The sequence below is a fragment of the Lepisma saccharinum genome, unplaced genomic scaffold (assembly GCF_977018435.1).
Source record: "Lepisma saccharinum unplaced genomic scaffold, izLepSacc3.1 HAP1_SCAFFOLD_624, whole genome shotgun sequence".
Taxonomy (NCBI): Eukaryota; Metazoa; Arthropoda; class Insecta; order Zygentoma; family Lepismatidae; genus Lepisma; species Lepisma saccharinum.
The window spans coordinates 57,264-129,352 of NW_028143296.1; the positions used below are offsets into that span (position 1 = coordinate 57,264).

At 38.3% G+C, this 72,089-nt stretch overlaps 1 protein-coding gene across 1 annotated transcript; it reads left to right on the forward strand.

Moving 5' to 3' along the window:
* Positions 1–10,333: 10,333 nt before the first annotated feature.
* LOC145983071 (uncharacterized) lies at positions 10,334–31,371 on the forward strand. Its single transcript, XM_083116345.1, has 6 exons — positions 10,334–10,440; positions 13,205–13,283; positions 16,451–16,500; positions 20,295–20,330; positions 20,751–20,880; positions 31,283–31,371. The coding sequence occupies exons 1-6, from the start codon at positions 10,381–10,383 to the stop codon at positions 31,369–31,371; spliced, it is 444 nt and encodes a 147-aa protein (XP_082972471.1). The 5' UTR covers positions 10,334–10,380.
* The last annotated feature ends 40,718 nt before the right edge of the window (positions 31,372–72,089 follow it).

The following is a 72,089-nucleotide window of genomic DNA, read 5'->3' on the forward strand; positions in this document are numbered from 1 at the left end:
TCCTGGTAGACCTTCTCGGAGACGAGTGAGGCGTGCTAGGACCTGGTCCTGGGTATCCAGCTCTGCCTGGGGTAGGTTCTGGTACTGTTCCTCCGGGATTTGTTGAATTTCTATTTGGTATTGTAACGTTGAAGTCGTCGTCATCTGCAGTGTCACGTGAAACACGTCTCTTCAACCACCTGGGATGTACCACTCGTTTGATTCCATCTTCCAACATTATCTCGTAGAGGATACTATCCCCAATTCGACGAATGACAACTCCAGGGATGTAATTTGGAGTACCGTGCTTAGGTGAGTGAACCCAAACTGCTGAGTTGATGGCGAAAGTACCATATCTCGATGAAGAATCGTTCTGAAACTTTGCTGACTTCCTCGGCTTGAACGGAGATTCACTCGACAGAGGCAGATTGTTTGGTTCCCACGAAAATCTGGGTCGGTGTTTCAAGACCGAAAGTGCTGGCAGGCTTCCTTTTCCACCCAGTCGCGTGTTCCGAAGGATGAAAAGAAGGTTGGCGATCCCCATATCAAGTTCAAGCGTGCTCAGATTAGGTTTGTCAGTTATAAGCTTGACAAGAGCGGTTTTGTCAGTACGAACGTATCGTTCGGCTAAGCCGTTGCAAGGGCTGTGATAAGGCGGTGAAGTAACATGTTTGATACCATTCTTAAGGCAAAAGTTACGAAATTCGAGAGAAGTGAACGTTGGGCCGTTGTCGGATACGATAGTATTTGGTATCCCTAGCGTGGCGTAAGATTGCATAAGCCAGCGGATCGTTTCCTTTGTGTCCAATGTGTGTACAGGCCATACTTCTGTCCACTTGCTGAAGGCGTCTACTATCAGTAGGAACTTACGCCCTGCAAAGAAAAAGTGGTCTATATGCCATCTCTCGTTCACGCACGAAGCGAGAGGCCATGAAGAATCGGGTCCGTTGCGGACCTTAGGAGCATTAGCTCGGCATGTATTGCAGCTCGCTACAAAATCCGTAATCTCAGCTGACATGCCTGGCCACCAAAGTCTGGATAGACACAACTCTTTCATACGAGTTGAACCTATGTGTCCATCGTGTAAAGCTCTAAGAACTTCATTCCGTTTAACTGTGGGAATGATAAGTCTACCCGACCACATGAGCGTTCCCTGCTCGTACGTAAGGTGAGCTCTTCTTTCGAAGAAAGGTGCGAGCTTCTTCCTTCGGTAGACGTGTCGTGTTGATCTGGCCAACCATTTACTACACAGGACACAACTAATGAGAGCAGTGGGTCTTCTGAAGTGGCGTTCTGTATTGAGTCTCGAGAAAGATGAGCTACAACGTCTTCAATGGACCCGAAATATGCATGAAGTTCTTCTTCCCCAGCTGGTATTGTGTCACGTGTTTGCGTAGGCAACCTGCTTAGCATGTCAGCTACTTCTACCTTGCTGGAATGAATTATATTATATTGGTATGAAGATAAAAGTAGAGCCCATATCATCAATCTATAGGATGAATGTTTTGAAATGGCTCGATCCGGAGAAAATATAAACTTTACAGCACGTGCGTCTGTAACAATCTCGAACTTGGATCCGAGTAAAAATTTGTGAAATCGCTTCATACCGTGAACTATGGCTAGAGCTTCTCTCTCTACCTGGGAGTATCTCCGCTCCGTCTCACTGAAGGTGGTAGAAGAGCAGGCAATAGTCTGTAGACCGCTTTCAACTCGATGACACAATTGTGCGCCACAGCCGAAAGGAGAGCCATCAGTGATAAGTACAACTGGCTTTGTTGGGTCGAAAGGCACAATAGGATTTACCTGTCGAAGTTCCGCCATGATGCTGTCGAACTCGTGTTGACAGTCATCGTCCCAGTTCCAAGAGACGTTTTTCTTGAGTAAAGAAAGTAAAAAAGTGAAGTTTCGAAGCTAAATTCGGTACAAACTTTCGATGAAAGTTGATCATCCCGATGAAGGAACGTAATTGTGATTTGTCTTGAGGTGGTGGAGAATGTAGGACGGCCTCCAAGTTCTTGTCTGACGGCCGTATACCAGTGACGTCAATCTTGTATCCTAGGTACTCGATAGATGAGGTTAGGAATTGGCTTTTGCTGGCGCTCGCTTTCACATTGTGTTTGGCCAGACGATTCAGGACATCACACGTGCGTGTGAAGCATTCTTGCAATGTTTCACCTCCGACGATGACGTCATCAAAGTAGAAAGAAACTCCGGGAATGTCATCTAGAATCTTCGCTAGGACCATTTGAAACAGATCTCCACTTATGTTTATGCCAAAAGGTAGTCTGTGAGGTTTATATAAGCCCCAAGGTGTGTTGACGACAGTGATGCGTTTGGCAGCTTCAGAAAGTTCCAACTGTCCGTAAGCCATTTGAAGGTCAATTACCGTAAAGTATTTACACCTGGCCAACTTAGAGAAAATATCCTCGACTCTAGCAATGGGAAACTTGACGTTTTCAGTCATTTTATTCACCGTTCCTGAGAAGTCAGTGCAGAGACGAAGTGAGCCATCTTTCTTGGTAACAACGACAAGTGGTGAGCCCCAATCAGAATATTCGACCGGTTCCCATAACCCTACTTTCACTAGATCTTGAATAGAATCCTGAACACGGTCTCGAATACCGTAAGGAACTTCGTAATGTCTACGAAATATCGGTGCAGAGTTGGATCTCAGTGGTATATCGACCAAATAAGGTGCAACGGGCTTGGACAAATCACCATCAAAGATTTTCTCGTATCTAGAAGAAATTTTTCGCCTTAGGTCGTCGGCACCAGCGTTAGTAATAGTTGAAAGAACACTGGCTGTAACTAATAATCGCCTCCAAGATGGTTGGATAATGTCCAACCATGTACGACCAATCAATGGATATAAAAGTTTCTCCTGACAGAGAAAGACAGGTAAAGTATAATCTCTATTGTCTAAGTATAGCTTGACGGATGTTTGTGCTGTAACACGTACATATCCTTCGTTTACACCTCGTAATCGTAGGCTAGAATTACATTTAACATAGTGTGGAAACAACTGATCAAAATACTTCTCGTTGAAAAGAGTAACAGCAGACCCAGTATCTACTTCACATTTAACAATACACTTATTGATTTTGAGATTTAATATGAAGCTGTCCGAACTGATTTGGTGCTCCAAAATGTGTTGAGTAGAAGTAACCAGTGTGGAACGACTACTGAGCGCATCAGTGTTGAGATGGTTGAAGCTGAACGTAGACAACTCATTGGATGTTGTGCTCCGTGAGGTTGAACTGGACTTTCTATTCACGGCTCTATCTTTCTGTTTCTTTCTGCATCGTATATTCCAATAGCCTTGTCGTTTGCAGTAGCTACAGATTGCGTTTCTTGCCGGACATGGACCTTGTGGGTGATTCTTTGTGCAGTTGCTGCACTGGGAGTGAGGATTTTGCTTGGTAGCAGTTGAGTTCTGATGTTGATTGTGGCTGTTCTGCTTCATTTCTCCCGAGCGTGAACTAGTCGAAGGGTCTGTTTGGCGATATGGATTCATCCGCGTCAAATTTCTTGAGCTGGTGGCAAAAGTCACAGAATCTGCATTGTACTTATTCGAGAATAATTTAATTTCTCGTTCTAATAATTCACAATGCAAAGCAATTTCTTGACATTTAGCAAAGGAAAGATCACTTTCAGATAATAATCTTTTTCGAGTACTGTCAGATTGTACACCAACAAGAAATTGTTCAACAAGTGCCTCATCTAAATACTGCTCATACGCACATTTGGCTGCTTGTTGTTTGATTCTCACTACGAATTGAGTAACGGATTCTCCTGGAGACTGAATACATTTTCGAAACTTGAACCTCTCTGTAAACTTGTTTGTTTTGGGCCTGAAGTGCTGAACCATTTTGTCGTGAATGATAGCATATGTTAGATTATATGGCATTTCAGGAGCCGTAATATTGCGAAGTACTTGGAAAGCCTTAGGACCAATGACTGCTAATAAAACTGCTGCTTTTCTTCCATTTGCCACATTCTGGGCAAGGCAGAGTTGATCAAAACGCATGAAATAACTCTCGATATCTTCATTTTCTTCAGCAAATTCGCTGAATGTAATGTTGAGAGCCATGTTGTTGAAACGTCAAATTACGTTAACTGATAGAAATAACTGGAAAATATAAAAGTTACGATGTGTAACTGAAACTTGCTTTTGCTTAAGCGTGAACAAAATTAGCAAACTGAATGTTACCTGTAAAACACTGTCTTGTTGATTTGCTACATGAAATCGTACTTGTCACTATCTCATGCCGATATGATTAGAATCCTTCTAACCATCTTTTTTTCCTGTCCGCAGCGCCAAATTGATAGGTTCGGAGTGAAGGACATGGTAATGTAAATTAATATAAGTTGCACAAGATAAAAACCAGACGGTGAACAATTAACATATTTAATATAAACTGGACGTTATGTCCGAAACATTCAAATACATTGAACCCATGATATAGCAAGAATATACACAGAATACATCTGCTTATGATTTATCTTCTTCTGACCGTGAAGACCAAGCCTTGTAGCCATACGCTTAATACCTAGACCGTATCACCAAAGTCGTGAAGTTTTAATGAAATGTTTATTTACTGCTTGAGTACTTACAGCCAGTGGTTAGGTAACTCGTAACTGGAACTTGGAGATCAATTGTTAATAGATAATTTCAAATTAGTCCATTTGAAGCCCAGCAGTCACTTACGTTCCTCAAAGCTTGGTTTAAAAGAAAGTGTGATTGAATCTTGCAATTTTAAAAATATCTGTGGGTACAATATGTACGATTACGTGTCAGTGCATAATAGTGAAATTTGCAATTTTTCACGCACGTGACCAGTGCTTAAAGATCGCCAACCACAAATCAGCAGACTCGACAACGACTACTACTACTGCTAATACTAGAGGAAAAGTTCTAAATATGGGCCCCCTTTTTATTTTGTCATTTTCGGAGAAGAAAAATAATAAATCAAGCACCTGCCTTTAAAATTCATATCTATGAAATATATACTTAAATGTAACAGCATGCTAAAGTATAGGTCTCCATTTTTTTTTTAAAAAAAAAAGCAATTTCCAAAAAATTGTAAAATGATGTATTTCAAAATTGTGGTCTAAAGATGGGCTACTAGTGGCAATATCACAAAATGCAATTACAATTTAAAAAAACAGTCATTTATCGCTAAAACATTATAAAATTCATATTTATGAATAATCTGTTTTGAAAATCACGCCGAATGGGAAAAATTGGAATTAAGAAAAACATCCAAATAGTTGTTGAAAATGTGATCTCAGCATTAGACGTCATGTCATAGCCCATATTTAGACCATCACGCTATTTTTCTTCTTCAATTTATTTTCGCTCTCTGTGGTACACATTTCACAAACAAATCATGGCATTATAAAAGCGCACATTTGTTTTATGTACCGCTAATATCATAACCTATACAAATCAGATGAGAATTCAGAAAACGCTGAGTTAAAACATACCTGCAAAAAGTTTTCGGAGGTCGCAATTCTACCAACAGCGTCCAAGGCCGAAACTAACCACCACTTTCTCTTGCGAATTGGCGCCGCAACCTTTGTCCTTGACAGATAACCTGTTCCAATAGCCTCTGCCAGGCTGCAGCACCCGGGAGCGCTGATTTAAACCATATTTAAACCTTCGCCCATATTTAGACCTTCTCCTCTACTACTACTGCTGCTAATAATAAGTTAAAATAAACGAACAATAAAATAGACTTCAACATCAACAACTCAGCTTATAGTTATGGTTTTAACATGGTAGTCAACAAATTAAGCAAATTCCATACACATTAGAATACAACCCATTGCAGTCTCATTATAAACGGGTGTTTTTGAGATTTTCAAAAAAATGTTTTTTTCGTTTTTGGAAAATTGCAAAATTCAAATAGCTCAGTCATGTTGCATTTCAAATTAAAGTCCATTAAAAGCAGAATAGAATGACAGCAATTTGTGCTCTCGAGGTCAAATAGTTTTTGATCTACAGCTGTTTAATTATTGCAAAATGTCGTCAAATTTTGAGACTTTTGCTTTTTTGAAAGTCAATAACTCAAAACCAAACTGCCCAAAAAATGTGTAATTTGGCAGTTCTTGTCCTCTTTATAGGTACAATGAGTAAACAAAAATTATTTTAAAAAAATCTGACTCCTAAATGTTCAAAAATATTTATTTATTGGTTGAGTGGACCCGTATATGTGTGTATAAAATAAGCTCTTCCCCCCTTACCAGTATTCAATGATTTCGCAATAGGGTTCAAATCCCTGCCTGGGCATGTGTTTTCTTTGCGAGTGTCCCTTGTTCAGTTTCATCATATCATCATTCTTCCTCATATTCGCGATTAGCCAAAAGTTGGAGAGAAGCGATGTACAACAACGAAAAGCAATGCCGAGTGATATTAACTGTTTCTCTTTCACGGAGGGACAGGGGAAAAGAAGAACATATCACAGAGACAATTCCGCAAAGGTAAAACAGCAAAAATCAGGTGAATCAGGATGGGCTCGGTGGTTCAGTGGAAGGACAATGGTACTGTATGTCAGAGACTAGGATTAAAATATTGGTCAAGCCTGCATTCTTTGCTGAAATTTCAGCATAGTATATCTCCTGTGTGTGCCATTCGAATATATGAATTTCAAAGTTTCCTTGTTTCCATACATCCCCTGTAGGTCAGTCAACACGTGTTGTTCATCCATGTTGTGGAGTAGAAGTTAATGCGTTTCGTCTGTGACCAACAACTCAGGTGCTCGGAAATGATGAAGCTAAAAAAACTTTAAAGAGAAGTACAGAAACAGTAGCAATTAAAAGTATATAATTCAATGGATGATTTTTTGTTGTAAATTTTCCTTTGAGGCACAGATCCGAAGGTCAGTTCAAACAGAATCCAATTAATTATTACAGGGACGATCGCAGTCCATTCTGTAAAATATCGAGATTGAAGCACTTTAAAACTGTTGACGATGCTTCGCCGATGGCTTAGTTATAATGTTAATCAAGGGGTCTTAGGTTCGATACTTGGTGAAGGCACATAGTGGTTCGTATCCTACTTTAGGAGGCAGAGTGGTTAGCACATATCGCTACGACGCCAGGGGTCCCGGGTTCTTAACCTATACGACACATTGAACCTTTTCCAGGATTGAAGGCATTTTGAAGTCAATTTAGCGAGAGCTCTCGTAGTTGCGCAACACCCTCGCTTGAGCAGCTTGTATGCCCACCTGCCCAGATCGTTCCTGGCAGGCATTGTAGACCCGCCGGGTACCCGCAGTCTTACGATACCTAGTAGGTCTCAGTTCGTTCTTTCCATCAACTGCAGACCCCTCCCTCTGCATGACGTAGTTGCTTCGAGTAGAAACTGCACCGGGCCCACACCGTTCTGCAGTGTTGCCAACTGCAATAAATGTTCGCTACTTAAAAAGAGAACTCAAAGCTTCGTAAGCCATATCACCAATGAAATGAGATTTACGAATGTTGCTACCCCCCCCACACACACACACATTGAATAGGTTTTCCGTGGCACAAGATCCATAAGTATATGTCGTAAACAACCAATATACGTATATATAGTGATATAGGGCAGGACTGAAACATGTCACGTTCGACGCTGAGGTCGCGAGTCGAACAACACACTGTTCTACTGCGAACACCAGGGCCGTAGCCAGCCAGGGGCATTGCCGTTACCCTCGTTGGGGGGGGGGGGGGGGCAAGTACTTGGATAAACGTGCCAACAACAACAATCACAATAATAGTAATAAAGTAGCATGAAAGGCATTATAATCCTCATAAATCACGCAAAAAGGGGGTAGAAGTCGGTTCTCACGAATTTGTGTTGAAACAGAGGATTAGAAATATTTTTTTTCAACACGTCAATTTCACATTAGCTAATAATGGAAAACAAGCACACAAACTGTTTTTGAAAGAAAGAAAGTGCATGATAAATGCATTCCGAATGTACATACATAACAAACCAACATTAATAGCAAATAATATCACGGGCCGCCATGGCATTCTCTGTTTTAAAACTTTTCTCACTTAGATCGTTCAGCGCTCAGGGCCGACTCCCGTTACCCCTTTGCTACGGCATTGAACTTGATGAGACTGTATAATATTTTATAATATATTTCTACTTTCATAAAATTTGAAATCAAGGGGTTGCAATTACCCCTCCATTCCCCCTCTGCAGGTGCCCTTGGCCGTCTGGAATGAAAATGCAAGAAAAATATGAAAATTAATTCCATCTTGAGTACCTTTTAGCCCTGCTACTCTTAAATTCTGCTAGCCTGTTTTTTCTTGTACTTTAATGTTTGACCCCCACCCTGACCCCTCCGCTAGACTGAATTTCCGTCCAAGGTTGTGAGCAATGCACCCTGCCCCCTCTGGTTGTGCCACTGCGTGCCTGGTTAAGGCACCATGCAATGAAAAACAATTAGTTTTCAGTGAGGAGATTTTTGTTTGCTCGATCATTCATTTAGATAAATGAAGCTGTAATATTGCGTGCATTTCCTGGCAATAAGATAAAAACTGCTTACGCTGAACTGAAATCGCTAAGTATATAAATTCTCCTTGGAGGAGAGAGCTCCTCCTAGGACTTCGTAGGATTTAGGAGCTACGTAAGTAGGAAACACTGGCTGCAGTCGTCCACGTGGTGATGAAACACCTGGAGCGACACGCTGCCGGAGGGCTGTTTCCTTCCAGCAGGTTTTGCAGGCGCCCGGGTCTTGTTGAATCCCCAGTTACCTTGTAAGCGCAGAGCGCCTTGAAGACCAAGAACCCGGGTAAAGACGCAAGTCGACTAGTTGCCGTGGGCAGGCGAGCAGGTATACCTGTCCTCGCGGGCAAGCGGGCAGTGGGTAGGTAAAAGGCAGACTATGCAGGCCTCTATGCAGGACGTACCAATATACGTAACCACGTGTCTCTTCCACAGCGTATTCACATTATCAACCTCTACAATCAAGGTGTCCTGGATAAAATGTCCTGTGGCAACAAATTTTCATGATAAGTAGATACCGTACGGATTAGCCTGTTGGCAGTTAACTTTCTTTATTTTTGCCTTCTTACTCCATCACTCATTCTTCTCCATCACATTTCTCTTTCCCTTCCTTACTCTTTTAGCTTCCTTCCTTTCTCTTTTCTTCTGCTTCACTTAATCCCTTATTGCTTCTCTGTTTCATTTTCCCCTTTCTTCCTCCCTTTATCTCTCTTTGTTTCTCTATTTTTCCACTTCCCTTACTCACTCTTTGCATCCCTATCACTTTCCCCTTCTTTCTCCTTTGATCCCTCCTTGATTATCTTCTCGTTCGACTTCCCTTATTCACTCCATCTCTATCTCCTTTTCCCTTTTCTTTCTCTATTGATTTATCTTTGTTTCCATCTTATTTCCTTTAATTCACTCTTTCCTTCTCTATCTTTTTCCATATTTCTTTCTGTCGTAATGTCTATTTCTCTTTATTTCCATTCTACTTACCTTAATCACTCGTCGCTTCTCTATATCTTTTCCCCTTTTTCTCCCTTCATCTCTCTTTTGTGTCTCTCTCTCCTTTCTTTCTGCTTCCTTTATTCACTCATTCTTCTTTATTTCTTCTTTCTCTTTCAATCTCTCTTTGATTTTCTATGGATCTATTCTATCTATCTCCATCTTTTCATCATGGATTTATTTTATTTATCAACGTTCCTTTCTAAATTCCTCTATTTTACTTCCTCCGATTTCTGTACTATCTTTCCTTCTTCTCCTAATTCTATTATTTTTTATTGTGCCTCTGTTCCTCTGTGTGTTTTTATCCTACCTTGTTTTATTTCTCTCTCTGAGTAATTCTCATTGTGAAAATTGTCTCGTAGCCTGTTTTTGGTGGACTAAGACCATTTTCCGGTGGCTTAGCCCTCCCATCTTATCTGAGAAGACGCCCCTGTGCATTTTAAAACCGGGACAGTTCCAGTGATACCATTAGTTGGCATTGACTGTTGCCTAAGTTGACGAAAATAGTACAAAACTTTAGTCTCACTTTGTTTGTAGCATAGGTTTAGCAAGTTCAACGGCAAACTCTGTTCCAACACCTCATAAGAAAGCAGGAAATATTAGATCACTTTCGCGAGCGCATAAAAGGTTGACGAAAAAATCGAAAGGTCGCTCAAAAGTAATGTCGACATGGTTGCCACTAAAAACTTATCATATGGTGATATATATTGCAGATTTCACACATACATGTACGTCGGCATTAAGTAAAAACTTATGCAATTCCTTTTTTCGTGACTTTTAAAAGCTACGCTTTTTGGTTGCTAATGGATGTGACAAAAGGAATATGGTGCAACTTCCTGTTTTCATGGTAGATAAGAAGCGAAATTTACATGTGTGTTTCTTGTTCAACGTACTGAGTAGGAAAATTCGTGTCCGACATGAATTTCAAGTTTGTACCAGCCGTCGCAGCACTCCTGTGCGTGATAGTATGTGTTGAGGTAAGTTACACTCTAATTTCTAAGCTATTTTAATCGTTCTTGTACAGTCATCAGTAGACCTCGGATTTTAGATTCTTAACCTATTTTTTTCCTTTACAGGTATGCAAGAAATAATGAGTTATGTCAGCGATTCGATAAAAAAACGCAACAACTGATGAAGTTTTATAGTACCTAAGAAAACCTATTTTGCTTGTTAGAACCTATTTTAGGCTTATGTGCCTAAATCAAGCCCTTTTTAGGTTTTTATATATTTTTAAAGGTTTTACAGGATTTTTATGTCACACAGAGGCATTAGCTTTGTTTCGCCACGACGAAATTCAATGACGAACGTGTTTGAAACGTACTCTCTGTCTGTTTCGCTTCCTCCAAGTCCTTGGAATTTTTTCAAAGCTCTAAACAAATCAAAATGTCTGGTGCCTCTGTTACCTGTACAGTCCAATCTGTGTGGTCTTGCTCACTTTCGAGTCACTTCGGTGCTTGGTGGCATTCACGCCTTGTAAACTAACATTTCAGCATTGAAGTTTGCACCACTGACTATGTTCTTGTTGAAGGATTATTTTCAGCATAGAAGATGATCCTCACAAACAAAATTGCGGAATTTTACTGTGGATAACATGAAAAACATATGTTGCCTAACTATACGGCGAAGAGGAGTGGATTCTAATAGCAAATTTCCAATGTAAATTCTGTCATCGCCGTAGGGTTAGGCAATATACATAACGTTATGCAAGAGAGTGCTTATTTCAGGATATAGGTGTCTCATTTTCATTGCCGGTGACTATACCTAATCAGTACTTTTCATGAAATTTGAACTATTTTAAGTTTTTTTGAACCTACTTTAGGATTTTTCGAGCCTAACTTAAGATTTTTAGAGCCTATTTTAGGATTTTTAGAACCAATTTTAGTGTTTTTTCAACCTATTTTAGGGTTTTTAGATCCTATTTTAGGAATCTAAAAGCACACTGTTTAGAACCTAAAAATCCGAGATCTAATTAGGAATTGGAACAATCACGGAAAGAGACTGCAGAATTTGAATTATGCTATCCTTATAGGTAAGCAACCTAAAATACAAACGAATTTTCATATCGACTATGGTTCTAAGGGATGTAAGATACTTGAGTTTGGATTCCAATTAAAAATTAACCAGTAAACCTACAAAAAAACGAGTTGCATAAATATTTAACGTATTCAATTCTGCGTACATTTATGCTAACCAAACATTTCTTCCAGTAAGCATTCTAATTTTTATCGTCGTGAGAACAAATAAAGTGCCTTATATTTTAGTTTTTCAAACGATCGCTATCTTTGAAATTCTATAATTAATAAACGGGTGGTCTGACCGTGATGAAATTTTAGTACGGTGCAGGCAGAAAGGTTTTAAACACAATTCGTAATTTTCAGATTTTTAAAATGTGTCAATGAACTGTTCTTATCAATTTTGCGAAACAACATTTTCTTAGTACTGGTTAGTCCTATAAATACTAGATTGGTATTGTTTTGAAGCTCTTGCATATGTTTTCAAAATCCATTGTCATTGTTAATTCACAATGCAAAACTGATTTTAAAGAGATTTTTATTCAATGGAGTAAACAGATATACGTGGAACGTAGCAACGAAGTACAAACTGACTCGCAATGATGGCCCGCAGTTTCCACGGTTCAACGAACTTTGGCCTACCTATGTAATGCATGAAATTTGCTGTTGAAGTTAGTAATTTGTTTTTCTGAAGAAAATAACTCATAAAACTATTACATTCATCTGAAACCCTATTTAAATAAAACCTTACACTATTCTGAAAGATGGAAAATAAACTTGAAAGTTCTACAGCAAACCTGAGGGAAGATACGATCATTTATACCCAATGGGTGTCATTCAAAGTGGCGTATTCGGGGATTTTAAGTAGCACGTAACTTCTGAACCCCTTGACGAATCTAAAAAAAGTTGTCATTTTTGTAATCAGCACCAAAAGTTCTATAAGTATACCTAATTTCACCAAAATCCGGGATGGTGGGTGACATGTCTTGGATGATTTGACATACCCTAAGTCTTTCTGTTCGAGTTTGTTATCAGTCGTCCACATTTGTACTGAATGATATTTAACAGTACCTTTAGCACCCATTTTAGCTACGTTCTTGTGGTGTATTCAATGCGACATTCTTTCACATCGTAGTTATAAAGCCGGCTTTAGACGAAAGCATTCCCTTTAAAATTTTTGCTGATGTTTACAATTGAAAAAGCTAAAATATTCTTCCATAAGTGTACAGTAAAACGTTGTAAATTATGTATTTAATCAGCGCCATTCTTCTCTACCTAAAACCATTTAATACGAAGCGATATTCCTCTGGGTTGAATAGTTATAGTGTTTTAAAAGTGTGAAGTGGAACGTTGTTTACATCTCACGCGGCCGCCATTACAGCTGCACTCGTGACCTAGAGGTCGCTTCTGATTGGTTACGCTACGAAACATGATTCGGACCGAGCCTATCCTTGAGAAATGCCATGAAATATGCCATGGCATCTGGATTGCCATAACATTTCTCACTTTACACGGTAGATTTTTGGTCATGGCATAAAGGTTAGGAAAAATGCTAAGGAAAATGTTTTCGTCTAAAGAGGGCCAAGGAATTCCAATTGTGGTCTGAAGAATTTACTTGTCGTTTCACCAGTACGGTATTTTTGGTGGGAATGGTGATTTTCAAGGCACAGAGGATGTGAAAATAAATGTTTTTCGCGAAATTACATTTCTACAATAATTACTTTTCTAGGGTAACCAAGAAGAAAAAATTAAGCAATGGATGCATCAAAAGGCACAAGAATGCATACAGGAAAGTGGCGCTTCAGCCGGTAAGGAACATTTTATACACAATTCTTACATAATATTTGATTTTAACTTACAATTTTTGTTGAGTTAATGTTACTTACTAGGTGGTATCAAAGGGTTCCGAGACTAGCTCTGTTTACAAGAAAGCAAGGTTTTTTAAAATCACTGATTTAAATCAAAATATAGAATAATGTACATAAGGATTTTGTAGATATGGGAATCACTTTTCGTGAAAGTACATTAATCTTGTAATATAATTAAATTGTGTTTATTACGCTCTAAGAAAGGAAAAGAAAGGAAACAAAATATATGTACTGATGGTGTGAAGCTCACACGAAAGTAAATGTAATGTGAAATCTGTAAGCACACTTAAATTTCATTTTTTTAAAAAAAATTAACATTCAATAAATGTTTTGGGCAAAAATAGCAAACATTTTGTGTAGAAAAATATACAAAATACTAATCATGTAAAACAATAAAACATGTCATTATTATTAAAATGTAATAATAATATTTTATTGTCATTAAGCTTGTACAGCAATAGACAACGTCAAGAACAAAATACATTTGAAATATATCATAAAATAATATAAAATTATAACCCATTTTATGTTTAAGTTGCACTAAAGTACAATATTTTTAATTTCAAGAAATTCTTGAGTTGAGTACAGTGGTGTAGCAACTAACCAGGGATACAGTTTATGTTTAAATATATTCATAGGCATATTTGTCACATCAAGAGGTAACTTATTAAATAGTCTTAATCCTAGAGCTTCATAACTATTCAGGGATTTTGAGAGTCTATGATAGGGTATATTTATACGCCTGCTGTTTCTTGTAGTATAAGAATGTACATCTTGTCTACTTTGTAGCTGTGGCAAATTTTTCTTTATATACAACAACACAGTGTAAATATATAGATGTATCATAGTCATAAATTTTAACTTAATGAACAGTGGCTTACATTGAACTAATTTGCGTGAGTTGGAAATTATTCTCACGGCTTCTTTCTGCAGTATTAAAATTTCTTGTACATAACTGCAGTTCCCCCAAAGTAAAATTCCATATGAAATAATGCTTTGAAAGAAAGCGAAGTAAGCTGATCTTACGTAATCTTCAGGTACATGACTGTTTAGATTCCTTAATAAATACATAACCCTGGAGAGCTTGGCAGTTATGTATTTAATATGTGGCTCCCATGATAATTTATTTTCAATGACAATACTTGATATTTTGAAACTATCATTAAAAAAATTTCCAAAATTCAGATCTAAGACTGTAAAATATTTTACGTTAGAGTACATCCAGAATGTTTTATTTTCACTGGAAGAAAGTTACTGATATTATTATAGTTTCATTAACACACTAAATAAACATTTCCATAGTAGGTTCATATGTACAGTATGAGAAACAGAAAAAGTATATTTTTTATTTGCTTTAATCAAACCGTTCAAATACTTTACAGGGTAATTTACTAGAAAAATACTTTCTATAAAAAAAAACATATATTTATATGTATTATACCAAAAATTACAAAAGCAATTTTAAGCGTGTTTGATTTTTAAAAAAAAACTGATTTAAGTAAAAAACAATCCTATTTAAGTAACAAAAATATATCAAAAATGATTTTTTAATGTTAAAATCATAATTTTTATCCACCATGCAAGAAAGTATTTTATTTATGTACGTTTACAAATTATCCCCTTCAAAATAGTCCCCTTGCACAGCAATACAGCGCTCCCAGTGTTCCTGCCACTTCTGAAATATGTCCTGGAAGTCTCTTTTCGAAGCGTGTCAAGCACCTTCTGCGATTCGAGCTGGATCTCCGTAATGGAGCCAAAACGTTAACCTTTGAGCTGGATCTTCATCTTTTGGAAGAGGCGAAGTCCGCAGGAGCCAAATCTGTTTCCGTCTGACACACAGACAATGGCAGCAATGTTGTGGATTGTTCTCCGATGATTCTCATGCCCAAGTTCCCGAATGGTTTCGACATTGTTCGGTGTTTCGCTCGTTGAAGGTCTTCCTGATATCTCGTCGTCTTCCAGTGATGTTCTTCTACTCTTGAAGAGCGTTTGCCACTCAAAACACCTCGAACGACTCATTGTAGCATCGACGTAAACTAGCCGAATCTTGTCAAGCATCTCTGTGGCAGATTTGCTCAGTTTCACGCAGATTTCCACGTTCGCTCTTTGTTCTAACTTGCTGTCCATGATGAAATCGCAGACGTGGTAATGCACGTGGCCATAATAGCACCAGTTGCACAGCTCCCAATGTACACAGGACGATGTCTCTTGGCACACTGACATATGAAGGTTGGTGCTCCCTGTGACTGTGTATGAAGCCTCGTGATGCTATCTGTCGGCGAGTTACAGAACTAGTTTCGAAACTTTTTTGACTCCACCTCGTGCTGCTTAATATGTTGGATGGAACTTTAATATTGGCAACTATTTACTCTCATAATACGGCTTGGTTGCTCCGTGCTACGGGCGAGACTCAGCGACTGAGCTACCGCGGCTCACTAATAATAATACCAATGATAATAATGCACGTTAATTGAAAAATCATTTTGCATTATTTTTTGAGTACGAAACGAAATAAATATTCATGTATGATTGAGGTCATGAATTTTTAACACCCCCACATAATAAATATTCTCTCAATGCTCTTCCGTAGACTTAAATATCAGAGAAAACTGGCAAAACTATGAAAATAAGGTACTTTGATATAACCCCCTTCTCCCCCCCCCCCTTACACACATTTTATTCAATTCGAATACTGATTATCTACACAATTCCACGTTAAGATTAATTATCTATGAAATATTACATTCACTAAAGAAGCATTCCCTAAAATATATTAAATTATAGCAAATCGCTAGTATTTATTGTGTTAACTTATGCACAGTACAGTGGGATCCATGAGTATTACCGTGCAAATTGTCCATGCCTATTTTCATCAATTTATCGCGCGTCCTATGTGTTTCTAATCGATGGATTTTCATGTATGCTTTGAAGAAGTTGTCAACAGCTTGTTTTGAGTTTTCTTTTAAATCTTGAAGCTCTTATTGTGTCAAATAAAGTGCACGATCATGGTGATGGACAATTTGCACGGGAATACTCATGGATCCCACTGTACAATCTTCAAACAATCCCACAGTACAATATTTAAGTTTTCATGTTCGTATTTTCAGATGAGCTTCATAGGGAACATGCCAAAGACAAGCCAAATGAGAAATACAAGGTTAGTAACAATTTAGATAATGAATATTTTCTCTAGCATTTTAGCTTGATAGGGTGTACTTGAACTAGAGGTGAAATTCACATGCCTAGAATAAAAATCAGGTGTCTTTGTCATGGTCATTATTGCCATTAACCACGGTATGCAATTATTACATATAGTAATTAGACAAAGAAAACATTAATTTCCTTGTATTATTAGTAAATATAATTTGAAGGTTCAATCTACTTTATGCCTTCCAGTATGAGAATAAATTTTACATTTCTTATAATGTTTTCAACCTTGCTGTATGAATACCATGTGCCAGTGAGGGCTAATGTAATGTAATGTAATGTAAAAATGTAAAAAAATGTAAGTTACTTCATGTGTTCTACCATCCTACCAAATTTCATGAAAATCTGAACTGGTCGAGTTGAAAAGTTATTTTTTTGTGATGATTAGGCATGGAATGATCCCATCTGCATTTACATAAAACTTGTATAAAAAGATTTACTAATAGAAGTAGTGCAAATACCACTACTTTTATTTCAAAGCCTTTCAGAACATACTTTATGTTTCAATAAAAAAAAACATGGTAACTGCAGTGCTTCATAGTGATAATACAAATTTAGTAACGTGAGACATTGACACAAAAAATACATTATATGCACTACAATATTTTTTTTCTGACTCACAGCCAAGGAATCTTGGTAACAAGTTTTCTTTATGGGACATTCAAATATATATGAACTTAAAAAAAGTGAAAAACTAAATATGCTGACCAAGGCAGTAATTTATTTTATTAAAAACATAAACTAAACGTAACGTTTCAACCTTCTAGCAAGGTCTTCTTCAGACTTTTGTACTTGATACAGAGTCTGAAGAAGACCTTGCTAGAAGGTTGAAACGTTACGTTTAGTTTATGTTTTTAATAAAATAAATTACTGCCTTGGTCAGCATATTTAGTTTTTCATAATCATGGAAACAAGGCTTAATGGTGTTATAATTAAAAAAAGTATATTCAAAGTGATATGTCAATTTGACATTGATATATATTTTTTTCTGTTAACCACTGCAGGCTACCACCATGGTCTCGGCAGTGACCAATCCATGCAAAATTCTGAAACTTTAGCTTCCTGTTTCTCAGTAACTATGAAGTCAGAATCAATAGGTGTCATTCTGAAAATTTTCTGTGTGATTTGATGTGGAATCAGTCAAATATATTTACTTGGAGGTAAATGTCAAATTTTAACATTATGTGAGAGTGTAGTCCTTCCGAAAAAGAAATGGACATACATTAATTCTCTACGATAGAGCCCATGACATGGGGTTTACAGAGTTCATGACTGAGCGCTACGGCCTCAACCTCACGATGGTCTTAGACGAGTCCTCTGAACAACGTCGTCGCCTTGTAATCAGGTTGTTCTGGGTTCGATACTCAGTGGAGCACATAGTGGTTAGGATACTACTTTGTACTGTAGATCCAGTCTTGATTAACCTTTCTGTGCATAAAGTGGGCTTAAAAACAATCTCGGAGTTGAGAGCACACACGTGTATATGTACGACGAGGATGTTTAGCTTGTAGCAGTAGTGTCTGTCATTTTTCTGTTTTTCTAATGCTATTAAGCGTTCATGGAGATTTAATGAAGAACTTGATATTAGAAGATGTGTTCAGTTTAAATATCGAGTACACATGAAATGCTTAGTTCAGAAACTTTTTCCTCATGGCTGTGATCTACAGTCCCATAGTATTGATATTTTAACTTGCGATTTCGTCCACTCCATGATCAAAAGTTGAACACTAAAACAAAATCAACCCTTCCTCAACCTGTCTAGACACGCTCGGCGCCTCCATTTCTTTGCGCGTCGGCACAATTTCCTTTGAACCAGACCGCTACTACTCGGCTTGGCATCTGCATGCCGATCTCGTGGTAACGCACGTGGTCGAACAGCTCCCGATGTACACAGGACGATGTCTTTTGGCACACTGACATATGAAGGTTGGTGCTCCCTGTGACTGTGTATGCTGCCTCGTGCTGCCATCTGTTGGCGTGTTACAGAACTTGTCTCGAAACATTTTGACTTCACCTCGTATTTCTTTATATGTTAGATGGAACTTGAATATTGGCAACTATTTATTTACTCTCACAATACGTCTTGGCTGCTCCGCGCTACGGGCGAGACTTAGCGACTGAGCTACCGCGGCTCACTAATAATAATACCAATCATAATAATGCACGTGTTAAAAGTGTATTATGATGTGAGCTAATTCCAATGCTTCTTAGAAACGTAATTCCCGAATTCTCTTTGCCTATAGAAACACAATTTTGCTCTGATGGAGATATAAAAAACATTAGGGTTCCACGGTTTGAAAAGTTTGGGAACCGCTGGTTTAGCACAACTTTATTGAAAGCTAATTTTTTTAACTAATGAGAGGAAATTATGTCACGAAATGTTTTCTTTATAACTATTGCAGAGTTATAATTAGTCAATGCAAGATAACACATGTTTCTTTACAATTTTACAACTGGTATTTTACAATATATACTGAACCTTCCATTATACTAGAACCAATTGTCTCCTTCAGACCACGAAATTTTATGTTTCTGTGTGCTGTAGTTTGCGAGCAATAAACAGATGTCGATTGTTCGATTGTTGGTCGACTTTAATTTTACAGTAAACTTTAATTTTAAATTTTGAAGACTTTACAACGTGAACGACTTGGCTATAGGACATAACATCTAGGTTTAATTATCGACAGGTCTATCATAGCATAAGACCTAGCTTTTGCCACGAAATCCCACACCAAGAGGTAGCTATTTTTGTTTCAATAACCGGCCCAATATTTTTGGAACAATTTTTTTTGAACGTATTTTTGTTGCGAATCCAGTCCTCTTTGTATACTTTCCCCAAGATTACTACTGATGAATCAACATTATATATTAAATATGTTCTAAATAAGAGAAATACACAAATGAACACAATCCATAAGAAGACAAAGTTAAAACACAAAAATGTACAATACGATTACGTAATAATACATCAAATTTTCATTACTAATATAGTACATTGATCTGTTTTTTTTTTCAAGTCTACTTTATGCACAGTAAGGCTAATCGGGACTGGACCTACAGTTTAAAGTGGGATCCGAGCCACTATGTGTCCAAACGGGTATCGAACCCGGGACTCTTTGATTACAAGGCGACGACGCTACCACTGCGCCATCGGGGAGACCCTAATATAGTACACTAGCAACATATTGTTGATGGTGATGTCACATAAAATATTTTTTTACCATGACATACTGGAATTTTGTGAGAAGCAATTGTGCCTTTGGTCCATTAAGTTTACAGAAATTTTTCCCTCTGTAAGATGCGAGAATAAGTACAGCGACTATAAAAAAAATGACTTTTGATTTCTTTCTGGGAAATCTTAAAAAACATGAGAAAATTTAAGTAGATATGAAATTTTATGTGGAATTTCTGTGACAAAACATGCATTTTATGCATTTATTAGCGAATATTAAGAAATATGTATTCACATAAAAAAATTGAAAATATGTGTTTTTATGTGAAATAAAAGTTGGTATATAGGCTCCAGTTACCATGATCAGAATTTGTAACTCACTTACGAGGTCATATCTACTGTTAGGAAAAAATATTTATTCCACTCCACTCGGTTCATGAGCAACATTTACTAGAAACCACATTATCTATAAATGTATTTGAATAATTTGCTCTTATGCTGGATAATTCTGGATTTGATGTACAATAATTAGGCTGGAAATTAATTGTGCAAATACACTTTTCGTTTTACAGTGTTACAAAAGATGCATGATGATAAAAACTGGAGTGGTGAGTAAGATGCACTACTTATTTGTATTAAAAATATCTAGAATTTTTAGATTAGTCGTTAGTTGTTAGAAATGTTTTCGTTCCAAATTATCTATAAATCGGAAACGATATGAACATCCGCCACCTCTTGAAGGGAGATAATATATAAGCGAGGGTTGAATAGTGTATTCATGATAAACTCTCATAAATTGCATCACTTTGATAGTTTTTCAGATTTTGATTGAATCTGTAAAAGATAAGCAGAATATAATGATAACAATATTGTAGCCCTGAACTTCAAGCAGGTGCACACCAATTATAAAAACTCAACATGTTACCCAGTACGCACAATTTATTTATTTGTAGCTAATAAATAAATATATTATGTTAAATTACGATAAGAGGTTAATCCATATCGAATTTTTTATAAACTTTTCCCAGCTTGATCAGGATGGGAAACTGAATACGAAGCCCTTTGAGAACATAAAGGAACAAATAAAGGACAGCCCTCATTACGATGTGATAGCTCAGAAATTGGATAAATTGGTGGAAGATTGCGGTCGGTATAACGGTGAGTATCTTTTTTCCTTATTTTCATTTTTTCTTGTTTGCTGTAGAAAAAGATGGCAAGAGAAGGAACCTTTTCCACGACGTGATTCTGGAAATAATTACTTCGCTACCAGAAGACAAGTCAGCCTACAATCATATTAAAATTAGTACATGATTTCTTATACCATTATCATTACTTAATTCATGAAGACATTCTTTACCAATCGTGGGTTTAAATGTCTCTTCTTTGCCAATCTGTGCATTACAGTCACCTAACAGAATTTTCATATCATACTGAGAAAATTTATCAAAGACCTGTTCTAACTCTGCATAAAAATCATCTTTAGTATTATCATCTTTATCTTCCGTTGGTGCATGTATGTTTATTAAAATAATTTTACACGACCTACCCTGTAAAACTGCATATTATATCCTATCATTAATAAATTCTACTGTTTTAAGAGCCGAGATAAATCTATTGTTTATGAAAAAGCCTGTTCCAAAATTATGATTTTCAGTACCACCATAGAAAAAAGTATAATTTTTAGTTTTACAATTCCCTTCTCCTGGCCACCTAACTTCCAGGACAGCTACTACATCTAATTTGTACTTAACTATCTCATTAACTGTACACTGAAATGCCCCAGGCCGGTAAAGGCTCAGAACATTCCAGGTGCCTAATTTAATATCCTTATTCCTAATGTAAATCTTATCCTTAGTCCAGGGACCGCACGTTTAGAAGTAAAAAAAGAGATTACTTGAAAAGCAAAATTAACGAAATTGAAACAAAGAGCAAAACCAAAAATATCAGAGAGTTATATAAAGATGTAAATTAATTTAGAAAGGGGTGGCAACCTAAAGTAAACTTGATAAAAGATAAAGACGGTGATTTTCTAGCTGACCAAAGCGATATTTCAAATAGATGGAAGAACTACTTTAATGACCTTTTAAATGTTCATGTAGGAGATAAATCAGAAGTAAATGAAGTGCACACAGCAGAACCTTTAGTTCCAGAACCTAACTTGACTGAAGTTAAAGATGCTATTAAAAGACTAAAGAATAACAAAGCACCTGCCATAGATTTAATACCAGCTGAGTTAATTAAATATGGTGGAAATTCATTAATATGTCAAATTCATAAATTATTTTTTAATATGGAATAAAGAAGAAATCCGTCAACAGTGGAAAGAATCCATAATTGTTCCTGTGTTTAAAAAGGTGATAAAATGAACTGCAATAATTACCGTGGAATTTCTCTACTCTCAACAACATAAAAAATATTATCTAACATTCTTTTAACAAGACTAACCCCATATGCTAATGAAATTATAGGTGATTATCAAAGTGGATTTAAACGTAACAGATCAACTACATACCAAATTTTTCACATTAGACAGACACTTGAAAAAAAGTGGGAATATAATCAAAATGTCCATCAGCTATTTATTGATTTCAAAAAAAGCATATGATTCGGTGAAAAGAGATAAATTATATAATATATTAGTAGAGTTTGGAATACCTAAGAAGCTTGTTAGTATGATAAAAGTATGCACCAGTGAAACAGAAAGTAAAATTCGTGTGGGTATTAATGTGTCTGACAAATTTACAATTAATTCATGATGAGTTAAAACAAGGAGATACATTATCTCCATTGCCCTTTAATTTTGACTTAGAATATGCTGTTAGGAAGGTAAAAGAAACTAACGAAGGACTAAAATTAAATGGTGTGACACAGTTGTTAGCATATGCAGATGATGTAGACTTATTAGGGGATGATATAAATACAATTAAGAATAATGCTAGAATATTTTTCAAAACTGCTAAGGATATAGGTTTGGAAGTTAACAAAGATAAAACTAAATATATGCTTACAGGCCGAAACCAAGTGTTAGGTAATTATCAAAATCTAATTATTGATAACAACTCGTTTGAACCAGTTTCCAAATTCAAATACTTAGGAGTAATATTAACATGTGAAAATTATATTAAAGAGGAAATAAAAAGTAGGCTTAATTCAGGAAATGTACGTTACTTCTGTCTTCATAAACTTTTGTCTTCTCGTTTAATATCTAAGAAACTAAAAGTTAAAATATACAAAACAGTAATTTTGCCTGTAGTATTATATGGGTGTGAAACTTGGTCCCTACATTGAAAGAGGAACATAAATTGAGAGTATTTGAAAATAACATCCTTAGGAAAATATTTGTACCTAAAAGGGTATGAGACAGGTAAGTGGAGAAGGTTACATAATTTAGAACTACATAATTTGTATTCATGTCCAGATATTATTAGAATAATTAAATCAAGAAGACTTAGGTGGGCAGGCCATGTGGTACGATTGGGAGAGGAAAGAGGAGTTCACAGGATTCTTGTTGGGAAACCTGATGGTAAGAGACATGTAGGAAGACCAAGACGAAGATGGAGGGAGAACGTTGAGATGGACATAATGGAAATCGGTAGGGATGGAAAAGAGTATATAGATCTTGCTCAGGATAGGGCCTGTGTTGCTGCAGCCATGAACCTTCGGGTTTAAGAAGGCTAGGGAGTTATTTAGTTAATTAGATGATTCTTTTCAAAGAGGCTTCACCTTCGTTAGCACGTCTGTCCAATAATTGCTGACAGATTCTCACACGATTTCGCTTGTTCTCGTCAGTGAGTTCTTTAGGGACCCATCTCGCACAGACTTTATGGAAGTTGAGCCTGTTATGGATAATTTCATATACAGAACCATGACTAACGTACATATGGTTTGCCACTTCATCAACAGTCACTCGTCGGTTATTCAGAACCAGCTCACGGACTTGCTCAATGTTGTCATCAGTAGTGGATGTGGCTGGAGGACCTGCTCTTTCCTCGTCCTTCACACTTGTTCGACCGCTTTTGAACTTTTCAACCCACTGGTAAACACTTCGCAGCGGTAAAACATTGTCACCCTATTGTGCTGAAAGTCTTCTATGGATTTCAGCTCCTGGTACACCTTCAGACTACAAAAAACGGATTACAGAACGCTGTTCTTCTGTGGTGCACACGGACAGTCGCACACTGCAGAGCGAACTGAAGTGATGACGCTGTAACCTGCCACAGGCGAAGACAACGATACTATCTAGCGGCTTGCGAGCGCAGAAAGCTGTACAGCCAACCTATGGAAGAAAAGAAAAATATTGCATTTACTTTTTGACTAACCTAATAAATAATGCTTTCTTCAATCCAGATAGAGAATTCCTAGTACACAGAGAAATGGAACTCGTAACAAATAGGGGAACGTTGCCCAAATCGCATCAGTTTTCAAATAAATGGGCATAGCTCCAAAACAAGTGACGTGACTTACGTTTTTCATATACCAGCTCGTAAATAGAACTTTTACCTATATTCATATGTCGTTGAAAAAAAAATCAATTGGAAGTAACAGAAAAATATGAAATTCGAAACTCTTGCACTACTTTTCTCGACTGCACTGCTTCAGTCATGGCGTTTGTTTCCCGCTGTGCAATTGTTCCTTCCTGCTTCATTGCTTATTTTGTCCCTACCGTTGTCGATCGCTACCCTTTCCCTTCACTTGTCTTGCGGGACATTCCTATTTCCTTTGTGGAACCCCTTGCGCATGCGTTGCGCAGCTGCCGCATGGTGTTTTTCGGATGGGCGACTTTGGTGTTCCTTTTGACTTCTTTTGTTCCGCCTTTCTATCTTCACTGGTACTGGCTGTACAGCGGTGTGAAGTTCATTTTCACACGTTTTCGGCGTTGTCTAGCTCCTCACGGAGGCATCTCTCGGCAAAGTGGAAGGGGCACTTTCGTCTCTATTTCATGGGAGGTATCTGTGGTTTTCGTTTGTACTCTACATTTAGTATCACCCTGTATAACTCCTATATCCTGATGAAGAGGTGCAAAAATAGCATGAAGGATAGGAGTTTTCTTCAAATGCTCAAACAACGCCTAACACTTCACCAACAGCTACAACTGACATGCGCTGTTCTTGGCCATGCATGAGGTTCCATATACTGCCTCTAGATTATATTAATATTCAATTCATTGGTTTTTAGACCAACGGTGGAAACCAGTGCGATTTAGGCAACTTTCTTCCTATATATGGGTATTCCGGAAGGAAGCGGCAATACTTTAGGAACTTGTAGTATGGGTGATTCTAAGCAAAAAAGTTCATATGAACATGGATCCGATTTTGAACGATAACGGAGATATGAACAGAAATAAAAATGATGTAGGAAAACAAACAAAAACAGTAACAAGTAAAACATGGCAATGTAATGGTTAGGGCTTGGAAGTTGAGGAAAAATCCATCTTTTTCCTAGTGTCCGAAGACGAGGCCCAACATAATATATGCTTATTTTGGGTCATTGTAGGCCAGAAAAAGGTGGGTTTTATTTGTCCATTTTTGCCTTTTTCGGTGTTTTTTTGACTTATTGGTCCTTTTTTAACCTTTTTTAGGTCCTAACGTTTTTTTGCAACTTCACCTTCTTTCGACTACGTTTTTACTGCCCATTCTCAATTCGAATCATCATCAGTTCATCACCCCCTTAAACATCCTTTCTGTAGTAAAGAAATAAAAAAAAGAAAGGAAGAAATATATTTGAACCGATCCCTGAAACGAAAGAGAAACATTTTTGGACGACTGAAGCAGGTACGGTACAAGGTCCTTTAACCGTAACATGTCTGGAAGGTCGCGCTGTAAGTGGCAACTTTCTCTTGTTTTGAAGCTTTTGGGCACGGTGTATACGACCAGACAGCACGTTCCTGCAAAGATCTCAAGTCAGATAAGGAGGTGCCTCGTATATTAATTAAAAATGTAATTAAAACTGAAGTTATTAATTAATTTGGGTCACATTTATATGTCCTTTTTTTTTAGGTTTTTTTATAGGTCTTCAACTTCCGAGGCCTAGTAATGGTAATTGTGTAAGTAAAAACTCATGTTATTCGACACCGGATAGGCGCCGGAGCCTCTTCCATCGTCAGAACAATTCCGGGTTTCCCCGGTCGGGAGTCGAACCCGCGACCCTTGGATTGGTAGTGGAACGCCGTACCGACCGAGCTACCACGGCCCCTTAGTAAACCATAACGTTCCCTGACAATTTCGCAAGATTGCCAACAGGTGGCAGCACACGTGACACAGTTATCATCGAAGAGTCTGACCTGCAGTGCTGTGAGAGTGTGTACTTGGAACACGTGCACATTTGTGAGATGCTGTTACCTGGGTTGTTTCCGTAGCAGTTCACAGGCAGTTACCGTCGAATGGCACCTACATTCACGAATGAGGAGTATGCGGGCATGGTGTTTGTGTACGGGTTTTGTAATGGAAGTGCGCACGCGGCTGTTGAAGAATACAGGAGGCGTTTTCCATTACGAAGGACACCAGATAAGGTAGTGTTTACTAATACGTTTCGTGCATTGAGAGAGCGTGGAACACTTCCCAGTGCTAAAGTGACTTCCGAACGTGAAACCAGACAATCTGTTGACGAACAGGACGAAATACTTACCATGGTGCAACGAAGTCCTGCCACTAGTACCAGACGAATGGCAACACGTCTGGGTATTCCACATACTCGTGTGTGGCGGACATTACGTGGGGAACATTTGTGTACATTTCACCACCTATCAGTGCAGGACTTACGTCCTGGTGATCACGCTTCTCGCTGTCGATTTTGTCATTGGTTACTACAGCATGCAGTACAAGTGCCATACATTTTATTCACTGATGAGGCGACCTTCACTCGTACTGGTGTGAATAACACCCGTAACACTCGGGACAACCCTCACGAAACCCTTATCACAGGGTACCAAAACAGATTTTCGATAAACGTGTGGTGTGGCATGGTTGGCGACATCCTTCTTGGCCCAATTATCCTTCATGAACGGTACCTCTACACACAAAGCGGAACCTCATCTTACAGCATGACGGAGCACCTGCTCATTCCAGTCTGTTGATCATTCAACATCTGAATTCCACCTACACTAATCGATGGATTGGTCGTTGTCGTCGTCGTGGTGTTGGCCTAGTTCCGTGGCCACCTCGTTCTCCCGACCTAACCCCTCTTGATTTCTGTTTATGGGGGTGGATGAAGCAGGAGGTTTACCGGGAAAGTGTGAATACAAGGGATGAAGTGCACGTTCGCATTATGAATGCTGCTGCGGTTAATCCGGGAACATCATCGGGAACTTTGTAGTGTCACACAAGATGTCTTCCGACGCGCTCAGAATTGCATTGATGTTGGTGGTGTTTTTTTTTTTAGAATCTGCTGTGACCTGCTATCATTTCTGTGGCCTTTTCCCTCCTTACATTCGTTCATGTGAGTACTGACCAGCAGGTGTTAACATTTCATTTTTCTACATTTATTGCTTACTTCATTACTTAATCATCGTGTACTAATTACTGCTACACACTACAAATTCATTCAATAAAGATTAGTATCAGCATGTGTCTTCTCGTATTTACTTACACAATTACCATTACATTGCCATGTTTCACTTGTTACTGTTTTTGTTTACGTTTTCCTACATCATTTTTATTTCTGTTCATATCTCTGTTATCGTTCAAAATCGGACCCATGTTCATATGAACCTTTTTGCTTAGAATCACCCATACTGCCAGTTCCCAAAGTATTGCCGCTTTCTCCCGGAACACCCTGTATGTATACTGGGTGTCTCATGTAACATTCCGACCTGAAATATTTCGTGAACAAAACAAATATTGAAAAACTGCTCTCGGAGATATATAGGTATGAGAGGGGCTCATGAAATTAGTGGACACAATACCTTAAACTACGTTAGGAAGTACGATTTTCAACACAAAGTTAGTTTTCTTTTAATGGAAACCCCATTTTATTTTCAGCTCATTTAAAAGTACGGAAAAAATCATTAAGAATGGCGTTTGTTACATTGTAATACGTCAAGTAGTTCTCAAGTAAATGTAACCTGAAGTTGAGCGTGAAGGCGCATCCCTCACTATGCCGGTCGAAAGAGCCGAGCGCAAATGTCGTCACGCATACAGCCTGCACGCATGTGCTGCATTTTTCCTACACTCGCCATAGATAAGTATCATCCCGGCCTTTTCAGAGTCTGAAAATACTATTTTCTCAGCAACAGTTCTGACGTACGTACACTATCACAAACTTGCTACCCTTGCTTTATTTGATAAAGTTGATAAATCAATTTGAAGGAAACATGTATAAGCTGCAAAGTTTCAAAGTTGAAAACTTAAAGATTTGTCATGACCAAACGAAAAGAGTTGATTGTTCCAATGTACTAAAAATTATGACGTAAATAAATGAACGCCAATTAAAAATTAGAAAGATGTTAATGTACTAACATTTATGTATGTAACTGATGGCGGAATGTTTAAAATTTATACTTTTTAATTAACCCTTATTTGATAACTCAGAAAGATGTATCAGAACCTTTTAGATAATTTTTCAGAGTTTACTTATGTACAACCCGCAGTTGTTGGGAACGTAACAAGGTAACATATTTAAATATATAAAAAGTAGTAAATTTTCTGTATAAATCTTCAAAATCCAGAATGCATTGAAAAACTTTAGAATTATTTAATTCATGTTATCATTTGATAAATGTAAGAAACGATGCAAATTGCCTCTTCTCGTTTTGAGTGGGGTAAAGCGAGGTACCCTGTAAAAAAGTTTTTTTTTATGCACACAATTCACAAGTTATTGTCATCACTGTGAATACAGCACACAAATTATGGATGACACTACACCGAGCCTTTCGTCAAATAGAAGTAGAGTACAAGTCTCTACAGGGTGCCTCAACAAGTCACTTAACACCCTCAGTACAAGGCCACTGCGGCATGGAATTTGAAATTGGCGATGACCAATCGTTATCTGGCAAAGGGGGAACCACATTGACGCCACCCACACGGTCGGCGGCCATCTTGATGTCCGCCATCTTGAATTCAACTTCACAATTTTAAATGGGAAGGGGGTCGTGCGACATATCAAAATGGGCTAGAATTTCACGAGAAATGCAATGGTGAAGGTTTTGTCGACGTATCTTTAACCAGTAAAAAGTTATGACTGAATTCTTGTACCAATTTGCTCCTTTTCGAGGTGTTAGAAAAATGCCTTAAAATTTGTTTAGCGCTTCGGTAATGCATCGAGATCAAAGTGACGTCTATGGAGAGACGTTCGCATGCCATTGCACATTATTTTAATCGGATACATCCATGAAGAGCTGTGCATTATGAATGGTTGTCGCGAACAATTTACAGTGTGACGCTTCCATTGAATTAACAGTCCTTCACAGTGACAAGGATAACGTTGATGTTCATAAGGAAGTTCATAAACAGAATATTCGATGAAGTTCATAAATAGAATATGTGACCCTTGTCATCTGATAACTAACTTTGGACAAAAACTGGTTCATAACGTTGCCATCAGTGTTCTGGTGTTCTTCCCTATTGAAAAAAACTCTGTAAAAAGTACCTTCTTCCATAAGCAAGGATGAAAAAACCTGTTTATTTAACAAATCCAAGTAGTCCTAAGCATTTAAGGTTTCGTTGATGGAAAATTGACTAACCAATCGTGTTCCACACAGCACGCCACACCATTAACTTACCAACACTAACCATTCAGCTTTGATCTATCAAAAATGGGTTATCAGATAAAAATCATCGAATATTCTGTTTATGAACTTCCTTATGAACATCAACGTTATCCTTGTCACTGTGAAGGACTGTTAATTCAATGGAAGCGTCACACTGTAAATTGTTCGCGACAACCATTCATAATGCACAGCTCTTCATGGATGTATCCGATTAAAATAATGTGCAATGGCATGCGAACGTCTCTCCATAGACGTCACTTTGATCTCGATGCATTACCGAAGCGCTAAACAAATTTTAAGGCATTTTTCTAACACCTCGAAAAGGAGCAAATTGGTACAAGAATTCAGTCATAACTTTTTACTGGTTAAAGATACGTCGACAAAACCTTCACCATTGCATTTCTCGTGAAATTCTAGCCCATTTTGATATGTCGCACGACCCCCTTCCCATTTAAAATTGTGAAGTTGAATTCAAGATGGCGGACATCAAGATGGCCGCCGACCGTGTGGGTGGCGTCAATGTGGTTCCCCCTTTGCCAGATAACGATTGGTCATCGCCAATTTCAAATTCCATGCCGCAGTGGCCTTGTACTGAGGGTGTTAAGTGACTTATTGAGACACCCTGTACAGTAAAAGCATGCCATATCTTCCTGATCATCACCTTCACTTGAGTCTCCTCTTCAATAATTTATTTCCAATTGTTCTATAATTTGTTTTGTTTTTGGATCATGGAAAAGGTTTTTTTCTTTTTCTCTCCTTTCATACTCTTACTTTCCTCTCTCGTTTTCAAACTGCTTTTAAGTTCCTTTTTCGTGAAGCGAGTCTGTAAGAATATTTTCCATCCCTTTTCGACTTCTGTTTCCCTCTTGCACCATTCATGGTATGGGTGAAGTTTGCATAGCACAACACTGTGCATTATTCACATACCAAGAGGTTGAGACAACTGGAGTAAACAAGTGAATGCACTGGTCAACATGAAGCATCCAGAGAGAGTTCAAATAAAATATAATCTTATAGATTAATACGATTCTACATTCTACATTCAGTTTGAGTTTGAGTTTTCTTTATAGGTGTGCGGGATCCCGAAAAGTCGGTACCGGTACCGGGAAGAAAAATCCCTTCCCGATCCCGACTTCGGGAAATGATTTCCTGACTTTTCGGGATCTCGAACAGTAGGGAACTTCAAAATTGTCATTTCTAAAAATGGTTAATTTTCAATGTTTTCTGAAATGTGTGTGGAAATTTTCGGAAATTTTTAGTTTTTATTCCATAAATGCAAAAACAATCACTTAAGATGGAAATGACGTGTAGAATTCGAGATTTCGAGAGGGTCGGGAAATTTACATTTCCCGTCCCGAAAATCTCGCGACTTGCTCTGAAAATTGCGAATCGTTCCTGTTCCGAACGTCAGGATTTAAAAAATGTCCCGTCTTGACCAAAACATTTCTGTCCCTCAGACCCCTAGTTTTCTTAGAATGTAAATATACGAAGTGTTTCTAGATTACGTGTAAATGTTATCATCAGATTTTTTTTCATATATGGAACCGAAAGCCAATGGTATAGTTTCCAAACTGGTAACATATACCAATTTGCTTACCCGCCAAACCTAACTGCACACTGGGTGGGACACAATGCAAAACAAACATGAATAAAAGAAGTTAAAATAAGCGAACAATATGTAAAAATAATTATACCTTCTAACTTAATTATGTAGTATAATACTTGAATTTTAAACAAAGAACAAGTCTAGATTGTAGACTAACTAAATTAGACAGCATTTCATTTCTTTTCAAAAATTCAGATTAAGGACCAGTTGTATGTATTGAATGATATACACAAAATGTATTTCTTTTTCAGGCAAAACATGCTCTGATGCTTGCGATATTGCTACATGCTTGGAGAAGTACGGGGTAAATATAATGAAGATTATTATTTTATTGAAATAAACAAACATCAAAGACCAGAATCCAGGAGAGGAAGATATGACCTTTTGCAATCTAGATTCGACCAAATCCTTGTATTTTATTTTTTGTTTCAAGTTCACTTTAAGTACATAAAGGCTAAACGAGACTGAAGCTATAACAATTTGTGCCTCCATCGAACCCATGACCCCTTGATTGCAAGGCGACGAAGTTTCCACTGTGTTGCGAAGACATAAATTATGACCACTTTGTTTTCTTGGCTGTTACTAGATGCATGTGCCAAATAATAGAGGAATATCATTTCATTTGAAAATAGGAATTTCGTTCTTTATGTACATTTTATGCACTGAAAGGCTAATCACGACTGATTCTACGGTTTGAAGTGGGATCTGAATAACTATGTACCTCCACCAGGTATCAAACCCTTGATTCCAAGGCGGGAATATAGTAAAATTAAAAGTATTTACCTTGCCTACATTCTCTCTATCAATCATCTTCATGCGGATCAAAGTCGGATTAATCGATGTGGTTTATAAAACGTAAAACTAGCTCTTGCAAAGCACCCAACTTCAGAAAATGTTAGATATCTATCTTGCTGTAATGTAGAATCGTATTAATCTATAAGATTATATTTTATTTGAACTCTCTCTGGATGCTTCATGTTGACCAGTGCATTCACTTGTTTACTCCAGTTGTCTCAACCTCTTGGTATGTGAATAATGCACAGTGTTGTGCTATGCAAACTTCCTGATGTATTCAGGATATAGGAAGTTCCATCAGGTTTATGGAGTCAGCTGTTTGCAATAGAGGTAGTAATAATCACGATTCGGCATGGAGCAAGGTCTCCATGGCCTGGGTGATATAGAGGTGAGACAGACTGAGAAGGGACTGACTTTGGTTTTGGATTGAGGAGAGAGAGGAGCTTGTTGAAAGGACTTGAGGGAAAGTGAGGCGAGTCCTGGTCAACGAGCAACGAAGCCTATAGAGGTCTTAGTTTTATTTTATTCGACGTTACTTTGAATTAATCATCACTCTTCAGATAGACAGGTAATTATCCTAACCCAGCCATGATTCAGGTTCGAAGGTTCATAAAACCGAATGAATGACCATTGTATTTTCTAGTTGTTAAGCTATTTAGTTCCGGTTGTGCCTTTCGCACTGCCAAGCAGTTAACTTGTCATGTCAATGACGAGTGCTCTCATCATTGAAGATGAAGGATGAATAAGTTACATCACCCATTCATTTATTGTTGGAGTGACTGGTTTTGATCCCCATCATTCTTTGGAATGATACGTGGTGGAATCTAGATAGTTTAGTGTCACGATTTCACAAGACAGTTCAATCGAGCAAATTTTTATAGCGCTAGAGGATCAACAAGTCCACCAAAATTTATCTCATAGCCATAGGCGTAGTTTTGCCCGTCCGCTTGGGGGTGCTAGCTGGGGCTAACTTTATTCATGCTTTTATCCATTACAAAAATCATCACAGGCATTCTGCTTGGGAGACAGGTGATCCCCACATAATCTTATCCAAAAGAAATGGAATTGATAAATGGAATGAATACGCTATTATACATATGGTTGTAAATTTATAAAATAACACATTTCTTCTTTAGAATAAAGAAGGTATAATTTTAATATGTGGTAATATTACTGGGTGAACCTGTGTACATCGTACTGAGTAAATTATAATCCTGGAAGGCATTTGAAAGCACAATCTACATAGGTAATGAGTAGTGTAAAATACTATAATACTGGCACAACAAATGATGAGCTCATATGATTAAACAGGCCGATTTGGCTACACTTAAAACTATGTCAAGATGCCCATATGGCTCAATTGCCCAAGAGTGCTATGCTGTCAAATCCCGAGAATCCGAATTCTAGTGTACAAATGATGAAGCCTCAACAGACCGATTTGGCTATACTTAAAACTATGTCAAGTTGTCCATATGATTCTATTGCTTACAGTGTGCTACTCTGTCAAAATCCCAAGAATCCCGAATTCTAGTGTACAAATGAAGAAGCCTCAACAGATTGATTTGGCCATGTGTGCAAAAGCTACATCTGTGAGATTGTTGTCCATAAGCTTGTCAAAAATATGCCCCTTTTGATATTGTTTTGGCTACACTTAAAATTAAGCCAAAAATGCTTATAAGAGCTACCCACATACACCCACACCCACCCACACCCACACATATTTACTTCCGGTCCACTTCCGGTCCACTTCCGGTCCACTTCCGGTCCACTTCCGGTTTACTTCCGGTTTAAGTTCAATTGGACACCAGGCCCAACTTGCATATCTAGTACTAAGACAATGTAATATGCAGAGGCTTTCTAGAATTGCTCTGTGACTCTCTCATTTCTTACATCATAAACATATGATTTTTCACCTATAAGAATAACACTACATATGGTGTCATCAGGAAGTGTATCATGGAATTCACAGATAATTTTAATGTTTGTCCTGTCATTAACCACAACTTGTTTTCTTTTTGAGGTGCTGATGACAAACATGGGTCTCTGTGTTTTGAATTCATCTGGTGAGTAATGCATGTCAGTATTCCCAGTTGTAACCCTTTTGTATGCTGTAAATGCCTCATATAATTTAAGGAAATCATCCTTGGACATATTTAAATTATAATTTTCTCTAGGGAACACCTCATTTCTGCCATTTTTAAGATATATGTTATTGATGTTGCAGCTATCAAATTTACTTGAATTTTTTTCCTGATTATTGTTTCTTCCAGTCTGAAACAGTACCACCACAAAATCTGGCATGTCATATTGTATACTGGAGAATGAGTTTGTAGCATCAAATTCATAATAGCTGCCAGTGGCAGGCTTCTGCACACATTGATATGTATAAAATTGTAAAGGCACCTGTGGATTTTTTAGTATATCTGCTTTGTATTTAAGAGCATAACTAGCTTCATATTCAACTACTGGGATTCTTAGCTCCATAGTCTGAATTAGGCATTTGCCTTCATCAGGTAGGGTATTAGGCAGAGCTGCCCCAGTAGAGTTTAATGTACTGTACCTCATCAAAGCATTATTATCATTGGCAGCTCTTCTAAATGTAATTCTTAAACCACCCTTCCACATAATATCTTTGTAATCTGAGAAGAATCCTGGCAACAGGCGCATAGGAAACAGTACAGTGTGGCTCTTAGATATTATTTTATCAACAGCCTCAAATCCACCTATTTTGTAGTATGAGGCCTCGGTTTTGGATAATTTTAGTGTGGCCAAAGCCAAAGTGGTAATACCAGGGTAATCTACTCTGTTTATAACAACACCATGTTTTCTGATCTCAATTTCAGAGAACAGATGTGGCACAAAATTGTCTACCAATCTTATATTTGAGTTAGCCGGATAATCTGTACCATCGAGCTTTACAACATCAAATTTGATGTAAAGGTTTGCTCTGTGAGGGTGTATAAAGCCATCTCCTACATCAAGATCAACCTCAATCTTTGTGTTGGGTTGATTTAAATTTGCAAAGGTCCTCCGGTTTGGGGGGAATGATTGTAGCTCATAACTCTCAATATTTTCCATTTTTTTTGTATGTATTTTTATTTAAATATTAATTTCTATGATAGCAGTTGTTGTGGCTCCAGCAAAATCAACTAATTCTTCTTTTTCATTAGTGACCATCAACTGAATATAATCTATTCTATTATGGCACACAGGAAAATATAATGTTGGTGATGGAGTGTAGATGAACGGTTCCATAAATTCAGAGTTAGGTTTGAATGTTGCAATGATGCCAGTTTGTTTGTGAGTGCCTATGCCATTTGATTTGGTGATCATACCCTCGGCCACATTACAGTGAATATTCAGAGTCTCTATGGCTAAGAATTTAGGTATATTAATAGCAGTGTGTTTGATGGCTGGTTCAAGTTTTGTGTTGTTCTCGAATCCTAACAGCTCTCCTATAGTACCCAGATCCACTGTTTCTGTAGCAGATACAATTTCTACTCTGTGAGTGACAGAATTTTGAGTTAACACTATACCTCTGGGTAACTGAGCATTTAAAGTAGACAGATTATACTGCCCTGGAGTGATAACAATTTTTTGGTCACCAACTGTGATTGTGTTGTTGTGGTGTGTAATATTAGGGATCAAGTACATGCCATAAAATGCTCTGAGAGCTATTGTTTTGGGATAAACTATATCATCATGTAATCTGAGCTTCAATATTGAATTTTGGCTGGTAAGATGGAATACTCCCATGATGTTTTAGATACCACAAAGCTTTTTGAAAATTTTCAATTGATGGTTTATTTATTTGAGACAGATATCTAAGAACAGATAAACACAGATGTCCACAATTAACATCTTTGAAATTTTGAACACGGTTATTATTGTAATAAAGATTAGTTGATTTTAGATATTTTACTAAATTCTCAGGTGGAACACCTCCAAATGAATCAAACACAAATGCCTCATTGTTTAAATATTTAAGATAACAGATCCAGTGAGTGCCCTGATTTTTGTACTTATCCAAATTAACTATGCCACACTCTTTGTTGAGTGGTTGTTCTGGTAAAGAATCAGACATGTACACACCTCTAATATTTTTGATGCCCAGTGGCTTAATTAAAGCTTCAATATCTTGGTTTGTAAGTGGCTCTTGTTTTTTTTAAACTTATTCATGGCTCTCTTAAGACCTTTGCCTTGTTTTTCCATAGCTAGATTATGGCGCTTCAATTCATCTAATTCTGCCTTATTCTTGTTAGCATCTATTACTGTTTTTGCTATAGCAGCTGATCCCCCAGCCAAGCTGCCAACAGCCCCCAAAGCTGCTAAAATAGCTGGGATACTAAATATAAATCCACTTATATGTGATTTTTTTCTAGATTGCTGTAATTTTTTTAATTGAGGGGTACTAAGTAATAATTTCATACCATGGCCCTTAGCAAGACAAGAATTTTTTTTCTTGCGCTGCTTTTTGGTTAAAAGACTATCAATAGTTTTAAGAGATTTAAGACCTGCATAAGGTATCTGATACATAACACGCTTGGCCTTCATTCTTGGTTTATTATATACATATTCTGGGATTAACTATCTCAATTAAATTGCAGCTAATTTATTTAATTTTTTACAACCCCCACTCCAGTTTTTGTTTGGTGTTCATAGCTATGGTGGTCCCCAATGCTGCTATTGTTTCACTTAAAGAAGCATCTTTGCTTACAAATCTACCAAATGCAGCCTCTTCTAATTTCTTGTCTGCAACATGTCGCCTATCAAGATCAGAATGTGTGTTGTATGCTATGTCATGGTCTCTACAAGCAGCATCTAGAGGATTAACACCAGGGTCACCTCTGTTTAATCTATGGTTCAATTTTGTACCGGGACCACAATACTGATAGCCTGGAATGTGTAGTTCAAATGGCAGCTTGTTTATGATGTCATTAATCAGCCCCCGACCCTCAGAGATATTCCAAAATTTAGGTGGTAGAGTATTAATAATTTTTATAAGATATCCAATCAACTTAGTGTCATTCACTATAAAATTAGACAATTTGGTGCTTATCATTTCCATAATTCCAACCTTTTCATTGTAAAAATTGTGGTTGCCAGCATTTTCTTCCCCAGCTATTACCAACAACCTATCTACAAGTTTCCTGACATCATCAACCCACACAAATTCTTTAGGCAGGGTGTTGTATTGTTTGATTCCACTACCTGTCTTGATCTGTGACCATATGGGCTTGATTAAGTTGTTGTATTTTGCTCCACTGCTAGACTTGACTCTTTTTTGTGTGGGATCATTGTTCTGGTATAGAGCATCTGATTTTATTAATATTTCTTTGTAATGCTCATAATCTTGATCTGTATAGTTGCCAGGTCTCTTCCTAGTCATCAGTTCCCACAATCCAGGTGTGCCAGGATACTTAACAATACCACCTCTTTCTCCAAGATGAGATTCTGAATATACAATTAGATCATCTCCCATAAATGTTACTCTAAAATTGCCAATTCTATGTATGATGCTACCATCACGCTCTGTGTCAGCATATAAACCAAAAACCTCATCTTTGTTGTCTTTAGGTGTGTTTAAATATTTTTGAGCAAGAAGACCCAATTCAATAGGATCCTGAGTAGCTTCAATTCTTCGAGGAGCAACAGGACTAGGAGTATGAATACTAGAAAGTGGGGTGATTGGATAATCTAATATGTTCCTTGCAGCTACAGGTACAAGCTCTGTGATCAAATTTTGATTTTGCTCTGTAACAGTTTTGATATTTTTACCTAATTCACTAATAGCATCAATAATAGGCTGTTCTGTTTGCTTGTGTTGTTCATAGATTCCTCGGTTCTCTGATTTCCATCCCTTAAATCTTTTTACAAGATAATCTCTTAATTTAAGATCATCAATAATTGGCCTTTTCATGGTTATTTATATATGCTTCAATGTCTAGAAAATTGTTGATTTTATTTCTGTATTTGCCACTATTGGGTTTCCTTGTCATATCAATTGTGACAAACCCATAGCTGTCCTGGTTCCAGAACCTACTGCAAAACTTGGAAAAATCATTGTAGCTCAAGTCCCCACCTACATATTCATCATATATGTGTTTGAGGTTGGTATGGTCTTGATGAAACACACATATAAAATTGCTGTTGTCTCTTATCAGCTGTTTTGGTATTTTTGAAAAAGTTTGTGCCAGGTAGAAGCAATCTATATTTTTGTGTCGGCCCTGTGTAAAAAATTCTAACCTTGTTTTGATTATCCAGTATAATGTCATCAAACACAACAACAGAGTTATCAAGACAATCATGGAGTGGCTTAACATCTGATTCAAAAGTGGCTATATCCAGTCCATCATATAGCCTCATCAGCTGCTGATATTTTAATTGTTCCAAGCTCTTAGAGAAAACATACAAGTGCCTGTTTTTCCAGTCTAACCAGTTGGGTGCCAATAAAAAATTATCAATCATTAGTGTAGTTTTACCACAAGCTGATGGTCCAACAATAAGACATCTAATATTATCAGGCAGCAGCTTGCCATTTCTCTTAATCTGCTGTTCAGGATCTGGTAGTCTTTTTATAACATCCCAGGTGTTCATAGTATCACTTTGTCTGCCTCGATCCAGCTGTGTTCTGGGAGACCTAGCCATTTCACCAGTATCTTGTTGCCTTTTCTGCGGATGATTTTTTCTATGAGATATGTGTCAGGCTGTTTAGTTTTGCTGAGTTCTTCTTCATAGAACCTGCCTTTGAGAATTTCTCCTTGGTGATCTTTTATTATATATGTGTTACGGGTCCCAGGCTTAACTTGAACCACTGTAAATAATTCAGTGCTCCAGTTTCTGGTAAAGCCTCTTTTGAATATGTGCTTATATTTGCTGATTCTTACTTGATCACCTACCTTGTATTTGGCTTTTCTTGTTGTTGGCTGGTATCTAGGATAATAAACAGTACTGATCAATTTTTGCTCATCAGATGAAGTTACCTCAGAGGGTTTCATGTTGATTGTGGAATGGACCGAGTTGTTATATCTATCTAGATGTTCTGGTAGGATACTGAGCCATTTATAATTACCTTGAAGGGTAAATTGTTTATACATATGATTTTTTAGGGTTCTGTTGAATCTTTCTACAATAGAGGCCTTGAGATCACTGTAACTCGAGTAATGTTGTATTGACTGGCTTTTAATAAATTGTTGGAACACCATATTATAGAATTCTTTGCCATTATCTGTTTGTAGATAGCGCGGTGATCTTCCACTCTGATTGATGATTGTCCTGAAGGCTTCTGTAACACATGCTCCAGTCTTGGATTTGAGTGGCACAGCCCAGGCATATTTTGAAAATGTGTCTATGACAGTGAGTAGATACTTGTAGCCCTTGTTGATCTTGTCTAAGTTTTTCAGCTGTCCACTTGCCATCTCAACCAAGTCACACTGCCATAAATCATCTATGCCTTATGTAACCACTGGCAGTCTCTTATAATTATGTCTGGCTTGTCTGTGTAATTCATCAACAATAATTTGTCTAGACATAGTATGTAAACAAGAATATTGCAACTATAGGGTGTTCAGCAGCTGATACTGCAGGATTTTCTAAATACAGTTTGTCTCCTATTTGTATATTAAATTCCAGAGAACCATCATCTTCAGCATAAGATGTTTCTAATGTATTGGGGTCTATAAAATCCTCTAACTCTACACTGGTGATTTTTTGTTTGTTGTCAGCATTTGTTATTGATAAAGTAGGGTAGTGGTGTGCCTGTGGTTGTAGCCAATATTTGATCTTGATTGGTCTAAGTGTGCCCCCAACAAAAAACTGGTAATAAAATTGTGCAGGGGACAGCATATATATTTTGCCACCTGGTGTAAATGGTGAATCATATTCTTTGTTGGGGATACTGTACAATTCAAGAATTACTGTATGTTTAGGATTCTCGATTAGGCCAGTTATTTCTTTTTTTTCTGCTGTAAGCAGTCTACTTGTTACAGATTCAAGGTGCTCATTGATAGTCCTAACAATCTCATCGTGGCCTGGCTTGATTCTTATGTCCACAGCAAGTTTCTTGTATTGTTGCACAATTTCTTGAAGCTGGGTGGCAAAAACAGACAGAGCATTTGCTTGGTTGGATTCCATGGTTCCTAGCTGTTGCTTGATGTTAGCTACAATTTGCTGTAGATTTTCAACAACTGCCAATTTTGAATTTTGAGCAGTAAGATCATGGACTTGTCTTCTGATATCCTCAAACAAAGCATAAAGTTCATTAATATGTTGATTGGTTGGTAGAGTGGCCACTGTCTGAGTAAGTTGTTTGATCTCTGTCTGGATATTCTTGATATCTTCTGATTTCAATATGCGATTCACAGCTCTCTTAATATTTTTAAGTTCTTGTGATGTAGGCAGATTTGATACAGTATTCTGCAAAGATTCAAGTGCCAATTTCACATCATTTAATTCAGAAGCATCAGCCACACTACGCATAGCATCTTGAAGCAGAGCTATGTCTGCCTGAGTAGGTGTTGATTGTTGTAAAATTTCAAGCTTTGTTTGGATATCATCGATCAAGTGATGAAAATGAGATAGCTCAGATTCAGTATTGAGGTTTTCAAGTTTGGTGATCTGTTGCTGGACACTGACAAGGGTCCCCCTCCATGTAGGACTGCCTTGACGGGGCGAGGGGGCTTAGTAGGGAGGTCAATTTTCATCTCATCATTTCACCCATTCTTCACATCCATATCTCACGTTTTCACCATTCCATCACGTCATTCATCTCCATGTCTGACCTCCCTCTAAGAATCTAAGGTAGGGAGGTCATTTTCATATCATCATTTCACTCATTCTTCACATCCATATCTCACGTTTTCACCATACCATCACGTCATTCATCTCCATATTTTTGACCTCCCTATAACTAAGGGTCCTGCTAGAGGAGACAACCTCGATAAAAAACCCCTATCCCAAGGTGTGAGTTGCACGTGCCGATGGGACAGTGTTGGCTGCAGGGGTAGGTGCAGTCGCGAACGTGGCCTCGGGGATTTCGGTTTGGTCCTCGAGTAGCCTCCATTTTTGGGGGTAGGCCTTCCTCGGCATAGAGGGCATGTCGAGGCGACAATTTATGGACCCTCCTATATAAATTTATTTTGTATATGGGTACAAAAAACAACTCAAACGGGGGGAAACCCCCAAAACGAGCGCGGCCTTCGAGCCCGCTCCAAGTAGTGGAAAAGACAAGTAACGTGCCACGTTACCTTGTTATCAGTATTGTTGAGAAGACCGATAGTAAGGATGTTTCTGCAACAACAAAGAAACACGGAGCTGCTACATTGAAGGACTTGTCACCATTCCTTATCAAGAAACAGCTAGACTACGCCGCTGGTTCCGATGTTCCAGAAATAAAGAAGCTGAGAAACGGGAGTCTACTCATCCAGACCAGCACAGATCGCCAGACCAACAACCTTTTAAAGTTACGATCTTTGGGCGACTTCACTGTTAATGTTGAACCCCATCGTCAACTTAACAGTAGTAAAGGTGTGATTCACCACTGGGATCTGCTAAATGCTGAGGAGGAAGAGATCCTTGAAGCACTCTCAGACCAACATGTCACCGCAGTGCAGCGAATCAAGACGCGAAAATCCGGAGAACTTGTGCCAACTGCTTCGATTATACTAACGTTCCAAACGACCACTCTCCCAGATATTGTACGGGCTGGATATTTGAGACTTAAAGTCCGGCCATACATCCCTAACCCGATGCGATGTTTCAAATGCCAGCACTTTGGGCACACTCAGCCTTCCTGCAAGGCCACTACCGCCCTTTGTGGTAAGTGTAGTAAGCCTAATCATGGGACCGAACCTTGTTCTTCAGGTCCCAAATGCATTAACTGCCAAGGCGAGCACCCAGTCTGGCATCGTGACTGCCAGACATCGTGACAACAAGAGAAGAAAATCAGAGAGTTGGTCGTCACAGAGAAAATCTCTGCTGGCGAAGCAAAACAACGTCTCCGTGAAAGCATACGCACCACTTTACCTGTGCCATTCGCTACAGTTGCTGCAGCTGCTCTTACCCGTCGAAGTATAGGTGTACAAACCAGCGACGTGTCCACTCAAACTACAACGCTTCCCGTAGTAGCCCGCCCTGCTTCGAGGAAAACAGCAACCACTCCTCGCTCTACAGAGAAGAAGTTCAAGCAGGTGCATAGCAAGGATTACTTTCTCAAGTCCAGTAGCTCTCCAGTCAGGGTGGCGGCCACCACCCTGAAACTTAAGGCGCAGCTGAAAGCTGCCCGGCGGGCGCTCAAAGCACCCGCCCCCACTCCCCCTTCTTCATCCCCTTCGCCCTCTGTGTCCTTACCCGAGGACATGATACAGGACGAAGCCGCGGATGAAGAATTTATCAAGGTGACAGGGCCTAGAAATAAAGTACGCCTTAAAAGGTAACAACCATACATCCAGCTATGGCTTATTGTCTCCAATGGAACCTTAACGGTTTCCGTACACATCTCGAGGAACTGCAAATTCTAATATCTGAATTTGACCCTGCCATCATATGTCTCCAAGAGACACATTTTCGTCCAAATGAATCAGTGATTCTGAACGGATACACGCTTTACCGCACCGACAAGCTTCCTGAGGGTCGTCGTGCACACGGTGGTGTTGCAATCGGTGTTCGAGATAACATCCACTCAACGCCAATCTTTCTCACCACCCCCCTCCAAGCTGTCGCCGTGCGGGTCCATCTACCGCAGCCAATATATGTGTGCTGTGTTTACATCACAAGGGAGGAGCGATTCTCTATTGAGGACCTCCTTTCTATATTCGAACAACTTCCGTCTCCTGTAATTCTTTTGGGCGATTTTAATTCCTACCATTGTTTGTGGGGCTCCGTTCGTACAGAACCCCGGGGTCAAATTGTAGATCAATTCCGTGAGGCATCAGGTATAACGTTGCTGAATGATGGGACTCCCACATATTTCAGTCCTTCCTCAGGCACATACTCTGCGTTGGACTTGTCCTTCTGCAGTCCCAGCCTTGCTCCTACCACATCTTGGAGCGTTCACCCTGATCTCTGTGGGAGTGATCACTTCCCTCTCATTCTTTCCTTCGAACATCTTCAGCAATCACGTGAACAACACCCTCACTGGAATCTCAGTCGGGCCGACTGGGAAGCCTTCGAGCGTGCAGTGGACCTTGAAGTCGATCTTGCGTCGACTTTACCACCAATCGACGCATTAGATGTCTTTGTGTCAAGAGTGCATGTTGCTGCACGCACCTTCATTCCACATCCCAGTGGACCTGCGAGGCGTCGCCCAGTCCCCTGGTGGACTGCGGAGATCAGTGCAGCCATCAAGGACCGTAATCATGCCCTAGATCGATTTAATAAGAACCACACTGCCGCAAACCTCGAGCAGTTCCGCATTAAGCGTGCCCGTGCCCGTCGGCTCATCCGAGCCAGTAAGAAGGCGTGCTGGGTCCAATACGTGTCTTCTCTGACGAAGCAGGCTTCGTCGAAAGCCGTTTGGACCAAAGTACGTCGCATCCAGGGGGGTGCATATACTCCTCTCAGCGCTCTGGAGCACGACGGGACGTTGTACACCGATTCTGGAGACATAGCTAATATCTTGGCCACGCAGTTTTCTGATGCCTCTAGCTCGGAAAATTATGATCCACGTTTCCGCCGCGAGAAGGACCGTCAGGAACGACGCCCTCTAGTTTTTCGAAGTCATAACACCGAGCCATACAACTCTCCATTCACTGAACGGGAGTTCGATCAGGCGCTTCGAGATTCTAAGAATACATCTCCTGGAGTGGACAAGATCCACTATGAGATGCTTCGTCATCTACCCATTGGAGCAAGAAATTTCCTTCTGGCGGTATTCAACAGGCTTTGGTTGGAGGACTCTTTCCCCACTTCCTGGAAAGAAGCTATTATTGTTCCCATCCTGAAACCAGGTAAACAACGCACCGCAGCCTCGAGTTATAGGCCTATCGCCTTAACTAGCTGTGTGTGCAAGTTGATGGAACGCATGATCAACAAGCGTCTCACCTGGTTTTTGGAGGAAAACTGCTTGATAAGTAATTCTCAATGTGGTTTTCGCTCCAACCGTTCCACACTGGACCATCTGGTTCAGCTGGAAACACACATTCAGGATGCATTCCTCAACAAGGAACATTTAGTTGCAGTTTTCTTGGACCTCCAAAAGGCATATGACACAACGTGGCGCTTTAGCATCCTACAACAGCTCCATTCTTGGGGCGTGCGTGGCCATATGGCGTACTTTATTAAAAACTTTTTATCCGATCGTTTTTTCCGGGTACGTGTTGGGAACTCCTTTTCGGATCTTCACGAACAAGAGAACGGTGTCCCGCAGGGCAGCGTATTAAGTGTGACTCTGTTTGCCATAGCAGTCAACAGTGTTATGGCAAACATTCTTTCCCCTGTGCATGGCCTTCTCTATGTAGACGACCTCTCGATCTTTTGTCGCTCACGGAATCTCGCGTCAGCTTCTCGTCAACTCCAACTGACGATAAACCGTTTGGTTGAGTGGTCCTCCCAAACAGGTTTCACCTTCTCATCCGAGAAATCCGTGTGTGTGCACTTTTGTCGTCAGCGTACATGTCATTTAGATCCTGACCTGTACATGGGGAAGTCTCCCCTGTGCTTCGTGAATGAGGTCCGCTTCCTGGGCCTCATTTTCGATAAGAAATTAACATGGCTTCCTCACCTTCGCCAGTTAAAGTTCTCTTGTCTTCGAGTTCTCAACCTTTTACGTGTTTTATCCCATACTTCCTGGGGTGCTGATAGGACGGTACTGCTTCGCTTGTATCGTGCACTCATCAGGTCGAAGCTTGATTATGGATGTGCTGTGTATTCTTCTGCCCGCCCATCTAGACTTCGCATCCTAGACACCGTCCACCATGCTGGTATACGTGTGTGCTCAGGTGCTTTTCGGACCAGCCCTATCGCCAGTCTGTACGTAGAGGCATCTGAGCCGTCGCTGTCTCTGCGAAGACAGCGACTGGTAGTGAACTACTTCCTCCATCTTCGCTCGATGCCTTCACATCCCTCATTTCACACCATCTCAGACGAGAATAGGCTGGCAAGGTATCGGCTCCACCCTAGTGCCACTAGACCATTTGGTGTTCGTGCAGACGAGATCCTGTCAGCACTTGGTGTTGACAGTGATCTTCCTGGCGTCTCTCCACTCATTCCGCCTCTCCCTACCTGGGAGTTTCCTGCACCTTCTATCGATTATTCTCTCACTGCCCTTCCAAAGTCAGAGACACCAATGGTTGTATACCAGCAACGGTTTTTAGAACTTCGTGCGAAGCACCCCAATTTTAATGTGTTTTACACGGATGGGTCCAAGACAGTGGAATGTGTTGGTTGCGCCTTCGTCCTAGACTCTCAAAGTTCCAGTTACTCGCTACATCCTGCCTGTTCCATCTACACGGCAGAGTTGTACGCCATTCTAAAGGCACTGGACTTTGCAGACGTGAATGGGCTGAAGAAAGTCCTTGTGTGCTGCGATTCGACCAGCGTGTTGCAGTCTCTGGATTCGCCGTATTCCCGGCATCCGGTAGTGCAACGCATATTTAGACGGCTTGTGTCCTTATCTGCCAGTGCGGATGTACACTTCTGTTGGGTCCCTAGCCACGTTGGCATCCTGGGGAACGAAGCAGCAGATGCTGCCGCCAAGTCTGCTGATGCAGATGGCGACGTTCTCGTCCACCTATTGCCAGCTAGCGACCTGCGGAATGTGTTTCGTTGTTGCCTTCTTGACACTTGGCAGGCCGAGTGGGATGCGGAAACGGGGAACAAGCTTCACGCTGTTAAGCCCACCATAGGTGCTTGGCGTTCCTCGTCCCGTCCCTCTCGGCGAGAAGAAGTTATTCTTACCCGCATTCGTCTAGGACACAGCCGTCTAACGCATGGTCACCTGCTCCAAGGGCTGGACCCTCCGTTGTGTCGTGTTTGCAATGTTTTATTAAGCATTCGACACATTCTCGTTGAATGTGTCGATCTTGCTTACCTCCGGCAGACTTTTAACCTTTCTGGCTGTTTGTCATCCCTCTTGGGTGATGACAGCACTATTTTAACAAATGTTTTTAGTTTTTTGCGAAGAGCTGGACTCTTCCACCGTCTGTAAGGAGGTTTTTAGTTTGTTTGTTCTGACTTTTTAATGTGTCGTGTTTGTCTCGTGCAGGTCTCTTTACAACCTTGCACTTTTAGTTTTTCCCAAGGGGCTATCTACACTCCTTTTTTAAAATTAATTCAGAATTTTAGATAAGGGGACAATTCCCCGTATACACAGAAGGGTGCGAAATGGCCTTAAGTGCCGACGCACCCAGAAATTTTAATTCATTCATTCACTGACAAGGGTGTCTACAATACCAGGCAAGCGGGATTCTAGAGTTTCTTGTACATTTGTCAGATCACTTTGTACTGCTGCTATGGTACCCTCAATATGGGTTATGGTACTTTGAATTTTTCCAAAATCTTCATATGTCTCAAGTTGCAGCTTGATGTTGGCAACACTACGAGTGATAGCACTCAGAGCATCAGAAGATGGTAGGTTGTCCATAAAATTCTCAAGTGTCTCAATTTTTTCTTTAACCTCGGCTATGGCATTGTTCAAGGGGTCCAGATTAGGTATCTGTAGTGATTGAATCTGTTCTTTTAGAGTGGAAATTACTAGATCAAAATCTTCTTGTGATTTTATGCTTTTGACAATTGTTTGGAGCTGTGTCTGGACATTATTAATCTGTTCTTCTAATTGTTGTTTTAATTGCTCAGAGTTGGTAACCTGAATCTTTAATTTGGCTTGAAGAGCTGCTACAGCTTCCTCTAAACTTTGAAAATTATCCAATGTTGCCAAGTCAGTATATTTTTGAAGCAATAATTCAAGTTCTGAATCAATTTTAAGAAGAGGGTCCATGCATTGTGATTATAAATTTGTAATTTCTAGTTGAAGACTGGCATTAAGTGTGGTTTGTAGAGCTTGTGAATCACTTCTTAATTTTTTGACTCTGACATCAAGCATCAGAATCTCATCACTGTGATCTTCATGTCTTGTATGGCCAAATATATCATTAGGCATTTTGATTTAGTGGTTATTTATTATAGAATATCTAATTCTTATTTCTATAAAAAAAGGTATAAGCTTGTCATAGTATCCCGGGACCTCAATATATAAGCAGTCACCAGCAGAAACAGTATATACAGTGCCAGAAACCATGTTTGAGTGCTTAATTCTATAAATATTTCTCCCTATTGAAACCTTGACATTACCCTCGGGAGTTGTAATAAATTGTAATTGACCACCTACAGGTAACTGGTAGTGATTTAAATTATTATTAAATATGTATAATATTTTACCTGTTTTATCATCAACATCTGTAAGTATGCTGTTCAGATGAATAATTAACAAACCACTTAGTTTAGATATTATAGATTGTATATCAGAAGAAGGTGCTGGTGTTGGCAGGTCCATAATAGCCTGTTTTTGAACCCAAATAAGTTCATTGGCATGTTTATTTATTTCAAATCATGCTCTGTAATTGGGCATTGATTACCACTTTTCAAATCACAATGACCCCATGGTAGAGTATGTATGCCACATGATAAAATGCATCTATCATCATCATGTGGGTCCAGAGCCACTTTTCTTACAACATTTGTAGTCAACAAGTGATCCACACTCTGGATTCGGCATTCTGATGTTCTGATTAAACTCTGTGATTTGAGACAATCTTCATAATCTTTAAATTGGAGCTCTTTTTCCACAGTTACTCTACCAATGCCCTTGGCTTTTTTGGAAACAACACCACTACATGTTTCAAAGCTGTACATCTTGGCCCTTAACCCAGCAAATGCCACAATAACATCACCAAGTGTCTCATCTTTTAACTTGCCAGGCACCTTTTTGTTGTGGGGTTGAATCTTTGTATGTTCACTGGTATCAAAATATTCAAGCAATGCAGGCTGTGATATATCTTGATAAACATCTTCTGTCTGAATATCAAGAATAAAACTATCTGTGTCCATGTACATCAGTTTTACACAATCACCATAAAAAGGCTTCAGCACATCATAATAGAGCTTTAGCATGTGTAATTTGGCCAATTCTAATATCACAGCCCCTACATAAATAGGCTTATCAAACTTAATCTTTGTTTTTTTCATGTTGAAGAGTGCCATATTGTCATCATAAATTCTTCTGTAGTTGAAATTAGGCTTTGCTATCAATTTTTTGCTCAGGCTGGGGTCAGTAATTAATTTAACATCAGTATGTTTTCTGACATTTTCTATGGTTTTGCCATACACTGAATTTACCATCAATTTAAACAAGGTCTTATCAAATTGGCTCATTGCAGATGTTCGAAGCTCTGTCTTTGTATCAATATATGGCTTCAACCATCTTGAGTGCCTGAACCTCAAAACTTTGCCAACTTTGGTCACTTGAACACCATGATGCATCAGGAACTGGAGGTTTTTATAATATATGACATAACCCTGTTTTGGCTCTAGAGTCATCATTAGCTTCTTCTGTTTAGAGCCAGGTGAACACTTAACCTCAGGAATTGGGGGCAGATCAGATAATTTGTTGTGTAAATCATCAGGAATTGTCAGATCAACTTCTAAGAAGAGGCCATAGTCACTGTCATCAAAATCCTGAAGATTTTCAATACTATAATTTTCAACCCACTCAAGCTCTGCATATGGCAGCTTATCCATCATAGCATGACCATACAAGCTGTTGGCATCCACATAAAGTATATAATTTGATGGCTGTGATGGATCATAATCGGGAATATATTTGTTGTTAGCTCTGGCATATCTCTGAGAACATTGCACCATGCCTCCTCTTATACATTGTTCCATAAACAGATACATATCTTGATCTTGGATTAAATTCAACTGCATTTTAGTGTTTAAAAACATTGCAGACCATGCTAGGCCTGGTGCACTATAGAAATACATTGGATCCAGCTTATAATTTTCCATGGAAGATTTTCTAAATGCCTGAAGTATATCGGCTAAGAGAGTCACATCAAGTTTCAAGTATGCCTTATGATAATCACCAAATGTCTGGCATTTTAAATTCTTCCACATCAACTGGGCATGGTGATAATCTTCATCAGTGATTCCAGATGCTTTGAGTTTGCTGTAGAACTCTTGTTGTGGTGGCAGAGCACACTTATCAAATTTAGAAAAATCTGTAACATAGTCATATGGGTATACACCCTTCCGCCTAATTAATTTCAGGTCCTGATTTGGAAACATATCACAAGTAATTTTAAATTGATCATCAGATAATTGACTGGCCAGTGTAGCCAGGCTAGCCGACAGAATTCTGTAGGAATCAAGAAATCTTAAGTGAATCGGAACACCATTAACTTTAATTATCTTGCTAATGGCAATATATTTCTCATTATTTTCTGCTAAAATATATAAATTCTGCTTGTCAAACCCCTCGTACCTGATCAGATGATGAAAATCATAATTGGATGCACCATGGCAAAATATCGGGACAAATTTTGGTCTCTGGATCTTAATATTACAGCTATTACACAGGGCCATTTTGAATTTACCATCTGTATGAGAATGGTGATGCACCTTGATATTTGTATCTGAAAATTCTGAATCACATACCGGACATTGTTCTGCATTGTTGAAATCTTCAATCTGATCTTCTGTTAAAGGCATCATAGGTTTTGATTTTAATAAGACATTAGATGCTATGTCATGGCACTCATTTTCTATTCTATGTGCAAATTCTTTGATGGCATCTGGTCCCATGTATAAATATTCTTCACTAACAACATCATCCTGTACAACCACATAATAAAAACTAGAAGGTTCATGTAACTGGTATGATGTAATTGAAGATTCATCAGGATCTGGACTGCAAAATGCAAGGGGTTTGAGGTTTGATTCAAAATCACAAACTATATATGCTGGGTGTTCCAACAAAGCTTCAAATTTTTTGAATTTGGCATTTTCACTTGGATTAGGCATCACCATATGAACAGGTTTATGATTGGCACAGTTTTTCAGATGCTCAACTTACTTGTTTTTAGCAATTTCTGTATTCTGTTCCCGAACCCCATTTATTATTTTTTGACCATCAAATACAGTCAAACATCTTCTACACAACTTGAATATTGTCTTAGATTTGTCTAGTTGTTTTCTGACTAAAGCTTCAAGACTGTGTATCAGAGTGTAATGATATGTGCCATCCTCTTCAATTAAGAGCAGATCAATCGGAACAGCAGAATCATCATCAAGTGTACTGATTCTGAGAGGTTCTATCAAGCAATTGCCACGGCCAGTAGAACAAATAAAAACATTAATAGATAATTGTTTACCATTGATATCTCTGGCCTTTTTTTCAAATTTATCAATATTCTGAACTCACATTGGATATTTTAAGCCCTCCATTGCTTCATCAAAATCATTTTCATGTTGTACATAATAACTTATTCTCTGAGGATTCCTTAAAACTGGATACAAAGCAGCTAAAATACACCACAGAAAACATTTCTCATCATTATTTTCTATGTTAACCACGGCTTTTTTGTTTTTAATATTAGCAGGTAATGGCAGATATGTAGAACCTTGTAATGGGCTGAATTCAGAAATATTAATATATAACTTGTGTTGAGATCCACATAGGCTCCATCCTGATTCTTTTGCAGCAAATTCAGAATGTTTAATATTCAATTGATCTATCAAACTGCTTATTATTTTGTCTAAATTTGTATTTGAATATATAGCTACAGTTTCTGTTATGTGGGGCTCTGTAAATTTTGTGCCATTTGATTTCTTATATTGTGTAAACAATTTGAGGGACAGCTTATAAGAGCCATTTTGTGCATTTAGAATAGCCTGCACATCAGAATTTATACTGTTCAAAACATTCTTAATATCACATCTTGGCTCTGATACAAACCGGTAATCCCTTAGTTGGCCATTAAAACTGCTATGAATAGGTGCATTGCGCGGCTGCTTTGCTGCTCTAGCATTAACAGGTGTTTCAAGCTTCCTTTTCAGACCAGATGAAGATGTAGATGGCTGTGAGGGCAATGTTGATGACTGTACATAACAAGTACACTTATGCCTATTGTAATATGCTTTGCTTAATATTTTATGGCATCTTGGGCATATTTTTGTGGGTGTTCTGCATTTTTCTGGATCACAATTATGCCGGTGCCTATCCCAATTAGGGCTGGATATATTTTTATTACACTGATTGCAATATTTCTGATTTGGCATTTTTGTTGTTGGTTTATTATATAAAATTTCTTGGTCCAAATAAACAGAACTATGGATAGTATGCCAAAACAATTATAACAGCAGTTAGTGGCTGAGCTGGTGCTTTTATACCCAGACAACAGCAATAACTAGGCTCTGGTGATCCCCAATATAAAGTAGTTTTGTTCTATTATGCTGTTGTATAACACACTTTACCAGGTATCAAACCCGGGAGCTATCAGCTGGATATCAGCTAAATACAGTCAAAGTTGGACTTTAAATCTGCAGTGAATATTCTCAAAGTCTCACGTGTGGGGATATTATTCTGCCACATGTATTTCAATCTCACACACTCTACCAGGCCTCAAACCCGGGGGCCTCTTGATTACAAGGCAATAATACCAACACTTTGCCATCAGGGAGGCCCACACACTCTACCAGGTATCAGACCCGGGAGCCTCTTGATTACAAGGCAGCAATACTAACACTTCACCATCGGGGAGGCCTCAAACCCGGGAGCCTCTTGATTAGAAGGCAATAATACCAACACTTTGCCATCAGGGAGGACCACACACTCTACCAGGTATCAGACCCGGGAACTCTTGATTACAAGGCATATAAGCCATGGGGCTAGGCCCACACTCTACCGAGTATCAGACCCGGGAGCTATCAGCTGGATATCAGCTAATACAGTCAAAGTCCAACTTTGAATCTGCAGTGAATATTCTCAAAGTCTCACGTGTGTATATATTATTTCAGAGCATAGACTTTTGGAATTGGAGTCAGGTTTGCATGCTCTCATGCAAAGGGGTAATGTCCTTTTAGTAAGAATTTTCCCTATTACACAGAAATATTAATTAAAGTTTCATGCCCTTCCAGTGAATTGGAGTCAGTAGCATGTGTCAGGCCTGCATGCTATCATGCAAGGGGGTAATGTTCTTTTAGTAAGAATTTTCCCTAGAATTACACAGAAATATCAATAATGCCCCTTTTCAGCTTATTTTTCTGTGTAGATTATCCCCCATGCGTGCCAGCAAAATGGAATATGAAAGCCCCCAAGCCTGCATAATTTATTACCAGGTCAAGCAATGTATCAATCTTCCCGATCGAAACTGTCTGACAGACTGAAGTATTTCTGAGCTAAGTAATTACTGCCCCGGGCATGAAACTGATCAAAGATTAGGAAGGAAGCAGGTAACAGTTCAATTTGCAGCCTGCTTTTATCCAAGGTAATCTTGTATTGTATTAGATCTGTAAGTTGTTAGAGGCACCTACATGAGCATTTTTGGCTTAGTTTTAAGTGTAGCTATAACAATATCAAGAAGACTATATCTTTAGCAGGCTTACAGACAACAGACTGACAGATACATGGCCAAATCAATCTGTTGAGGCTTTTTCATTTGTACACTAGAATTCGGGATTCTTGGGATTTTGACAGAGTAGCACACTGTAAGCAATAGAATCATATGGACAACTTGACATAGTTTTAAGTATAGCCAAAATGGTCTGTTGAGGCTTCATCATTTGTACACTAGAATTCGGATTCTTGGGATTTGACAGCATAGCACACTTGGGCAATTGAGCCATATGGGCATCTTGACATAGTTTTAAGTGTAGCCAAATCGGCCTGTTTAATCATATGAGCTCATCATTTGTTGTGCCAGTATTATAGTATTTTACACTACTGTAATGGAATAGTAAATATTCCAATTTCCTTAATTTCTATACAAAAAAACTTGGCTTTTTCCTAATTTTGCTAGAACTGAGAACTACTTGCGACTAGATTCATGAAGAAAACTTTAAGATGAACTTAGAGAGAAGAGAGGGGATGAACTTAGTTTGTTTGTCATGTTAATAATCTTATAAATGTTTGCAAAGAGCTCCCCGGAATACTATCTAGTAGGCTGTAATTAGTTTCCATTCATTTAAATCTCACATGCATACAATGCATGCTTATAATTGGACATTACTTCCTTAATCATGGCCACCCGCAAGATTTTTGTCGGGGGGGGGAGTGCAGAGGAACTTTAAGTGGAGGAAAGGTGGGGTGATGCTTTTCCCCAGTTTAGAGAATCCTCATATACCATCCGCATCACTAGAATAGTTTGCATAGGCACTTAATCTGCTGTCTTTCACCGCACCCCTCGTCCATGTTTTCACGCTACGATTTCAAAATTTGAATTGTATGAAGTGTTTCCAGATACCTCCACCCCCCTCTGCGGGTACCCTTGCGCTTAATATCTAATCGAACAAACATAAACCAATGCCCCAATACCATTCTAAGTTTCGTAAATTCAGGTTATAGTCCAGTACCGCCTGTTTGAAAATCGGAAACCAAATGAGAAAGAACAGCAACGTATAAGTTTTGCCAACATTTAATGAGCAGCGACGTATCTTTAGGAAATGCTTAACGAAATAATGGGTATTTTTATATGTAAATAAATATGGGACTTTGAAATTAAGTGCACTAAACTGGAACACTATAAGATTATGACGCTTTCTAATCTTAAGAAATGTCTATTGAAGGAGTGAAGTAGGGAAACGAAGAATTACGAACTATTACAAAATTGAGAACCTCGCAAGTTATTGAATATCGCGCTATTCTTGGTCTCTTATGTAGGCTTAATGATAAATTCATTTTTATTAAAAGAATTACTGAAAACAAGATCTGGAAGAAACAAAATATATATAAAAGAACATGCACTAATAAATGATGGCATGACGGATGTAGAAAGTTGCTATCTATAGGGGAAATATTATTTAATTATCCTGAAAACTAGGCTTCTAAATGAGGATCGTCGACCAAATAACATTTACATAACCCTGGCCAAGTGACTTCAAATTAAAACCGATTATGACATTTGAAGCAGGTTTTATATGATCACTTTGCCTATGAATTCTTTAATTTTTTTTCTGAAATTCAATAGTCTAAGCTTGTTTGCTCGACGCCTGTCTTCTACTATTACTAAAATCTCTATTAAAAGAATGATCATTCTGTTACCTGTGCTTTAATTTCAGCAAATATAGCAAATAGTATGAGCACAACATCAAAGATTGATTTTCCGATAATTTCCAATCTCCAAAAGATGATTAACCCTCGAGTACTCGCGTGGCATCCCGTAACACGGATACTCGCGCGGGTGACAGTTGTCACCCATAAGGTATTTTATTTATTTCGAAAAGACTAATTATAGTATGGTGGATTTTTTTGTTTTGTTATATTTACAATCTATTCTAGTGACACTTAAAAGTGGTTTTTGTATTATTTTTGTATCAAACAGGTGTTGTAAGAAAATAATTACCAAATCGTTCTTTAACAAAATTTTGCATGGAAAAAATATCTTAAACTTTAGGCTACCATAACTTTTTTTTAATGCAGGGTAACATTGTAAAATTCCTTGCTCATCTGAAAGACAGCTTTATTGGAAATCCATAAACATATATATTAACATATTTTTGGCTAATGTTACAAGGCAAAAGAAATCGCTAAAGCGTACCCTGCATTTTACATATGGAAAAAAAGTATAGTCACAACAATGTTTGTTGCTCGTAATATTTTTTTACGCATATTGTAGGTTGAAAATTTCAATGTAATAACTAGGCCTATAATGTCCTTATTTGTTTCACATTTTGAATATCAAGATTGAAATGAATGTTTAACTACAGAAATACATTTGTACATAAGAATACTAAGAAGTCAGCAATATTTTACAGTTGCAATGTTTGTATTACCTTAGTCCCATTCCAAGCATTGAGTACAAACAATTGATGAATGTTCATTACAGATATGACGGTCACATTTTTCACAATGTTTTCTGGTCGTTTTGTCTCTCGCCCTCCCACACAGATAGCAGTGACCTCTACTGTTACCTTGTTGTCTGCGCTCAGGCTGAAGAGTTTCTTCGATTACAAGAAGGGCCTTTCCTCTTCTCTTCAGATGTACAGGGATGAAAGAAAGCTGGATTAGACTCTCAATAAGAGGTTTTATGAGTTCCAAAGCCAAACGTTTCAGGAATTCTTATCTTGCAGGTGGTTTAGCTGCATCATTGTTGAACTTGTAAATGATTGAGGCCTTCACCACAAGTTTTGCCCCACAAGTTCTAGGACTTCTCTGATAGGCGCAAGCCGATCAATTTCTCTTCGCTGCTGACGATCTCTAATGTCATCAAAACGAAAACATCGCATGACAAAATTAAATCTATTCTCACTCATGGCAAGATAACAGACTTCCACACCAGTCCCCGCACCTGCTTAGTTTGTTTTTCCTGTTACTCCCCAAACAGCCGGTTAGTAGCAAAATGCCTATGAAAGCACGAATTTCAATAAACATTCGTGTGTTTGGCGTCCCTGTCTCGGCTAAAATGCTCCTTTATATGGTCAATATAAATGTTGGTTGATGTAACTATAGTTCCAATAACGTTAAAAAGTACATAGCAATCAAGTGCACTGCGTGCTTCCCTACCCTGTCCAGTTGGTCCTGGGAGCCGCAAAATAATGTTGTCAGCTCTGGTTCGTACATTTCTGGGCTGAGGGGATAGTTCTTCCACTTCATTACACTTTTAAACTGGTCTCTTACCACGCATAAATTTGCAACTGGGATGTCCTCTTCATCACTGGATTCTTCTTCCGCATTTGGCGCCCGGTCATTTTCGACATTTTTCACTTGGTCCTTTTGTGGCTCACCTTCTTCTTCGGTGTCAAAGAGATCGTCCTGGACATCTAAATGGTCATCTCCACCATCGTCACTATCATTTTCCACAACATCGTCCTCATCGGAACTCTCACCAAGCGATACGTCCAAAATAAGAGAGCTATTACAGAGTCGTGGATGCTTTGGTGCATTCATAACGCCGTTAATCGCGCGGGGGACAAGTGTCACCCAACTGACTTTCAAGCGCAATAACACGGGCCAATCCTCACTACACCATACAAACGCACACTAGTCATGTGGCTGCAAATGTATACGGAAGGTACTGAAGCCCCTACCACTCCCCTCCTCCACACTACTTGGCGGTAACGAAAACAAAGGGGCTGGGTGACAATGGTCACCCGCGCGAGTACTGGAGGGTTAAGATTTCTTGATGTTATGCAACCAACACAAGCACGTGTCCTTCCATGATAACCTTCATGTGGGTTACTTGAAGCAATAAGAAGCTTCTTCTTCCCTCCAGAATAATGGACCCATCCCGAGACTCCAAGAGATACAGGAGATTCCTAGAGCAGCATCCCTAGAAGTGATCCACAAGATTCGCCCGTCACCAGGAGAATTGAACACAACTTTCAACTGCACCGCCTTCGTGCAATGAAAAATCCAAATAAACCTTGCACATCTGCATGCATGCTGGTGACGCGGTGCAACTCACACAAAAGACTTGGAAAAGAGTGATTTCACCTATGAACTGTAGTGATCACCACTTAACAAAACAATTACGCACGATTCAATCATTTCTACAGGATCGCGACACATTCATGCGACCTCCGTACCTCTTTAAATGTCCCCCCACCCCCGCGATACAAATCCACAGAAACTAAATTCACTTCTTTGAATTGATGCCTTTTCCCTATCAAAACTGCTTTTCTGTTTAAGTTTCTACAATGACGGCTTTTCTTTTTCGTGTTAGAAGAAACATAATTGTAGAATCTCATTGTTGAAAGGCTACATTTATATACACACTGGTTGCAAAGCCACTATTTTTGGAATGTAACAATGTTTACCTAACGCTTCAAGGTGGAAGATAAAAAAAAATAATGGGGATATATATTTTTTGAAATCTTGTTTCGGAACATATGGTTCCCGTAAAAAGACCCATGCACATCAACTTTATTCTACATCAGGCCATAATTTGAAATTCTTTCCTTAACTGTGACGGCCACTATGTGTGCTGTGTGCTGTTTCTCTTTCCTTAATTGTTTTATGCATACGTCACATGCATTTCGGGGGCTAATGGCTGGTCCTGGGGGGCTTAGCTCCCCCTAGCCCCTACCTAACTACGCCTATGCGCCATAGTCTTGGTAGTTTTGTATATACCGATACTTAAGATGTATAGTTATTTAAGATGTTTAGTACCTTAAGAGCAACAACAACAGCTACAACAACAACAACAACAATAATAGTAATACAAATAATTATTATTATACCCGTAAATAAGGGGAATTAGCGATACAAGGTATAAAATTCTCTCAGATATCACACAGATGATATTAAATATATTGCCAGACGTTAGAATCCATAATAAACATGACAGATAGAGTGTTCCGAAACCTTAGCCAACTTAGCAACTAGCGCCTCATAAATGAGAATTTTGCTACATAGAAGTTCCTGTCCTAGGCCACATTGTTTTTTTTTTTTAAAAAAAAAAAGAACCTCAAATAGCTTCTTGGACTAGAAAATTTTATTAGGAAACATATTCAAAATGTTGATTGTCCGATAGAACGCTTATTTAAGTTACTGAATGAAACATTCATATGGACCAACGAACACGAAAAAAAATTTGGAGACGCCAGAAAAATATGATCACGACCGTTCCTATTCTAAGGGCCTACGACCCCTAACGACACTCATTTGCATGTATTGCATATATGAGGCACGCCTTCAGGTCTCGGGGGAAGTTTTTTTACAGCCAGATGACAAAGGAAAATTACATCCCGTAGCATTCTGTTCAAGGTCACTCACCGATGCTAAAAAATGGAGGATATTTTTTCGCTCGAAGTTGCCGGAAGTAGTTGTATTGATACTATTATAAACTGGAGAAAGTATGAGCCCTCCTCAGGCAGATTTGACTACACTTAAAACTAGCTCAACATGCCCATATGAGTTTTTTGCTCAAGTGTGGCACCCTGTCTAATCCAAGATTTTTGTAAAAATGCCCTCGGGAATTTCCCGTGAAAGTATGACCCCCCTCAGATTGATTTGCCTACATTTATAAAAGGCACATCTGCCAGATTGTTGTCCATAATCCTGTCAAAAATATGCCCCTCTTGATATTTTTTTTGGCTACACCTAAAACTAAGCCAAAAAGCCACCCACACCCACCCACATACACACCCACACCCACCCACACCCACACATATTTACTTCCGGTTTAAGTTCAATTGGGCACCAGGCTCAACTTGTGCAATATGCAGAGGCCTTCTAGAATTGCTCTGTGACTTTCTCATTTCTTACATTATAAACATATGATTTTTCACCTATAAGAATAACACTACATATAGTGTCATCAGGGAGTGTATCGTGGAATTCACAAATAATTTTAATGTTTGTCCTGTTATTAACCACAACTTGTTTTTTTTTTTTGAAGTGTTGATGACAAACATGGGTTTCTGTGCTTTGAATTCATCTGGTGTGTAATACATGTCAGTATTGCCAGTAGTGACCCTTTTGTATGCTGTAAATGCCTCATATAATTTGAGGAAATCATCCTTGGACATGTAAAAAAGTAAAAAGTAAAGGGTTCCCCTGTGCATAGCACCATGCCATGAAGGCATATAGGGGGTGTGGGGGTAACGCCCCACACTTTCTAGATCCGGTCGATCCTTGGACATGTCTAAATTATAATTTTCTCTGGGGAACACCTCATTTCTGCCATTTTTAAGATATATGTTCTTGATGTTGCAGTTATCAAATTTACTTGAAATTTTTTCCTGATTATTGTGTCTTCCAGTCTGAAACAGTACCACCACAAAATCTGGCATGTCATATTGTATACTGGAGAATGAATTTGTAGCATCAAACTCATAATAGGCACCAGTGGCAGGCTTCTGTACACATTGATATGTATAAAATTGTAAAGGAATCTGTGGATTTTTTAGGATATCAGCTTTGTATTTAAGAGCAAAACTGGCCTCATATTCAACAACTGGCATTCTTAGCTCCATAGTCTGAATAAGGCACTTGCCTTCATCAGGTAGGGTATTAGGCAGAGCTTCCCCTGTAGAGTTTAATGTGCTGTACCTCATCAAAGCATTATTATCATTGGCAGCTCCTCTAAATGTGATTCTTAACCCACCCTTCCACATAATATCTTTGTAATCTGAGAAGAATCCTGGCAACAGGCGCATCGGGAACAGCACTGTGTGGTTCTTAGATAATATATTATCACCAGCCTCAAATCCACCTATTTTGTAGTAAGAAGCCTCGGTTTTGGATAATTTTAATGTGGCCAAAGCTGTGGAGGTAATGCTGGGATAATCCACTCTGTTTATAACAACACCATGCTTTCTGATCTCAATTTCAGAGAATAGATGCGGCACAAAATTGTCTACAAGTCTTATATTTGAATTTGCCGGATAATCGGTACCATCGAGCTTTACAACATCAAATTTGATGTATAAATCTGCTCTGTGGGGGTGTATAAAGCCATCCCCTACATCAAGATCAACCTCAATCTCTGTGTTGGGTTGATTTAAATTTGCAAATGTCCTCCTGTTTGGGGGGAATGATTGTAGCTCATAACTCTCAATATTTTCCATTTTTTTCTTGTATGTATTTTTATTTAAATATTAATCTCTATGATTGCAGTTGTTGTGGCTCCAGCAAAATCAACTAATTCTTCTTTTTCATTAGTGACCATCAATTCAATATAATCTATTCTATTATGGCACACAGGAAAATATAATGTTGGGGATGGATTGTAGATGATGGGCTCCATAAATTCAGAATTAGGTTTGAATGTTGCAATGATGCCGGTTTGTTTGTGAGTGCCTATGCCATTTGATTTGGTGATCATACCCTCAGCCACATTATAATGAATATTCAGAGTCTCTATGGCTAAGAATTTAGGTGTATTCATAGCAGTGTGTTTGATGCCTGCTTCAAGTTTTGTGTTGTTCTCAAATCCTAACAGCTCTCCTATAGTACCCAGATCCACTGTTTCTGTGGCAGATACAATTTCTACTCTGTGAGTGACAGAATTTTGACTTAACACTACACCTCTGGGTAATTGAGCATTTAGAGTGGACAGATTATATTGCCCTGGAGTGATGACAATTTTTTGATCCCCTACTGCAATTGTGTTGTTGTGGTGTGTAATATTAGGGATCAAGTACATGCCGTAAAATGCTCTGAGAGCTATTGTTTTGGGATACACTATGTCATCATGCAATTTGAGTTTCAATATTGAATTTTGGCTGGTGAGATCAAATACCCCCATGATGTTTCAGATACCACAAGGCTTTTTGAAAATCTTCAATTGATGGTTTATTTATTTGAGACATATATCTAAGAACAGATAAACACAAATGTCCACAATTAACATCTTTGAAGTTTTGAACACGGGCATTATTGTAATAAAGATTAGGTGATTTTAGATATTTTATTAAATTTTCAGGTGGAACACCTCCAAATGAATCAAACACAAATGCCTCATCTTTTAAATATTTAAGATAACAAATCCAGTGAGTGCCCTGATTTTTGAACTTATCCAAATTAACAATGCCACACTCTTTGTTGAGTGGTTGTTCCGGTAAAGAATCAGGCATGTACACACCTCTAAAATGTTTGATGCCCAGTGGCTTGATTAAAGCTTCAATATCTTGGTTTGTAAGCGGCTCTTGTTTTTTTTAAACTTATTCATGGCTCTCTTAACACCTTTGCCTTGTTTCTCCATGGCCTGGTTATGGCGCTTCAATTCATCTAATTCAGCCCTATTTTTCTTGGCATCTATTACTGTTTTTGCTATGGCAGCTGATCCCCCAGCCAAGCTCCCAACAGCCCCGAGAGCAGCTAAGATGGCAGGGATGGTAAATATAAATCCCCCCACATGTGATTTTTTTCTTGATTGCTGTAATTTTTTTAATTGGGGGGTGCTAAGTAACAATTTCATACCATGCCCCTTTGCAATACAAGAGCTTTTTTTCTTGCGCTGCTTTTTGGTCAAAAGGCTGTCAATAGGCCCAAGAGATTTGAGACCTGCATAAGGTATTTGATACATAACACCCTTGGCCTTCATTGTAGGTTTATTATATACATATTCACAGCCCCCACCCCAGTTTTTGTTTGGTGTTCATAGCTATGGTGGTTCCCAATGCTGCTATTTTTTCACTTAAAGAAGCATCTTTGCTTACAAATCTACCAAATGCAGCCTCTTCTAATTTCTTGTCTGCAACATGTCTCTTGTCAAGATCAGAATGTGTGTTGTATGCTATGTCATGGTCTCTACAAGCAGCATCTAGGGGATTAACACCAGGATCACCTCTGTTTAATCTATGGTCCAATTTTGTGCCTGGACCACAATACTGATAACCTGGAATGTGTAGTTCAAATGGCAGCTTGTTTATAATGTCATTAACAAGGCCCCGACCCTCAGAAATATTCCAAAATTTGGGGGGTAGAGTATTAATAATTTTTATAAGATATCCAATCCCCTTAGTGTCATTCACTATAAAATTAGACAATTTTGTGCTTATCATGTCCATAATTCCAACCTTTTCATTGTAAAAATTGTGGTTCCCAGCATTTTCCTCCCCAGCTATCACCAATAACCTATCTACAAGTTTCCTGACATCATCAACCCACACAAATTCTTTAGGCAGGGTGTTGTATTGTTTGATTCCACTGCCAGTTTTGATTTGTGACCATATGGGCTTGATTAAATTATTGTATTTTGCCCCACTGCTCGACTTGACTCTTTTTTGTGTGGGATCATTGTTCTGGTATAGAGCATCTGATTTTATTAATATTTCTTTGTAATATTCATAATCTTGATCTGTATAGCTGCCAGGCCTTTTCCTAGTCATCAGTTCCCACAATCCAGGTGTTCCGGGATACTTAACAAAAGCACCTTTTTCTCCAAGATGAGATTCTGAATATACAATCAGATCATCTCCCATAAATGTTACTCTGAAATTGCCAATTCTATGTATGATGCTACCATCACGCTCTGTGTCAGCATATAAGCCAAAAACCTCATCTTTATTGTCTTTAGGTGTGGTTAAATATTTTTGAGCAAGAAGACCCAATTCAATAGGATCCTGAGTGGCTTCAATTCTTCTAGGAGCAATAGGACTAGGTGTATGAATACTGGAAAGTGGGGTGAATGGATAATCTAATATGTTCCTTGCAGCTACAGGTACAAGCTCTGTGATCAAATTTTGATTTTGCTCTGTAACAGTTTTGATATTTTTACCTAATTCACCAATAGCATCAATTATAGGCTGTTCTGTTTGTTTGTGTTTTTCATAAATTCCTCGGTTCTCTGATTTCCATCCCTTAAATCTTTTTACAAGATAATCTCTTAATTTAAGATCATCAATGATTGGCCTTTTCATGTTTATTTATATATGTTTCAATGTCTAGAAAATTGTTGATTTTATTTCTATATTTGCCAGTATTGGGTGTTCTTGTCATATCAATTGTAACAAACCCATAACTGTCCTGGTTCCAGCACTTGCTGCAAATCTTGGAAAAATCATTGTAGCTCAAGTCCCCACCTACATATTCATCATGTATGTGTTTGAGGTTGGTATGGTCTTGATGAAACACACATATAAAATTGCTGTTGTCTCGGATCAGTTGCTTGGGTATTTTTGAAAAAGTCTGTGCCAGGTAGAAGCAATCAATGTTTTTGTGTCGGCCCTGTGTAAAGAAATTTCTAACCTTGTTTTGATTATCCAGTATAATGTCATCAAACACAACAACAGAATTATCGAGAAATTCATGGAGTGGCTTAACATCTGGTTCAAAAGTGGCAATATCCAATCCATCATATAGCTTCATCAGCTGCTGATATTTTAATTGTTCCAAGCTCTTAGAGAAGATATACAAGTGCCTGTTTTTCCAGTCTAACCAGTTGGGTGCCAATAAAAAAATATCAACCATTAGTGTAGTTTTACCACAAGCAGATGGCCCAACAATAAGACACCTAATATTATCAGGCAGCAATTTTCCATTTCTCTTATTCTGCTGTTCAGGTTCTGGCAGCCTTTTTATAACATCCCAGGTGTTCATATTATTATTTTGTTTGCATCGATCCAGCTGTGTTCTGGAAGTCCTAGCCATTTGACAAGTAACTTGTTGCCTTTTCTGCGGATGATTTTTTCTATGAGATATGTGTCAGGCTGTTTAGTTTTGCTGAGCTCTTGTTCATAGAACCTGCCTTTGAGATTTTCTCCTCGGTGATCCTTTATTATATATGTGTTAAGGGTCCCGGGTTTAACTTGAACCACTGTAAATAATTCAGTGCTCCAGTTTCTTGTAAAACCTCTTTTGAATAAGTGCTTATATTTGCTGATTCTTACTTGATCACCCACCCTGTATTTGGCCTTTCTTGCTGTTGGCTGGTATCTAGGATAATAAACAGTGCTGATCAATTTTTGCTCATCAGATGAAGTTACTTCAGAGGGTTTCATGTTGATTGTGGAATGGACCGAGTTGTTATATTTATGTAGAAGTTCTGGAAGAATATTAATCCATTTATAATTACCTTGGAGTGTAAATTGTTTATACATAAGATTTTTTAAGGTTCTGTTGAATCTCTCTACAATTGAGGCCTTGAGATCACTGTAACTCGAATAATGTTGTATTGACTGGCTTTTAATAAATTGTTGAAACACTGAATTATAAAATTCTTTGCCATTATCTGTTTGCAAATAGCGCGGGGATCTTCCACTCTGATTGATGATTGTTCTGATGGCTTCTGTAACACATGTTCCAGTCTTGGATTTGAGTGGCACAGCCCAGGCAAATTTTGAAAATGTGTCTATTCCAGTGAGTAGATACTTGTAGCCCTTGTTGATTTTGTCTAAGTTTTTCAACTGTCCACTTGCCATTTCAATCAAGTCGCTTTGCCATAAATCATCTATGCCCTTTGTGACTACTGGCAGTCTCTTAAAATTATGTCTGGCCTGTCTGTGTAATTCATCAACAATAATTTGTCTAGACATAATATGTAAACAAGAATATTGCAACTAAAGGGTGTTCAGCAGCTGAAACTGCAGGATTTTCTAAATATAATTTGTCCCCTATTTGTATTTTAAATTCCAAAGAGCCATCATCTTCAGCATAGACTGTTTCTAATGTATTGGGGTCTGTAAAATCCTCTAATTCTACACTGGTGATTTTCACTTTGTTATCAGCATTTGTTATTGATAAGGTAGGGTAGTGGTGTGCCTGTGGTTGAAGCCAATATTTGATCTTGATTGGTCTCAATATGCCCCCAACAAAAAATTGGTAATAAAATTGTGCAGGGGACAGCATATATATTTTGCCACCTGGTGTAAATGGAGAATCATATTCTTTGTTGGGGATGCTGTACAATTCAAGAATTACTGAATGTTTTGGATTCTCGATTATGCCTGTTATTTCCTTTTCTGCTGTGAGCAATCTGCTTGTTACAGATTCAAGGTGCTCATTGATAGTCCTAACAATCTCATCGTGCCCCGGCTTGATTCTTATATCAACAGCAAGTTTCTTGTATTGTTGCACAATTTCTTGAAGCTGGGTGGCAAAAACAGACAGAGCATTTGCTTGATTGGATTCCATGGTCCCTAGCTGTTGCTTGATATTAGCTACAATTTGTTGTAAATTTTCAACAACTGCCAATTTTGAATTTTGAGCAGTAAGATCATGGACCTGTCTTCTGATATCCTCAAACAGAGCATGCAGTTCATTAATATGTTGATTTGTTGGTAGAGTGGCCACTGTCTGAGTGAGATGTTTGATCTCTGCCTGGATATTCTTGATATCTTCTGATTTCAATATGCGATTCACTGCTCTCTTAATATTTTTAAGTTCCTGTGATGTAGGAAGATTTGATACTGTATTTTGCAAAAATTCAAGTGCCAATTTTACATTGTTTAATTCAGAAGCATCAGCCACATTTTGCATAGCATTTTGGAGCAGGGCTATATCTGCCTGAGTGGGTGTGGATTGTTGTAAAATTTCAAGTTTTGTTTGGATATCATCGATCAAGTGATGAAAATGAGATAGTTCAGATTCAGTGTTGAGGTTTTCAAGCTTTGTGATTTGTTGCTGGACACTGACAAGGGTATCTACAATCCCGGGCAGGCGGGATTCTTGTACATTTGCCAAATCACTTTGCACTGCTGCTATTGTACCTTCAAGATGGGTTATGGTGCTTTGAATTTTTCCAAAATCTTCATATGTTTCAAGTTGCAGCTTAATATTTGCTACACTCCGAGTTATTGCACTTAAAGCATCAGAAGATGGCAAGTTGTTCATAAAATTTTCAAGTGTCTCAATTTTTTCTTTAACCTCGGCTATGGCATTGTGCAGAGGATCCAGATTAGGTATTTGGAGTGACTGAATCTGTTCCTTTAGAGTGGAAATCACTAGATCAAAATCTTCTTGTGATTTTATGCTTTTGACAATTGTTTGGAGCTGTGCCTGGACATTATTTATTTGCTCTTCCAATTGTTGTTTCAATTGCTCAGAAATGGTGGCCTGGGTCTTAAATTTGGCTTGAAGAGCTGCTACAGCCTCTTCCAAACTTTGAAAATTATCTAATGTGGCCAAATCAGTATATTTCTGAAGCAGCAATTTGAGTTCAGAATCAATTTTAAGAAGAGGGTCCATGCATTGTGATTGTAAATTTGTAATTTCTAATTGAAGACTGGCATTGAGTGTAGTTTGTAAAGCTTGTAAATCACTTCTTAATTTCTTGACTCTGACATCAAGCATCAAAATCTCATCACTGTGATCTTCATGCCTAGTATGGCCAAATATATCATTAGGCATTTTTGTTTTAGCGGTATTTATTATTGAATATCTGATTCTTAATTCTATAAAAAAAGGTATAAGCTTGTCATAAGATCCCGGGACTTCAATATATAAGCAGTCACCAGCAGAAACAGTATAAACAGTGCCGGAAATCATGTTTGAGTGCTTAATTCTGTAAATATTTTTCCCTATTGAAATTTTAACATCACCCTCAGGGGTTGTAATAAATTGCAATTGCCCACCTACAGGTAATTGGTAATGATTTAAATTATTGTTAAATATGTACAATGTTTTGCCTGTTTTATCATGAACATCTGTAAGTATGCTGTTCAGATGAATAATTAACAAGCCACTTAGTTTAGATATCATATCAGAAGAGGGTTGTGGTGTTGGCAGCTCCATAATAGCTTGTTTTTTGAACCCAAATAAGTTCATAGGCATGTTTATTTATTTCAAATCATGCTCTGTGTTTGGGCATTGATTGCTATTTTTCAAATCACAATGACCCCATGGTAAAGTATGTATGCCACATGATAAAATGCATCTCTTATCATCATGTGGATCCAGAGCCACTTTTATTACAATATTGCTAGTCAATAAGTGATCCACACTCTGGATTCTGGATTCTGATGTTTTGATTGTGCTACATGATTTGAGGCAATTTTTATAATCTTCAAATTCAAGCTCTTTTTCAACAGTTACTCTGCCAATGCCCTTGGCCTTTTTGGCAACAACACCACTACGTGTTTCAAAACTGTGCATCTTGGCTCTTAACCCAGCAAATGCCACAATAACATCACCAAGTGTCTCATCTTTTAACTTGCCAGGCACCTTTTTGTTGTGGTGTTGAATCCTTGTATGTTCACTGGTATCAAAATATTCAAGCAATTCAGGCTGTGACATATCTTGATAAACATTTTCTGTTTTAATATCAAGAACAAAACTATCCGTGTCCATGTATATCAATTTTACACGATCCTTATAAAAAGGTTTCAACACATCATAATACAATTTTAACATATGTAATTTGGCCAATTCCAATATCACAGCCCCTACATAAATAGGTTTATCAAACTTAATCTTTGTTTTTTTCATGTTGAAAAGTGCCATATTTTCTTCATAAATTCTTCTATAATTGAAATTAGGCTTTGCAACCAATTTTTTGCTCAGGCTGGGGTCAGTAATTATTTTAACATCGGTATGTTTTCTGACATTTTCAATAGTTTTGCCATACACAGAATTGACCATCAATTTAAACAAGGCCTCATGAAATTGACTCATTGCAGATGTTCGAAGCTCTGTATTTGTATTAATATATGGCTTCAACCATTTTAAGTGCCTGAACCTCAAAACTTTTCCAACTTTGGTCACTTGAACACCATGATGCATCAGGAACTGGAGGTTTTTGTAATATATAACATAGCCCTGTTTTGGCTCCAGAGTCATCATCAATTTCTTCTGTTTAGAGCCAGGTGAGCACTTAACCTCGGGAATTGGGGGCAGATCAGAAAATTTGTTGTGCAAATCATCAGGAATTGTCAGATCAACCTCTAAGAAGAGGCCATAGTCACTGTCATCAAAATCCTTAAGATCTTCAATATTGAAATCTTCAACCCATTCAAGCCCTGCACATGGCAGTTTATCCATCATGGCATAACCTTACAGGCTGTTTGCATCTTCATATAGCATATAATTTGATGGCCGTGCTGGATTATAATCACGAATATCTTTGTTATTTGCTCTGGCATATCTCTGAGAACATTGCACCATGCCTCCTCTTATACATTGCTCCATAAACAGATACATATCTTGATCCTGGATCAGATCCAATTGCATTTTAGTGTTCAAAAACATTGAAGACCATGCTAGGCCCGGCGCACTGTAAAAATATATTGGATCCAGTTCATAATTTTGCATAGAAGATTTTCTGAATGCTTGAAGTATATCAGCTAAGAGGGTCACATCAAGTTTTAAATAAGCCATGTGATAATCACCAAATGTCTGGCATTTTAAATTGTTCCACATCAATTGGGCATGGTGATAATCTTCATCAGTGATTCTAGATCCTCTGATTTTGCTGTAAAACTGTTCTTTTGGTGGCAGAGCACACTCATCAAATTTAGAAAAATCTGTAACATAGTCATATGGATATACACCCTTCCGCCTAATTAATTTCAGGTCCTGATTTGGAAACAAAGCACATGTGATTTTGAATTGATCATCAGATAATTGAGTGGCCAGTGTAGCCAGGCTAGCAGATAAAATTCTGTAAGAATCAAGAAATCTTATGTGAATAGGAACACCATTAACTTTAATTATTTTGCTAATGGCAATATATTTCTCATCATTTTCAGCTAAAATATTTAAATTCTGCTTGTCAAACCCCTCATATCTGATCAAATGATGGAAATCATAATTGGATGCTCCATGGCAAAATATAGGGATAAATTTTGGTCTCTGGATCTTAATATTACAGCTATTACACAGGGCCATTTTGAATTTACCATCTGTATGAGAATGGTGTTTCACCTTGATTTTTGTATCTGAAAATTCAGAATCACATACCGGGCATTTTTCTGCATTGTTGAAATCTTCAATATGTTTCTCTGTTAAAGGCAACATAGGTTTTGATTTTAATAAGATGTTAGATGCTATGTCATGGCACTCATTTTCTATTCTATGTGCAAATATTTTGATGGCATCTGCTCCCATGTATGAATATTCTTTACTAACAACACCATCCTGTACAATCACATAATAAAAGCTGGAAGGTTCATGTAGCTGGTATGGTGTAATTGAAGATTCTTCAGGATCTGGATTGCAGAATGCAAGAGGTTTGAGGTTTGATTCAAAATCACAGACAATATATGCTGGGTGTTCCAACAAGGCTTCAAACTTATTGAATTTTGCATTTTCACTTGGCATTGGCATCACCATATGAACAGGTTTATAGTTGCCACAGTATTTCAGATGCTCAATTAACTTGTTTTTAGCAATTTCTGCATTTTTTTCACGAACCCCATTTATTATTTTTTGACCATCAAATACACTTAAACATCTTCTGCACAACTTGAATATTGTATTGGATTTGTCTAGTTGTGTTCTCACTAAAGCTTCAAGATTATGTATCAGAGTGTAATGGTGTGTATCATCCCCTTCAATTAAGAGCAGATCAATCGGAACAGCAGAATCATCAACAAATGTACTGATTCTGAGAGGTTCTATCAAGCAATTGCCACGGCCAGTGGAACAAATAAATACATTAATAGATAATTGTTTATCATTGATATTCCTGGCCTTTTTTTCAAATTTATCAATATTCTGAATAGACATTGGATATTCTAAACCCTCCATTGCTTCATCAAAATCATGTTCATGTTGTTTGTAATAACTTATTCTTTCAGGGTGCCTTGAAACTGGATACAAAGCAGCTAAAATACACCACAAAAAGCATTTCTCATCATTATTTTTTATATTAACCACGGCTGTTTTGTTTTTAATATTGGCAGGTAATGGCAGATATGTAGATCCTTGCAATGGGCTGAATTCAGAAATATTAACATATAACTTGTGTGGAGATCCGCATAGGCTCCATCCAGACTCTTTTCCAGCAAATTCAGAGTGTTTAATATTTAATTGATCTATCAAACTGCTTATTATTTTGTCCGAATTTGCATTTGAATATACAGGTACAGTTTCTGTTATGTGGGGCTGTGTAAATTTTGTGCTGTTTGGTTTCTTATATTGTGTAAACAATTTGAGGGACAGCTTATAAGAGCCATTTTGTGCATTTAGAATTGCCTGCACATCAGGATTTGCACTGTTCAAAAAATTCTTAATGTCACATCTTGGCTCTGATACAAACCGATAATCCCTAAGTTGGGCATTAAAACTGCTATGGATGGGTGCATAGCGTGGCTGCTTTGCAGGTCCAGCATTAACAGGTGCTTCATGCTTTCTTTTCAGACCAGATGTAGATGGTTGCGGGGGCAATATTGATGACTGTGCAGAGCAAGTATCTTTATGTTTATATGTGAAATATTCCATGCTATATTTTCTATGGCATTTGGGGCATATTTTTGTGGGAGTTCTGTATTTGTCTGGATTACAAATCTTTTGATGCTTAGCCCAATTGGGGCTGGATATATTTTTTTTGCATTGATTACAATATTTTTGACTTGGCATTTTTGTTGTTGTTTATTATATACAATTTCTTGGGATTCAAATCAAAATTCTATGCTTAATCAGTTGGGTTCAGCAGTGTGATTTGTGTGTGTGTGTGTGTGTGTGTGTATGTGTGTATGTGTGTTAATATTTTTGGCTTTGGTATTTATATAAAATTTCTTGGGGTTCAAATCAAAACTCTATACTTAATAAAAAATATCAGTTGGGTTCAGCAGTGTGATTTTTGTGTGTGTGTATATATGTGTGTGTGTGTGTATGTGTGTATGTGTGTTAATATTTTTGGGTTTGGTATTTATATAAAATTTCTTGGGGTTCAAATCAAAACTCTATACTTAATAAAGAATATCAGTTGGGTTCAGCAGTGTGATTTGTGTGTGTGTGTGTATATATATGTGTGTGTGTGCATGTGTGTTAATATTTTTGGCTTTGGTATTTATATAAAATTTCTTGGGGTTCAAATCAAAACTCTATACTTAATAAAAAATATCAGTTGGGTTCAGCAGTGTGATTTGTAATTCAATTTATACAAATCTGCAATATTTTTGTGTTTAAAAAATATAAGCAGCACTGGAACAATACAACCTTACTCTTCAACAGCTCTTACAATACTGGCTGATATGCAATGCAAAATCTCTTTATATACCCTAAGCACGGACCGCATTGAAAACATCTGGGTGGGTGTGGGTGGGTGTAGGTGTGTATGTGGGTGGGGTGTGGGTGGGTGTAGGTGTGTATGTGGGTGGGTGTGGTCAAGGTCAAGGTCAAGGTCAAGGTCAAGGTCAAGGTCAACGTCAACGTCAACGTCAACGTCAACGTCAACGTCAGGGTCAAGGTCAAGGTCAAGGTCAAGATCAATATGTGTGTGTGTGTGTGTGTGTGTGTGTGTGTGTGTGTGTGTGGGTGTGGGTGTGGGTGTGGGTGTGTGTGTATGTGGGTGCATCTTGGCCTAGTTTTAAGTGTGGCCAAAAAAAATATCAAGAGGGGCATATTTTTGACAAGTTTATGGACAACAATCTTACAGAAGTGCCTTTTATAAGTGTAGGCACATCAATCTGAGGGGGGTCATACTTTCTCAGGAAATTTTTGAGGGCATTTTTACAAAAATCTTGGATTAGACAGGGTTCCACACTTGAGCAAATAGCTCATATGGGCATGTTGAGCTTGTTTTAAGTGTAGGCAAATCTGCTTGAGGGGGGTTCATACTTTCTCGTCCTGGTTATAGGGTATTTTACACTACTAGTAGTGATATGAAATTGATGAAGGGACTCTAACACATTCCCATGTAGGGAATCTCACACATTCCTATGTAGGGAATCGAACTGTCGTAGCGCAGTGTGCTAACCGCTCCGTCATGGAGGCCGGCTGGGAATAAATAGATGTAGGAAAGAGAGATTTCTTCCTTTGTAATGTGTTCTACTTCGCTAGGTTAGTGGAGGTGAGGATGAAAATGAATGAAACAGAACGCACGAAGTTTAACGTACATGTTTTACATAGATCAAGCTAATACTGACCTGACCTAAAATTATCTGTGGGAGCCGAATCACTGCATCAAACCTCCATACAGTATCGAAGTCAGGACCCCTTAATTACAAGACGATGTTCTACTACGCCATAAGCAGGCCCTACACAAAGTATGGAAAAGTATAAATACAAAATAGATACGTTTACGAGGAAGGGTATTTTACAATGTGTCATCAGCATATGTGATGTAGTTTATTTCTATGGGGAAATGCAAGGTAGAATAACAAAATCTGAATTAGTTTTCCTTTCCTGGTTGTAACACATTATTGATTGAATTTTTTTACTTCGTTTTTCTGCCATTTTTGGCTAATCGTGAAGTGAGGGTGAATGATGATGATATGACGAAGACACAATGACAAACATATAGAGATGACACAACACGAGCCCTCAACAGACTGCAGAGTGCAGAATGCGGTCCGAAATATACTACGTAGAAGGGTGGTTGACATTTGGGTGTCTTGCACCCCTAAGACACTGTTTTAAACACTTTTTACATTCCAATAATTCTATTACTGACTGCACAGTGCATCCATTATGCGAATTATCATTATCATAGTTCTTTGCAAATTGGCTATTCTGCATTGTCTCTTATCATATCAGATTTATTTTTGTTTCCATTATTATTAATTTAC

What these genes read in the sequence shown, in the direction of transcription:
- LOC145983071 (XM_083116345.1), top strand. Translation starts at nt 10,381, where the DNA reads ATGAATTTCAAGTTTGTACCAGCCGTCGCAGCACTCCTGTGCGTGATA. An exon ending in GGAAAGTGGCGCTTCAGCCG is followed by an intron (nt 13,284 to 16,450) that starts GTAAGGAACATT and finishes TCGTATTTTCAG; the next exon opens with ATGAGCTTCATAGGGAACAT. An exon ending in AGCCAAATGAGAAATACAAG is followed by an intron (nt 16,501 to 20,294) that starts GTTAGTAACAAT and finishes TTCGTTTTACAG; the next exon opens with TGTTACAAAAGATGCATGAT.